This window comes from Adiantum capillus-veneris, chromosome 9 (assembly GCF_014529385.1).
Source record: "Adiantum capillus-veneris isolate H3 chromosome 9, ASM1452938v2, whole genome shotgun sequence".
Lineage (NCBI taxonomy): Eukaryota > Viridiplantae > Streptophyta > Polypodiopsida > Polypodiales > Pteridaceae > Adiantum > Adiantum capillus-veneris.
Genome location: NC_140939.1, coordinates 132,281,674 through 132,342,621, shown reverse-complemented (window position 1 = coordinate 132,342,621; position 60,948 = coordinate 132,281,674). Strand labels below are relative to the sequence as shown.

At 43.1% G+C, this 60,948-nt stretch overlaps 1 protein-coding gene across 1 annotated transcript; it reads left to right on the top strand.

Moving 5' to 3' along the window:
* Positions 1–3,592: 3,592 nt before the first annotated feature.
* LOC147451193 (uncharacterized) lies at positions 3,593–47,028 on the top strand. Its single transcript, XM_086520155.1, has 3 exons — positions 3,593–4,020; positions 46,497–46,551; positions 46,637–47,028. Exons 1-3 carry the CDS (start codon positions 3,714–3,716, stop codon positions 46,785–46,787), a joined length of 513 nt encoding a protein of 170 aa, XP_086376281.1. The 5' UTR covers positions 3,593–3,713; the 3' UTR covers positions 46,788–47,028.
* Positions 47,029–60,948: the final 13,920 nt, after the last annotated feature.

Sequence of the window (60,948 nt, the reverse complement as noted above, 5' to 3'; positions counted from 1 at the left end):
ATGATCATATGCTCTTCTTGTCTTCATCTTATCAATGGCTTTTTCCACCATTTTCGTAGTAAAGAAAGTACTAGTAGCAGGGCATGGCTCTAGCGGACCTGGTAATGGAGGCTGTCCAGATACCGTATATAATGATGTTACATATTGACCCCAAATCTCAGGAGAAGTAATTGTCGGAGGCGATGAGTGCTCGTGAAATAAACGCCATGCCTCATGTGAGTCCGGACTCAAGAAGAGCTAATATAAATCCTTCTCTAGTTTGGCTAAAAATGCCCTTTTCTTGCGACGTACTATACGCCGAAGAGCACTCCGAGACTGCTTATATGTGATGATCCCAAGTGTAAGCTCTTTCTGGACCTGGGTTCTCATCTCTTTGCATTCCTCGTCGTACCAACTGTTTTGAGGCATGTTCCCAGATCCTCTCTTCTGATCAAGCTGAGTATGTGGGTATGCCTCTTGTGTTGCTCCATGTAGTATTTCTGTTAGCTGAGAAGTAATCTCTACAGTATATACTGGCTCAGCTGCCCAAATCCTATTATAGATCTTTTCCACATAGACTGAGTCATTCTCTGGCGTGAAAGTATATCTTGTGTGTGTCTTCTTCCTTTGTACTTGAGAGGCATTGTATTGGAAGGAGATTGATAAGGTCAAGAGACATGATCCACTGCAATCCCAACCGGTCTGGGTCCCACCTTAAAGTCCTCGATACTAGAAATAAAGCTTGGTGAAGTCATGACATAATCCACCGTACTGGCCCCATGCCTGTGCGGGAAGCATGTGAATCCCCCAGATAAAGGGAAATTCTCTAGACCATTAAGTATGGCCAAACCATGTGTAGTTGCCATCTCCACGAGATGTCTCTCATATTCAGTGTGTTCTTTATCCTGTGAGTTTCTAGTAAGCCCCTCTTGTGATAAATCCACTTCTCTGAGCATTTCCTCGGAAGTATCATAGAATACTGCTTGAGAGTTGGCCGTTCTGGCATTAAAGTCTCCTAAGAGAACGATGTCTCCATCTCTAGAGAACTCCCATATGTCATTATTCAATATGGAGAAAGGGGACTGTCCTTTAGGTGAGGAGTAGACTGATGTGCTTGGAGGGAAGTAGCATATAGCGATATATAGAAATCTACATGTCTCGGCTCTCATTCTCACCCACATATACCTTGCTTGTTCATCTTTCCTGATAACCTGTAGTAGTGGTTTGAGCTCCTCTTTAAATAAGATTGCTACTCCTCCTGAACCCCAGCTACCTCGTAGAGATCTCTTGTCTGGTCGACCAGCTGTTTCCCATAAATACCCCTTCACATGTGGCATAAGCTGTCCCGGTATCTGGTGTCTCTGAGTAGAAAACTATGTCTCTGTCCCTAAAGCTGTCTTCAAAGGCACCTACATCTAGCCTATATGATCCATTACAATTCCACACCGCTATCCGGAGCGTCGCCCCATAGGTCTTGCACCGTCATGATGAGTGCTTTTCCAGAACCACTACTTTCCCTCCTCTATAAAAGTGCGATTTTCCCCTTTTCTCTTGCTGCCCTGATCTCTGGCATCAACTCTTGCATGTGTGCCACTTGTGCCAATGTAAGGCCATCTCCTAGGAAAATACCGGTTTTCTTAAGAGTTGGCCTCTTCTTTAGAAATTCTTTCCTTATTTTTGTATTCGGGAAGCGGAGAATAAGTGCCCTATCCTTTAGGTTTCCCTTCTCGTCGATTCCTTTCTTGCCCACTCTCCATGCACTTGTGTGAGTAGGCTCTGTGATGCCCATGCGTTGTAGTAGTTCCCTCACTTCTTCATCTACATTCTCTTTGTCTTTGACTCCTGTGACCCGCACATGCAGAGCCCGATTCTTCCTTTTCTGCTCTTCCTCAATGGTCATATTAATAATGGTGGAGGTAGGTGTGGTCTCAGGCATCTGGGCCTTCCCTTTCTTCGCATCCTCAATCCATTTCTCTGCTTCATCAACCTTTTCTTGTGTCTTAACAAGACGTTCCGCCCATGAAGATGCCGTTTTCGATTTTTGTTCATCTCCTTCCCGTAGAGCTTTCATGTGATCCTTCATGTCCTCGAGCTCCTTCAACACCGAAGGTTGGTCGTCTCCCTTCTCCTTCGTTGCAGATTTGCAAGCCGCAAGTTCTCCTTTTAGCTCCTCGATTATTGCATCTTTTTCCCCCATGTGCTTTTCCATATTTGTTCTCCATGCTTCAAAACTTGCTACTGTCTCAACGAGTTTCTTTTGCATAACACATTCTGTTACATTTAATTCGACCTTGATTAGGTTTCGTAATTCTGTTTTCACGATCTGAATTTCCTCATTCTGTACCCCCCGGATCCCTCTCCTTAGTTCTCTCATCATGTCTCCATACATGGAGTTCCTGTAGCTCTCAGCGTTTGCGTGCATTTCCTTCCTGATGTCATCCCTCATATAGTTTAGCTCTGATTTGAGCATCACCTGGACCTTCTCCATCAGTAGCTCATCATGTATCCTGGAGGTTTTCCCAACTCGCAATGATCCTGGTGATAGTACATTATCTCTATTTCTTCGTTTGAAAGTGGCCGTTGTTTTTTTTTGGGTGGTGTAGCTATCTACACCCAGCCCTTCCCCTTCGGTAGGCGGATCCATCAAACCCGGACCACAAATGTGGGGTAGGGTGCTAGGCTACTAGGGTGAGCGGCTGAGAATACGGCAAACTTAACCAGTTTACCTTAAGGCTTAAAGGCTTAAAATATCTTTAAACTTGAACGTAAAGAGAATGGTATTAAGGCTTAAATTCTCTTTAAACTTAAAGTTTACCTTAAGGCTTAAAATAAAATTAAACTTGAACGTAGGCTTCCTAGGCGTAGAAGGACTGCTTTACTTGCTACGCGTAGATCATCTGGAACTGCTACGTGTAGGACTGCGCGGGACTGCTGTGAGAGAGTGGAGAGAAGCTCCTTTGCTCTATCCAAGAGCCCAATGCTCTGTGCGTTCCTGTGTCCTCCACGAGGCTGTCAGCGCGCACCGGCCACACAGGCAGCACGCAGCAGCGCAGGCTAGAGGGCAGCGGGGGCAGACTGTGGCGACGCAGGGGGGGTTGCTTCACGCGCCAGTAGGTCAGCAGGCCAGGCGACAGCAGCAGCAAGAACCCTCACGCAGCAGCAACATCCCATCACGCCCAGCATTCCATCCCCATGCGCAGCAGTTCTACACCCACTTCATCAGAGCACATCGTGAGAGAGAGAAAGAGAGAGAGCATTGCACGCATGCGGGAACGAGAAAGAGAGAGAAAGAGACTCTCCTCCTCCATGTTGCTGAGATGCAGCCGTTGCCTTGCCCGCACACAGAGAGAGAGAGAGAGAGAGAGAGCGCTGGAGAAAAGGGGGGGGGGGGGGGGGGGGGGGGGGGGGGGGGGGGGGAGGGGGAATTTTTTTTGGGAGGCGGTTGCTTCAGCTTTTCTATTTTTTGAAAAAATAGTAAGTTTGCCCGCTTTGAATTTGAGAAATTGAAAGGGAATTTTGTACTCAGCACTCCGTCAGATTCTACATAATAAAAAAAACTCCATGATGTGGCTCCATGATGTGGCTGCCCTATTTCCCATGGTTCAAAGGCAGTAGCCTATATAGAGATACAACCTCTGCATACCGACTCGAAACGCCGTTCTCCGTTCCAAACACCGCACAAATACCTCCTACTAAACTTCACTCTTTGTCGCGAGTAGACGGCATCAGCAGAAATGCGCAGCGCGCTGGTTTCGATGGCGAGCCGCGCCATGGCGGCAAAGGGGAGGTCACCTGCAGCCCCTTTCATGTTAATGCAACAGGCTTTCTACCACGAGAATGTGGTGGATCACTACAACAATCCTCGCAATGTTGGATCCTTTGACAAGAACGACCCTAATGTGGGCACTGGCTTGGTGGGTGCTCCTGCATGTGGCGATGTGATGAAGCTGCAGATAAGGGTTGACCCAGAAACTGGAAAGATTGTCGACTCCTGTTTCAAGACCTTCGGCTGTGGCTCGGCTATAGCTTCTTCCTCTGTTGGTTAGTACGCTCGGCTATTCTTTCAGCATGATCTCACTAAGTCCGTTTCTGGGTCTTGTCTCTTTCATTCAGCTCTTCATGTGTAGCTTGGTTTGCTTCTTGTTTTCTAGGCAGTTCATTGTCTTGTTAAGGTTTTCGTTTAGCCCAGAGACCAGGAAATAACGTCTTCCATAATAACCAGTCGCATCAGTTTTTTTATAATATAAAATAAAATATGCTTCGTCTTTGATGCTTCCACATCAAAGAACAGTACGTTTTTTCTTCCATTTTTATTTGATTCTTTGGTTTTTGTCTTATTCTCTCTCAAATAAACATGCCCCCCCTAGGTTGTCAAGGGTGTATATTGATTGATCATGTTGTTCCAGCGTTTCCCTTGTCAATGCAATTTAGGCTGGGTTCAGACAATGCAGAGGAAAATACCTTTTTAGGGGCGTTCAGATTGTGTAGAGACGTTTCTTTGGGCCCGCCGTATACGCCCTCCCCCCCCTCCCCCAAGTTGACACGTATGGTCACGTACGAAGACGTGCGGTACTAATCGAACTAAAAAAAATTAGACGTACGTTGAAGTAACGTACGATGCAAAAAATAAATCATATATTTTTCAGAGCTTTTACTCTATTATGAGTAACTACTTAGTATTAAGTACATACAACTTAAAGGAGATGTCTTACAAGTAAGAACATTAAAGATTTGGCCATGGACATTGGAAACGGCAATGTTCGAAAAAAGATGATCATGATTGCATTTGATTTCATAATTCATTACATAAGTAGAGAGTCGAGGCTCGAGAGATACAAGTGACAAAAAGTAGTGACAAGGACCCGCTTCCCCTCCCATCTTGGTCAAGTGGATGATAAGGCGGGTGGAGCTTGAGGTCATAGTCTTCCGGCAATATTTGCAATACCATTTGCAAACATTTTGCTTGTTCTTCACCCTTTCAAAGTAGCGGCAATGCTTGTTGAAGGCTTCATGAAGAGCGGGCGGCATTATGGAGAGCTTGAGGGATGGGGAGTGATGAGAGAACTTTAGAGTAATGGAGAGCTTGAAGGAGATGGATGGAGATGAAGGGAGCTTAAGGAATAATGGAGAGCTTGAAGGAGATGAAGGGAGCTTGAAGGAACAATGGAGAGCTTGAAGGAGATGAAGGGAGCTTGAAGGAATAATGGAGAGCTTGAAGGAGATGAAGGGAGCTTGAAGCCTTGATGGAGTGCCAAAGCTTGAAGGAATAATGGAGAGCTTGAAGGAACAATGGAGAGCTTGAAGGAGATGAAGGGAGCTTGAAGGAATAATGGAGAGCTTGAAGGAGATGAAGGGAGCTTGAAGCCTTGATGGAGTGCCAAAGCTTGAAGCCTTGGCCCTTGATGAATGGAGAGAGCTTGAGGGAGCTTGAGTAGGGAAGGAGATGAATGAGAGCTTGAGGGATATATGGAGAAGAAGAGAGGGTGGGCAATTTTATATAGGTTTTGAGGAGAGAGGGAGAAGAGTTAAAGAGAGAGCATGCTTCAAAATTCAAATTCCATGTGCCATGGCCATGGCCCATGTGGCTTTGCATGTGTGTGTGTGTGTGTGTGTGGATGTTGGGGGTGGGATGGCACATTGGCTTATGATGCCCCAAGGGCCAAGGCTCCAAGGCCCCCAACGTTCAAGTTTTAGCGTTAAAAAAGTGCCAGCACGTGGCGCTACAAAACCGGTGTAAAAACGGTCAAAAAAGTCCGCCAACGGTCATTTTTTTTGATCGGACGGAACCTGAACGGGACGGATCGTTCCGTTCGACAGACGTGGACAACCCCCCCCCCCCCCCTCCCCCTTCCCTTTCCCCCAACCGCCCCCCTCCTCTTCTATGGCCAGCTGTAAATGAGTGAGCTATCACAATCTACAACACTTCTAACACTATTATATATCAAACACAATAACAAAATTGAAGTGAACAAGAGAGTGAAGGGAGATGGAGAAGATGGAGCGGGATGCTCTTACATAAAGGGGTATTGGTTTATTGCATAGTTATAGGGGAGAGAGGGGACGGAGCCTAGGGACGGGGGATGCCCGGTTCCGGGACGGGTGGGGACGGACGGCAAATGGCCTGCCAAGTGGGAACGCAGGCAAAACGTCCCGGGGACGGGAGGGGACTTTTTTTAAAATTTGAAAAACTGATCATTTTTAGTGACTAGTTTGTCTCCAATAGCCATATGTTTGAACTTTGAAGCACCCCAATGGCTATAAAAGCCACCCTTTGGGTCCTCATAAACAAGTGGATGGACACTGTGCGTGAAGGTGTATGAGACTGAGATAGAGAGAGAAGAGGAATATGACACCATGGATGTTGTAAAACCCTCCTCTGAAGGCACCACTCTCGTTGGTCTACTATTGATTGCACAAACTTGTACAAAGTGGATGGTGGATGCATGTAAATGAGCTTTTGCTGAAATCTGAGGCTGAATGGTTGTTGTCCTAAAAAACGCTAATGGTTGAACTGATCTGACCCAAAAACGCTGATGTGGGCAGGTACTTACTGGCTGAAAACTGCTAGTCTTTAGGGCTTCATAGGCTGAAAACCTGTTGGTCTTTATATGCTAAAAAGCTGCGATTTTGTGCTAGCGTTGGTTTCCTTTTATATTATCTTACCCAATTCGCCCTACTCAGTTCCCAACAAAAGTCACTTAAATTAATAAGTGAAAAATGTCAAAAATATGAAAAATAGGGTAAAGTCACTGGAAAATTCCCCTGACTGATTCTGACGGATTCTATTGGGAATGATCATGCTGTGTGCAACCAGAGGATATGTATCTACACTAAGTGACTGGGCATGCACGGTCTACGAATAGACTCACAAAAGTGCCAAATCACTTCTAATCTAGACTGATTGGACTGACGGAACCCTTGTTAAGCTGTAGCTTGTCCATGGACACATAGGGTTGGATGTGTCACGTGACGTGTAGACGTCTCCCGGCGTGATTCGGATTTGATGATATCCGCTCTTCAGATCAATCCTGCTAAAGTACGAGGATCCCTGTAATCTGTCGAGTATATCATTGATCCTAGGAATCAGAAATCTGTTCTTGATGGTGATCTTGTTGAGAGCTCTATAATCGATGTACATTCTCCATTATCCGTCTTTCTTCAAAACCAACAACACTGGAGAGCAATACGGTGAAGTACTAGGTTGGACAAGACCCTTTTCCAAGAGGTCTTTCACTTGGTTCATAATTTCTTCGCTCTGTGCTCGGCTCACACGATAAGGTGGCCGGTTCGGTGGTGTGCTTCCAGGTATCAGATCAATGGAATGATCTTCAGGACGAGCGGATGGTAACTCGCCTGGCAGGTCCTTTGAAAAGGAGTTGGCATGAGCATGGGGCGTTCTTTTGTTTAGGTCAAAACATATTCGACCTTCATCCATCATTCAGTTCTCTCCCAAAAAAAAATGAGTAAAGAAACTGAAATTGATCAAGTACAATCTCTGAGCCCTTCATTTGTCAAAGGCGCTTTCTCGGCTCGGTAGTCAACCACGATGTTGTTGTTGTGGTACCAACGGATTTCGAGTAGAACGTCACAACCTTCCAAGGCAAATACGTAAAACTCCTTGTGCCCTAAACATCCCTGTCATTGCAAACAAAGTTTGCCAATGCTCGGTGTAATGGCAACATCCCGTCTGGGTGCCACTCGAATTACCTCCGCCTGTGGCCTTAGTCGATCGGGCGTAATTCCAAATCGAGCCGCCAATTCCAAGTGAAAAGAAGTTGGCCTTGGCTCCTTCAAAAGAGCTCCCTGATCTTTCACTTTGCCCTAAAAGCGGCAAAGTTTGTACTTTCATTCATTTGATTCGGTTCAAGCCGTACGCAATGTGCTATCAGTTTTACTTTTTATCTGCTTTTTCTTCCACGTTCCTCAACTGCTCTCGAACTCTCATGCCTTTCGTCGTCCTTGTCGTTCTGTTCTTTCTGTGCCTTTTAAGTTCACTTCGCGGCGATGTCCTGTTTCCCCGCATCCAAAGCACTTCTCCTCCCTGATGAAGCGAGCTCTCTCTTGAGGAGTAAGCTTGGGTCGTGCATCTTTCTTTTCTGAGTTGCTCTTTCTCTTTCTACTTTCATTTGTCAAAGTCTGTTCAGCTCTTTGTGTCATGATCTCATCGGTGGGGTAAGTCAAACTGCTAGAGTGGATGGCAAAACCCCGTATCGCATGACTCATCAACTCTTGAATAGAAGCTGACTTCTGTTCCAAGCAGTGATCTCGGATCTCTGTAGGTAGACCCAAGGTAAATGGCTCAATGTGTTCCCTGAACGAGATCTTCTTGAGTGAAGAGGCGGGTAGAAAAGAGCTCCAAAATCTCTCGCAATAAGCGTCCACTGTATCTTTCTTGGTCATCCGAAGATGGTTCCAAGCAACTCGTATATCGCTTTCATACTCTCGAGTCAGCCAAGAAGAAATGAAAAGCTTCTTAATTTTTAGCCATTTAACTGGCGCAGTCTTGTTTAAAAGAAGCGTGGACCACCAACTTCGAGCATTCCCCTTAAAGTAAGAGGCAGCTCTCCGAATCTTAAGAGTGTTCTAAGTAGTGTCCTCCCGCGAAAGCGATGTCAAACTGCTGTACAAAAGACAAAGCCTTCGAAGCTTCTCTTTAACCAGAAAAAGTGTCAAATTTAGTTGACTGTCCACCTTCCTTAAACTCTCGGACCTTCTTGCTTTTATCTTCCAGAAAGTCATACTGATTGGCTTTATAAAAATTCTTCTTTGCATAAAAGTTGCTGTCGTCAGATTCTGAATTGTCTGTAGACGAGTCCTCAGTAGAACTGTCTCTCACAGGGCGAGATTTAGACTACTTTGCCTTTTTCTTGCCCTTTTCGAAGCGTTGCTTTTTGCTTCGCTTTTTACCTTTTCGGTCTTCTTCGTTCGAGTCAGATGAGCTAGAAGAATTGTCAGAAGAAGAAGAATTGGGTACTCCTTTAAATCGAACACGCTTCTTCTATCTCTTTGCTTTTTCAAATGTTGATTGACGACCCAAATAGCCCGGGAAGTCAATGGCTTTCTTTTGCTTTTTGTCGTGCTTTTTAGCTTTGTTCTGCGCGTCAAAAAGCTGAGCAATTCGTGCATCAACCACCTCTTTTAATTCCTTCTCTGTATATTTCTTGTGAGCAGAAGGTTTCTTGAGAGCGGGTTTTGGGGGGGGTGGTGTGGTTTTTTGCCACTACGCGTGCACCTCCTGGAAAGAAGTCTCGCTCATATATCTTGCAAACTTTGGATCCTTCGCAAAATTGAGCATCATCTTTGTTGCATCGCCAATCAATTGACAACGCTCCATCTCTCGACGCTTCGCCTGAGTAGGCCGAGGCGGGCCATTCTCCTTGCCTGAATCTTCGTTGCGATCCCTTCGCGCATCTCCGGATGCAGAGGGAGTCGACTGATCCTTGCCTGAAGCCATAGGCGCCGCGGTAAAAAAATTTTGGGATTGGATTTCCCATAGAAGAGAAATCGGCCGTCTCTGATACCACTGTAACAGACTTGGACACTCCAAGTCAAGAATCAACCGCGACAACACCAAATAACCACTTAGAAACTGTTCACAGTTCACAATTTAATTCGACATTGGCTCAGCGGAGTTCCGTGCCTAGAGATATTGGCCCCAAAGACTGGTGCCCTTCGGTATTTCTTTTTGTATTAATTTGAGTTCAGAGTACAAGAGTGCGGGCAGGCGCTCACACTTAGACTCTGCGTCCAGATGCTTTGAGTTGTGAGAGGCTTGCTCACAAATTTAAAGGTACAAGGGATGCCAAAAGCAGAGCCCCAAAAGCTGAAAATCAAAAGCTCAAAAGCTTTGCAAAAATAAAGCAGTTTCTCTTTCTCTTTCTCTCTTGCTAAAATAAAGCAAAGAGGCTTTTTTCTCTCTCTCTCTCTCTCTCTCTCTCTCTCTCTCTCTCTCTCTCGCTTAGTAAATTAAAGCAAAGAGGCTCTCTCTCTCTCTCTCCCAATTGTGTAGGAAAAAGCTAGCCAAAAAGCTGCCCACAAAAAGCATTGCTGTTGCAGCTTGTGGCTTCCGTGAATCCCGCCGCAAATCACGGAGATCCGTATAGCTGCCACATGTCAACTGCCACGTCAGCAAAATCAGGGTTACTGTACTTAGGGTTAGGGTTTCAGCAAGATTAGGGTTTTTGATTTTAGGATTTCTGCAGAGCGGGCAGCCACGTCATCACTTTGTGACAGAGATGGTGTTCCCAAGTTGCCTTGTGCTCTGACACATAACATTTGAGCAAATAGAATTTGCCTCTTCTGACTGTCCATTAGTTTGTGGATGAAACAAAGATGAGAACTTCAGCGTAGTGCCCATGTTCTCAAACAATGCCTTCCAATAAAGATTTGTCATACGTGGATCCGTGTCATTGACAATTGACTGAGGCATCTTGTGATACTTAAAAGATATTGCTCATGAATATCTTGACCATGTGTTCTGGCTTTATCTTCTTCCTAACATGAATGAAATGGGCTTGCTTAGTGAACCTATAAATGATAGTCCGAATCCCATCATTGTGTCACGTGCGCACTTCACTTTGCGCTACGTGAACATGTTTTTGCTACAGTCTAGCGTCAGTCTTAGCTTACGACCTAGTTTGGCACTTTCTGAGCCTCTAGCAGGACTGAGGACGTGCATGCCTAGACCGGTCATATTTGCATACCCTCTCTTGCGCAGGACAACATTTTCAGCATGTAGGCAATTTGCGGGGTGTGAACCACCTCTTATTATGCTATTTTTTAATAAGTGATTTTCAGCCATATTTTCCCTTGGTCGTGGGGCTGCATTTAGGACTCCTTGACCCATATGTTCATGCCTATAAAGGCAGCATGGCCAATGCTAGAATTGACAGAAGAGGAAGCTGAAGATAGCTAGCGTCTTCAGCCCTCCTCCTCAGCAGCGTTTTCAGCTTTGGAGACCAGCGATCTCAGCCAGCAAGACCAGCGTTTTCAGCCCCTTGATCGCTGCAGATTTCAGCCCCTAGCCTTGTCGTGGTTGCAGAACCAAGCCATCGACAATGCAGATCCGGCGTTCAGCCATAGACCCGTCATCATCATCGTCGTCGTCGTCACAGTACCCCAACACCTCGTACCCCTTGTGCCTTGGCTCACCATAAGGATCCACAGACCCATCAAGAACCTCGTCGCTGTCATCATCGTCGTCGACACAGATCCACATACCCGTCAAGAACCTCATTGCCGTCGTCATCGTAGTCAACACCGATCCACAGACCCATCAAGAACCTCGTTGTCGACATAAACCCCATTAGTACCTCGTCGTCGTCGTCGTCATTGTCGTTGATATTGACCCCATCAATACCTCAATTCCGCAGTACCCCAGTAGCATCAATACCAGTACCCAACATCAGTACCCATTAACATCAACATCTCATCATTTAGTCATTGTATCAACATTTTGCAAGAATAAAGAAAGTACTTGCTCTGGCAACTGAGCAAGGGGGCCCTTGAGGGTTTGGGATTTGACATTTGATAGTCGTCTCTTTTCTCTCGCTCTTGTGTCTCTCTTTCTTTAATTTAGTCTTTCAAGTGAAGTAAAGTGTCCATTGTGTTTGTGCGGAGTACTAGATTCTAGCTAAATCCATAAACACGTCCATTGCACCTGACATTGGTATCAGAGCTCTGTACGTGCTTCGACTTCTCGATCTCAAGGGAAGAACCTAAAGAAGAACCCTAGAAGAATCAAGAACCTCAAGAACTCGAGAACTCAAGAACCAAAGAACCAAAGAACCATCAAGAACCCAAGCAAAACCAAGAACTCAAGGAACCTCTCTCGGTTTTTTTCTTGACAGAATCTTTGAGTCCCGATCATGGACTTATTAGCTTCCATCTTCATTGCCATGTCTTTGAAGGAAGATCGACATCGGATACACGACAACCCAGATCTTGAGTACCAGGATCTACTAGCCTCCTTTGCGGGTATGTTAGAAGTTGGAGAGGGGATCCCTAACCCTCTTCTGCATTCGCATTCGCATTCACATGTAGCGTGCGTCCACTTCCGTCAACATGGAATACCTCCGAGCATTCGTACCTTTCAGCTTCACCCGTAATGTTTTCACGACAAGACAATTCGAGTGTGATGAGCGCGCATCAATGTGTGCAAGTGATAGAGCACGAGGGAGATGTGCAAGAGTTGAGGCTTGGAGAGGTGGCGCTAGCATGCAGAGATGGGGGTGCTAGAGATCGAAGTAGGAGAGAGAGAGAGAGAGAGAGAGAGAGAGAGCGCTCGATGCTGGAGGGGGAATAATTGAGAGCGAGAATAGGGCTCCTCTCATTCCCTTTATCAAAGTATAGGACCATTTTATGTTAGTGGCCAAGTTGAATGTGAACTTGGCCAAAGGTTAGTAAACTTTAAAACTATACACTAAAGGGGTTATTTGGGCTGGCCATTTGGGCCTTTAACCCAACAATCTCCCACTTCAAGGCATAAATGGCGCCTTTAAGTTACGTGACTCCCACCATCTGTAGGCATGGCTGATGTTGTGCTTTGGGTAAGCACTTAGTGAGAGCATCTGCTGGATTTTGTGATGTATGGACCTTAACCAATGTAATAAGGCCATCCTCAAGCACTTCTCGAATAAAGTGATACCGCACATCAATATGCTTTGTGCGTGCATGAAACATGGCATTCTTTGCCAGACATATGGCACTCTGGCTATCACAACCAAGCATAGGTCCTTGTCAGCCAAACCAAACTTACTGTATAGACATGCTAACCAAATGGCTTCTTTGGAAGCCTCAGTAGCTGAAATATATTCAGCCTCTGTAGTAGACAATGCAATCTAGAATACCATGAAACAATACCTCCTGCAAGAGTAAACACATAACCACTTGTGGACTTCCGTGTATCCACATCACCAGCCATGTCAGAGTCACAAAATCCCTTCAACTCCAATGGTCCTTTACCATAGCAGAGCATTTGTTTTTAGTCCCTTTCAAGTACCTCATAATGGACTTCACTGTATCCCAATGCAACCTGCCTGGATTAACCATAAACCGGCTCACAACTCCCACTGCATTGGCTATGTCAGGCCTAGTAGCAACCATAGCATACATAAGTGAACCACAAGCTGAAGCGTAAGGCACACTTTGCATGTCATTGGCTTCTTCCTTTCACTTGGGGCAATCATCCTTGGAGATTTTGACATATGGCTGTAATGGCATGCCAAGAGGCTTTGCTTCAGCCATGTTAAATCTGTCCACGCACCTTTTCAATGTACTTTTCTTGCGACAAATACAATATGCGTTGGTCCCTTTGCCTTTTAACCTTCACTCCCAAGTATATGTTCAGCTGCCCCAAGGTCTTTCATTGAAAATGCAGATTTCAGCTGCTCTGTAAGAGCATCAACAATGCTTCTTTTCTTTGCAGCTATCAACATATCATCCAGATAGAGCACAAGAATGATAGGGCTGCCATCCTCATCACGTTTGGTATACAAACAATGGTCTGCATGGCTTCTTTTGTAACCATGTTTGAGCATGAAGCGATCAAACTTCTTGTACCATTGTCTATATGATTGTTTCAGTCCATACAAGCTTCTATTGAGCATACATACCAGATGTTCCTTGCCAGGAATAACAAAACCCTCGGGTTGCTTCATGTAAAGCTCTTCCTCCACATCACCATGCAAGAAAGCGGTATGTACGTCCATTTGGTCCATTTCCGAATCTAGGGCAGCCACGATGGCAAACAATACACGCAAAGTGGTCATCTTCACTACAAGAGAGAACACTTCTTGAAAGTCTATGCCCTTGGTTTGAGCATATCCCTTTGCAACCAGCCTTGCCTAATACTTGGGTTTTGCATCAACTGTCTTGATTTTATACACCCATTTGTTAGGAATAGCCTTCCTACCTTTGGGCAATTCCACCAAATCCGAAGTATGATTAGCATGCAAAGCTTTAATCTCTTCCTGCATAGCAAGCTCCCACTTGTCGCTGTGCTCACATGCCTCTATACGTAAGAGGCTCTCCCTCATCTGTCAACATAATGTAATGCAAAGAGGGATCATATCTACTCATAGTCCGTCTTGGACGAGTAGACCGCCTTACCCAATGATCCACATTATCTGGTAATGGGTCTACATCAGGTGGCATGATAAAATCATCAACAATGGGCTACTGTACATCATTTTCAGCATTGTTTTGTGGCTACGAATGCCCTTCAGGAGCCTCAATTTGTTGCCCAACGTCATCTGGCTCAAACACCATTGGATCATCTACATTTTCAGCCATATGTGGTGCATCTTGAGGGTCAAGAATAGGTCTAACGGGTGGTTGGTCATGCTGAAATTTGACCCTTTTATGGTCATTCTTTGATGCACAATTGTTTTGAAGCAGCCTTGCCTCATTAAAAACAACATCCCGGCTGCGTAGAACCCTTTTGAGCTGAGGTAACCAAATCTTGTAAACCATTTCGCCTTCTACACCATATACCATGAAGAGGCCTTTAATAGAGTTGGCATCTAGTTTGCTTCTCAACTCAGGTCTAATATGCACAAAAGCTTCGCAACCAAAAATGCGTAAGTGATCGTATGAAGGAAGCTTGCCAGACCAAACCTCTTCAGGGATGTCACCTTTGAAAGACATGTGAGGGGATCGATTGCATATATGCACTGCAGTTTTCAAAGCTTCTCCCCAAAATCCATGAGAGAGATTAGCGGTGGACAACATGCATCTCACCCTCTCACAAAGTGTCCTATTGAATCTTTCAGCCACACCATTAGAAGAGGGGCTGTATGGCACAGTAAGCTCCCTCTTAATGCCCAAATTTTCACAAAATTTGTTAAATTCAGCACTTGTGAACTCTCCCCTATTGTTCGTACGCAAGCATTTCAGCTTTCTACCTGTTTGGGTGGTCACAAATGCATGAAATTTTTTAAACCCAAATTTTCCTAGAATGATCATCAACAAAGGAGACAAAATAGCATGCACCTCCCATAGACTTAGTAGGCATGCTACATACATCAGAGTGTACAAGATCAAGCATACAAGATTTACGAGAGACACTGGAGTAATAAGAACGTTTTACTTGCTTGCCATATTGACATTCATTAGAAAAGTTAAGCTTTGTGCCTTTAGCATCAAGCAAGGTAGTTAGGTATGTAGTGTTCGGTACAAATTCGGTTCATAAGGTACGTAGTACAGAATGGATTGAGTTTTTAGGTACGTAAAAATTCGTACTTTCTTTCACAAAGCCTAAAATTGAGAGTACTTCATACATTTATATATGCATTCACCAAGACTTTTAATAAAGACTAGCAAATCAACAGTAGACCATTGCAAATGCCAAAAACTAAGTCCACGAGTCTAACCGAACGATGAAAACACAAAGCTGAGCTTATCTAACCAAATAGTGTTAGATGTCTGCTGTCATGGTCACATAAAACTAAGAGAATCAATATAATTACATAATGAATCATCATAATCCAAGACTGAAGTCTAAAGTCTCGACTCTAATAAGTAGTAAGTACTACAAACCGCACACTGCACTCAAAGCTGACACCTGCAAGAGAGGAGCACACACTGCATTGTACATGTATCTCTACTAAAACCAATTGCTCTCAGTTGTAGCAAGGTGTTTTTCAAAAAGAGAGGCCTAATCGACTGAGATAGAGCAGCCCCACCACACCACCCCAAAAAAAAATGTGTACGGAACCTATCCGTACGTACTGAACCGTACTGTACGGATGTACGTTACGGATAGAATCCGTACGTACATATGGATGCAACCTTGGCATCAAACTTGTTTAAAGTACAAAGCTTAGAAAGGCTCTTTTGGCTCATATGGCCAAGCCTCTTGTGCCATAACTCCATGTGAGAGTTAATTTCAGCCACCAACGCAATAAACTTGCCCAACATGGCTTTTCCATGCATGCAGTAAAGTCTCTTTCTTTGTGCCCTTCACAATCAGCCTTGAGTCTTTAGTCATTTTCCATAATCCTCTCTCAAACAAGATGCTGTATATCCATCTGACCAACAGAAAGCAGACTCTTCTTGATTCCCGACACATATGTGACATCATGCAAGACAAGCTCATTTGTGCCATCTATGGAGAGATGCACAATGTCAATACCCTCAATGGAACATGCTTGATTGTTTACAGGTATACATGACCTTGCTTGCTTGCATCAAAAGTAGAGAAACACTTTTTGATAGGAGTCACATGAAATGAAGCACCGGAATCAACTATCCAAATTTGGGATAATGCATCATTGACAGTCAACAAAGCATCAATAAAATCACTCTAGGTGATCTGCATGTCGTGTGAATGAACATTAAGAGGCATCAAGGTCATAAGCGTCATCATTTGACAAAGTGGCACACAAGATGTAGAGGTGTCCTCTATATCTGACAGCTTCTCAATCACAACTCTAGAAGTGACATTGGCCTTCTCTTTGTCCTTTGAGCTGTCCTGTGCATTTGTCTTGACTTCCTTCTTCTCTTTCTTTTTGTCTCCACCATTCTTTTTCCGTTCTAACTCGGCTTTGTAGTACCTGCAATCGGGTTTCTTGTGACCTTTCCTGCCACATTGATAGCAAGTCACATCACCCTTGCCTTTGCTGGCATTTCCTCTTTCCTTACTCCTACTCTTACTCCTTTGTGCATAGACATTCTTCTTCTCTGTCCTATCTTTAACCATGTTGGCAGAGCTGCCCCCCTCTCCACCTGCTTTCTTCCTGATTTCCTCATTCAAGATAGAACCCCTAACACCATCAAAGGTCAAATTGGGGTTATTCGACAATGAAACCACCAATGTTTCCCATGAATCAGCTAAGGTCATAAGCAAGAAGATAGCTTTCAGCTTATCATTAAAAGGAGGCAAACCTGTGAACAACGACAAGTGCTCTGCAGCACTCTTGGACTCATCTAGTTGCATGCCAACAAGTTTTCGCATCAAATGCACTTGGTTGACAGGTGTATTCTCATACGTCGCCTTTAACTTCTCCCACACATGAAAAGCATTTGTGAGATCTTTCTAATCAATGACTGTCTCATCAGTCATGGCCATTTTGATGTATGTGTGTGCCTTCCTGTTCAGGCTAACCCATGCTTCATCCGACATATTCTGTGGCTTTATCTGTTCAAGTGTCCCATCCTTAAGAAATAGGATTCCCTGGATCCTGTCTTTCCAAAGGTCGAAACTTGCTCCATCGAACGTCCTAATTTCGAAGAGATTCTTCACATCCGAAGAAGATGAGTCTGTAGTTGCACGAATAAGAGGGCTAATACGCTGAATTTTTGGGCAAAATGCACCAAAACTGGAGTATAATCTCACAGAAGTGTGCACTACAGCTCCAAATGGTCACATGAGCAATTTGGGGCAAAATGAGTCAATTTAGGCACAAAAAAACAATTTCTGAAATTTCTGCGCAAGTAATTTCAGCAAGTGAATTTGTGCTCAAAAACAACAATTTTAGTTGTTTTTAGCCTCACAGAACATACATAAGGCTAATGCACAGCCTTTAGAAGCATGTATGAGCAAAAGCCCCAATTTGTAGCATCAAATTGTAGAAAATTGAGCCACACATGGTCATACATAGCCAAAACTTGCCAAATGTGCATAAATTGCATCAATTTGCACTTTCCTCAATGTAGATGCATCAAAAATACACTTGCAAAACCTGCGTAAATCTGAAATTTGCTGAAAATGCATGTTTTGGGACCTGTTTTTCATCAATTTCTTGGTTTTCGGGTAGCAGGGACCTAGTAAAGATGTTCCCTCACCTTAATACATGATTTGCAAAACCTGTATTTTCCTGTCATAACCTGTAATTTGCTGATTTTGACCTAATTTCAGCTTGTGTTAGGTCAATTTGACTAGCCGAGAGCCCTCTAGTGTTCGGGGACGAGTCCTTTGGCGATAAAATTGCAAAACCTCGCGTGAAAGTTGACCTCCTTGGTTGAAAATCAGCGTTTGCAGGTTTGGAAGCAAACCCTAAATTTGCTCTGATACCAGTTGATGAGCGCGCAGGAATGTGTGCAAGTGATAGAGCACGAGGAGATGTGCAAGAGTTGAGGCTTGGAGAGGTGGCGCTAGCATGCAGAGATGGAGGCGCTAAAGATCGAGGTAGGGGAGAGAGAGATGTTGGGTTAAAGGCCCAAATGGCTAGCCCAAATGACCCCTTTAGTGTATAGTTTTAAAGGTTACTAACCTTTGGCCAAGCTCACATTGAACTTGGCCACTAACTTAAAATGGTCCTATACTTTAATATAGGGAATGAGAGGAGCCCAAAACTCACTCTCAATTATTCCCCTACAGAATCGAGCGCTCTCTCTCTGTCTCCTACTTCGATCTCTAGCGCCCCCATCTCTGCATACTAACGCCTCCTCTCCAAGCCTCAACACTTGCACATCTTCTCGTGCTCTTATCACTTGCACACATTGCTGCGCACTCATCAACTGGTATTAGAGCGAATTTAGGGTTTGTTTCCAAACTTGCAAACGCTGATTTTCAGCCAAGGAGGTCAACTTTCACGCGAGATTTTGCAATTTTATCGCTAAAGGACTTGTCCCTTGACACCAGAGGACTCTCGGCTAGTCAAATTGACCTAAAACAAGTTGAAATTAGGTCAAAATCAACAAATTACAGGTTATGACAAGAAATTACAGGTTTTGCAAATCATGTATTAAGATTGACCTAAAACAAGTTGAAATTAGGTCAAAATCAACAAATTACAGGTTATGACAAGAAATTACAGGTTTTGCAAATCATGTATTAAGGTGAGGGAACATCTTTACTAGGTCCCTGCTACTCGAAAACAAAGAAATTGTTGAAAAACAGGTCCCAAAACAAGCATTTTCAACAAATTTCAGATTTACGCAAGTTTTTGCAAGTGTATTTTTGATGTATTTACATTGAGGAAAGTGCAAATTGATGCAATTTATGCACATTTGGCAAGTTTTGGCTATGTATGACCATTTGTTGCTCAATTTTCTGCAATTTGATGCTACAAATTGGGGCCTTTGCTCATATATGCTTCTGAAGGCTGTGCATTAGCCTTATGTATATCCTGTGAGGCTAAAAACAACTAAAATTGTTGTTTTTGGGCACAAATTCACCTGCTGAAATTTCCTACGCAGAAATTTCAGAAATTGTATTTTGCGCCTAAATTGACCCATTTTGTCCCAAATTGCTTTTGTGACCATGGAACTGTAGTGCACACTTCTGTGAGGTTATACTCCGGTTTTGGTGCATTTTGCCCAAAAATTTAGCGTATTAGCCCTCTTATTCGTGCAACTATGGCCTCATCTTCTTCAGATGTGAAGAATCTCTTCGAGATTAGGAGGTTCGATGGAACAGGTTTCGACCTTTGGAAAGACAGGATCCAGGGAATCCTATTTCTTAAGGATTGTGAAGGGACACTTGAACAGGTAAAGCCACAAAATATGTCGGATGAAGCATGGGTTAGCCTGAACAGGAAGGCAGTTACATACATCAAAATGGCCATGACCGATGAGATAATCATTGATTTGAAAGATCTCACAAATGCTTTTGATGTGTGGGAGAAGTTAAAGGCGATGTATGAGAATACAACGCCTGTCAACCAAGTACATTTGATGCGAAAACGTGTTGGCATGCAGCTAGATGAGTCCAAGAGCGTTGCAAAGCACTTGTTGTTGTTCATAGGTACTTTGTCGCGATTACAGGATTCAGGTTTGCCTCCTTTTGATGATAAGTTGAAAGCTATCTTCTTGCTTATGACCTTAGTTGATTCATGGGAAACATTGGTGGTTTCAGACCTTTGATAGTGTTAGGGGTTTTATCTTGAATGAGGAAATCAAGAGGAAAGCAGGTGGAGAGGGAGGCAGCTCTGCCAATATGGCTAGAGATAGGACAGAGAAGAAGAATGTCTATGTACAAAGGAGTAAGAGTAAGAGTAAGGAAAGGGGAAATGCAAGCAACGGCAAGGGTGATGTGACTTGCTATCAGTGTGGCAGGAAAGGTCACTAGAAACCCGATTGCAGGTACTGCAAAGCCGAGTTAGAACGGAAAAAGAATGGTGGAGACAAAAACAAAGAGAAGAAGGAAGTCAAGACAGATGCATAGGACAACTCAAAGAATAAAGAGAAGGCCAATGTCGCTTCTAGTGTTGTGATTGAGGAGCTGTTAGATGTAGAGGACATCTTGTGTGCCACTTTGTTAGATGATGATGCTTATGACCTTGATGCTTCTCTTAATGTTTATTCACAGGACATGCAGATCACCAAAAGTAATCTTATTGATGCTTTGTTGATTGTCAATGATGCTTTCTCCAGACTTGGATAGTTGATTTAGGTGCTTCATTTCATGTGACTTCTATCAAGGAGTGTTTCTCTACTTTTGATGCAGGCAAGCATGGCCATGTATACCTTGGAAACAATCATGCATGTTCCATTAAGGGTATTGGCACTGTGCTTCTCTCCATAGATGACACAAATGAGCTTGTCTTGCATGATGTTAGATATGTGCCGGGAATCAAGAAGAGTTTGCTTTCTGTTGGTCAAATGGATTTGCATGGTTACAACATCTTGTTTGAGAGAGGATCATGGAAAATGAGTAAAGGCTCAAGGTTGATTGTAAAGGGCACAAAGAAAGGGACACTTTACTGTATGCATGGAAAAGCCATGTTGGGCAAGTTTATTGCGTTGGTTAAAATTAACTCTCACATGGAGTTATGGCACAAGAGGCTTGGCCATATGAGCCAAAAGGGCCTTTCTACGCTTTGTACTTTGATAAAGCTTGATGCTAAAGGCACAAAGCTTGACTTTTGTAATGAATATGGCAAGCAGGTAAAGCATTCTTATTACTCCGGTGTCTCTCGTAAATCTTGTGTCCTTGATCTTGTACACTCTGATGTATGTAGCATGCCTACTAAGTCTATGGAAGGTGCATGCTATTTTGTCTCCTTTGTTGATGATCATTCTAGGAAAATTTTGGTTTATTTGCTTAAATCTAAGGATGAAGCTTTTGTTGCGTTTAAGAAATTTCATGTATTTGTGACAACCCAAACAGATACAAAGCTGAAATGCTTGCGTACAGACAATGGGGGAGAGTTCACAAGTGCTGAATTTAACAAATTTTGTGAAAATTTGGGCATTAAGAGGGAGCTTACTGTGCCATACAGCCCCTCTTCTAATGGTGTGGCTGAAAGATTCAATAGGACACTTTGTGAGAGGGTGAGATGCATGCTGTCCACAGCTAATCTCTCTCATGGATTTTGGGGAGAAGCTTTGAAAACTGCAGTGCATATATGCAATCGATTCCCTCACATGTCTTTGAAAGGTGACATCCTTGAAGAGGTTTGGTCTGGCAAGCCTGCTTCATATGATCACTTACGCATTTTTGGTGGCGAAGCTTTTGTGCATGTTAGACTTGAGTTGAGGAGTAAACTAGATGCGAAGTCCATTAAAGGCCTCTTCATGGGATATGGTGAAGAAGGCGAAATGGGTTACAGGATTTGGTTACCTCAACTCAAAAGGATTCTACGTAGCCGGGAGGTTGTTTTTAATGAGTCAAGGCTGCTTCAAAACAATTGGCCTCAAAGCATGACCATAAAAGGGTCAAATTTGAGCATGACCAGACCAGCCACCTGTTAGGCCTATTCTTGATCCTCATGATGCACCACATATGGCTGAAAATGTAGATGATCCAATGGTGTTTGAGCCATATGATGTTGGGCAACAAATTGAGGCTCCTGAAGGGCATTTGCAGCCACAAAACAATGCTGAAAATGGTGCTGAAAATGATGTACAACAGTCCATTGTTGATGATTTTATCATGCCTCCTGATGTAGACCCATTACCGGATAATGTGGATCATTGGGTGAGGCGGTCTACTCGTCCAAGACGGACTGTGAGTAGATATGATCCCTCTTTGCATTACATTATGTTGACAGCTGAGGAGAGCCTCTTACATATAGAGGCATGTGAGCACAACGACAAGTGGGAGCTCGCTATGCAGGAAGAGATTAAAGCTTTGCATGCTAATCATACTTCGGATTTGGTGGAATTGCCCAAAGGTAGGAAGGCTATTCCTAACAAATGGGTGTATAAAATTAAGACAGTTGATGCAAAACTGAAGTATAAGGCAAGGCTAGTTGCAAAGGGATATGCTCAAACCAAGGGCATAGACTTTCAGGAAGTGTTCTCTCTTGTAGTGAAGATGACCACTTTGCATGTATTGTTTGCCATCGTTCCTGCCCTTGATTTGGAAATGGACCAAATGGATGTACATACCGCTTTCTTCCATGGTGATGTGGACAAGGAGCTTTACATGAAGCAACCCGAGGGTTTTGTTATTCCTGGCAAGGAACATTTGGTATGTATGCTCAATAGATGCTTGTATGGGCTGAAACAATCATGTAGACAATGGTACAAGAAGTTCGACCGCTTCATGCTCAAACATGGTTACAAAAGAAGCCATGCAGACCATTGTTTGTATACCAAACGTGATGAGGATGGTAGCCCCATCATTCTTGTGCTCTATGTGGATGATATGTTGATAGCTGCAAAGAAAAGAAGCATTGTTGATGCTCTTAAAGAGCAGCTAAAATCTGCATTTTCAATGAAAGACCTTGGGGCAGCTGAACATATACTTGGAGCGAGGGTTAAAAGGCAAAGGGACCAGGGCATATTGTATTTGTCGCAAGAAAAGTACATTGAAAAGGTGCTGGACAACTTTAACATGGCTGAAGCAAAGCCTCTTGGCGTGCCATTACAGCCATATGTCAAAATCTCCAAGGATGATTGCCCCAAGTCAAAGGAAGAAGCCAATGACATGCAAAGTGTGCCAATGCACAACATCAGCTATGCATACAGATGGTGGGAGTCACCTAGCTTAAAGGCGCCATTTATGCCTTTGAGTGGGAGGTTGTTGGGTTAAAGTCCCAAATGGCCAGCCCAAATGACCCCTTTAGTGTATAGTTTTAAAGGTTACTAACCTTTGGCCAAGTTCACATTGAACTTGGCCACTAACTTAAAATGGTCCTATACTTTAATAAAGGAATGAGAGGAGCCCAAAACTCACTCTCAATTATTCCCCTACAGAATTGAGCTCTCTCTCTCTCTCTCTCTCTCTCTCTCTGTCTCTCTCTCCGTCCTATACTCCGATCTCTAGCGCCCCCATCTCTGCATACTAGCACCTCCTCTCCAAGCCTCAACACTTGCACACCTTCTCGTGCTCGTGCTCTATCACTTGCACACATTGCTGTGCACTCGTCAAGAGAGCGCTTGATGCTGTAGGGGGAATAATTGAGAGTAAGAATAGGGCTCCTCTCATTCCCTTTATCAACGTATAGGACCATTTTAAGTAGTGGCCAAGTTCCTTTTCTTTGCAGCTATCAACATATCGTCGACATAGAGCACAAGAATAATAGGGCTGCCATCCTCATCACGTTTGGTATACAAACAATGGTCTGCATGGCTTCTTTTGTAACCATGTTTAAGCATGAAGCGATCAAACTTCTTGTACCACTGTCTACATGATTGTTTCAGCCCATACAAGCTTCTATTGAGCATACATACCAAATGTTCCTTGCCAGGGATGACAAAACCCTCGGGTTGCTTCATGTAAAGCTCTTCTTCCACATCACCATGCAAGAAAGCAGTATGTACATCCATTTGGTCCATTTCCAAATCAAGAGCAGCCACAATGGCAAACAATACACGCAAAGCGGTCATCTTCACAATAGGAGAGAACACTTCCTTAAAGTCTATGCCCTTGGTTTGAACATATCCCTTTGCAACAAGCATTGCCTTATACTTGGGTTTTGCATCAACAGTTTTGATTTTATACACCCATTTGTTAGGAATAGCCTTCCTTCCTTTGGGCAATTCAATCAAATCCCAAGTATGATTAGCATGCAAAGCTTTAATCTCTTCCTGCATAGCAAGCTCCCACTTGTCGCTGTGCTCACATGTCTATAAAGAGGCTCTCCCTCATCTGTCAACGTAATGTAATGCAAAGAGTGGTCATATCGGACGAGTAGACCTCCTCACCCAATGATCCACATTATCCGGCAATGGGTTAACATCAAGTGGCACTACAAAATCATCAACAATGGGCTGTTGTACATCATTTTCAGCATTGTTTCTTGGTTGCAAATTCCCTTCAAGAGCCTCAATTTGCTGTCCAACATCATTTGGCTCAAACACCACTTGATCATCTACATTTTCAGCCATTTGTGGTGCATCCTGAGGGTCAAAAATAGGCCTAACAGGTGGCTGGTCATGTTGAAATTTCACCCTTCTATGGTCATGCTTTGAGGCACAATTGTTTTGAAGCAGCCTTGTCCATTAAAAACAACATCCTGGCTGCGTACAACCCTTTTGAGCTGAGGTAACCAAATCCTGTAACCCATTTCGCCTTCTTCACCATATCCCATGAAGAGGCCTTTAATGGACTTCGCATCTAGTTTACTCCTCAACTCAAGTCTAACATGCACAAAAGCTTCGCCACCAAAAATGCGTAAGTGATCATATGAAGCAGGCTTGCCAGACCAAACCTCTTCAGGGATGTCACCTTTCAAAGACATGTGAGGGGATCGATTGTATATATGCACTGCAGTTTTCAAAGCTTCTCCCCAAAATCCATGAGAGAGATTAGCTATGGACAGCATGCATCTCACCCTCTCACAAAGTGTCCTATTGAATCTTTCAGCCACACCATTAGAAGAGGGGCTGTATGGCACAGTAAGCTCCCGCTTAATGCCCAAATTTTCACAAAACTTGTTAAATTTAGCACTTGTGTACTCCCCCCCATTGTCTGTACGCAAGCATTCTAGCTTTCTACTTGTTTGGGTGGTCACAAATGCATGAAATCTCTTAAAGGCAGCAAGGCTTCATACTTAGACTTAAGCAAATAAACCCAAATTTTCCTAGAATGATCATCAACAAAGGAGACAAAATAACATGCACCACCCATAGACTTAGTAGGCATGCTACATACATCAGAATGTACAAGATCAAGCACACAAGATTTACAAGAGACACCGGAGTAATAAGAACGCTTTACTTGCTTGCCATATTGACATTCATTACAAAAACCAAGCTTTGTGCCTTTAGTATCAAGCTTGTTCAAAGTTCAAAGCTTAGAAAGGCCCTTTTGGCTCATATTGCCAAGCCTCTTGTGCCACAACTCTATGTGAGAGTTAATTTCAGCCAATGCAATAAACTTGCCCAACACGGCCTTTCCATGCATGCAGTAAAGTGTCCCTTTCTTTGTGCCCTTTACAATCAGCCTTGAGCCTTTAGTCATTTTCCATGATCCTCTCTCAAACAAGATGTTGTAACCATGCATATCCATCTATGATTTGACCATTAGAAAGCAGACTCTTCTTGATTCCCGACACATATCTAACATCATGCAAGACAAGCTCATTTGTGTCATCTATGGAGAGATGCACTGTGTCAATACCCTCAATGGAACATGCATGATTGTTTCCAAGGTATACATGGCCACGCTTGCCTACATCAAAAGTAGAGAAACACTCCTTGATAGGAGTCACATGAAATGAAGCAGCGGAATCAACAATCCAAGTCTGGGACAATGCATCATTGACAGTCAACAAAGCATCAATAAGATCACTCTTGGTGATCTGCATATCTTGTGAATGAACATTTAGAGAGGCATGAAAGTCATAAGCATCATCATCTGACAAAGTGGCACACAAGATGTCCTCTATATCTGACAGCTCCTCAATCACGATAGTAGAAGCCACATTGGCCTTCTCTTTGTCCTTTGAGCTATCCTGTGCATCTGCCTTGACTTTCTTCTTCTCTTTCTTTTTGTCTCCGCCATTCTTTTTCCTGGCAGAGCTGCCTTCTTTCCACTTGCTTTCCTCCTGATTTCTTCATTCAAGATAGAACCCCTAACACCATCAAAGGTCAAATTGGGGTTATTGGAGAACGAAACCACCAAAGTTTCCCATGACTCAGGTAAGGTTATAAGCAAGAAGATAGCTTTTAGCTTATCATCATAAGGGGGCAAGCCAGAATTTTTAACTGCAACAAAGTATCTACGGACAATGATAAGTGCTCTGCCGCGCTCTTCGACTCATCTAGTTGCATGCCAACAAGTTTTCGCATCAAGTGCACCTGGTTGACAGGCGTTGTATTTTCATACATTCCCTTTAACTTCTCCCACACATCAAAAGCAGTCGTGAGACCTTTCACATTTCGGTCTCATCTGTCATGGCCATTTTAATGTATGTAACGGCTTTCTTGCTCATGCTAACCCATGCTTCATCTGTCATATTCTGTGGCTTCACCTATACAAGTGCCCCTTCGCAATCCTTATCCTGTCTTTCCAAAGATCAAAACCTGTACCATCGAACCTCCTAATCTCGAAGAGGTTCTTCACATCCGAAGAAGATGAGGCCATAGTTGCACGAAATAAGAGGGATAATACGCTGAATTTTTGGGCAAAATGTGCAAAAATCGGAGTATAGCCTCACAGAGATGTGCACTACAGCTCCAAATGGTCACATGAGCAATTTGGAGCAAAATAGGTCGTTTTGGACACAAAATTCCATTTTCTGAAATTTATGCGTAGGAAATTTCAGCGAGCGAATTTGTGCTCGAAAACAATAAATTTAGTTGTTTTTAACCTTAGAAGACATACATAAGGCTAATACACAGCCTTGAGAAGCATGTAAGCGCAAAAGCCCCAATTTGTAGCATCAAAATTGCATGAAATTGAACCACAGATGGTCATACATCGACAAAATTTGTCAAATGTGCGTGGATTGCATCTATTTGCACTTTCCCCAATGTAATCGCATCATAAAAACACTTGCAAAAACCTGCGTAAATCTGAAATTTGCTTAAAACACCTGTTTTAGGGCTTGTTTTTCGGCAATTTCAGGGTTTTCGGGTAGCGGGGACTTAGCAAAAGTATTCCCACACCTTAATACATCATTTGCAAAACCTGTATTTTGTTGTCATAACCTGTAATTTTCTGTTTTTGACCTAATTTCAGCCTGTTTTAGGTCAATTTTGGTTGCCGGGAGCTCTCTAGTGTTGGGACGAGTCCTTTGGCGACGAAATTGCAAAATCTCGCGTGAAAGTTGACCTTCTTGGCTGAAATTGAGTGTTTGTAGGTATGGGGGCAAACCCTAACCTGGCTCTGATACCAGTTGATGAGCGCGCGGCGGTGTGTGCAAGTGAAAGAGCACGCGAGGAAGTGCAGTGTGTGTGCAGAGAAGGGAGGCGAAGGCAAGCAGGAGAGCTAGCGCTAGCAAAAGAAGAGAGAGTGTAACAGACTTGGACACTCCAAGTCAAAAATCAATCACGACAGCACCCAAATAACCACTTCAAACAATTCACAGATCACAATAGATTTGCACTGGCCCGGCGGAGTTCCGTGCCTAGAAATATTGGCCCCAAAGACTGGCGCCCCTTTCGGTATTTCTTTTTGTATTAATCAATCATCAAAGTACAAGAGAGCGGTTAGGGTTTCACTCTCAGACTCTGCGTCAGATGCTCTCTGAAGTGAGACCCTCACTACTTATTTAAAGGTTACAAGGGATGCCCAAAAGCAGAGCCCCAAAAGCTTGAAAGCAAAAGTAGATTCTCTCTCTCTCTCTCTCTCAATGAGAGTCAATAAAAAGCAAGTTCTCTTTTTCTCTCTCTTTCTCCCAAATCATAGCAAAAAGCTGAGATTTGTGTCGCTCAATGTAAAAAAAAAAAAAAATAAAAAAATTTTCACCTCCGCGATTTTCGGAAATTAGGGTTTTTGGCAGAAATTAGGGTTTGCAGGAATTTTAGGGTTTCTGGCAGAAATTAGGGTTTCTGCTGTCCGTAGCCACGTCATCACTTTGTGACATACCCCCCTCTTGAAAGCATTGTAATCGACCGCGATTACGCCTGCAAAACCGACAAAAGCCATAAACCGTCTTAGCAGACACTAACTGTTAGTACCTACGTACTAGAAACACACATCTAGCACATGTACAAAATCGACAGTCACATCACCAGACATCACAGGACATCACCAGACATCAGATGACATCACATGACATTCAACATTCATTCGGATCTTAGACCATGATTTATAGGCAATGTAGCTAGCAATCACATCTAGGTCCAATCGGGACCTCATCGATGTCCGATTGACTAACCTCTATTGCAACCGTGTTTATTTGAGATCAATCAGACCAAAATGCTGCAGTCATTTCGGCTATCAATTCCTGCACTCAAAAGAAGTCAAGAACAAATCAGTATCATTATCAGGAATTCCATTTCATAAAGTCATCCAGCAGAATACTGTGAGCTCTCAGTATCCATGAAGCTCAAAGAGACATCAGCGACTTAAGTATCAAAATCAAGGCATCTGTTGACAAGGGAGCGGAGTGACTCCCCTCTTGTGCATCCCACTGCACCAGATCTTCGGCCAAGCTGAATTCTGGGTTCCGTTTGGAGTAGACTATGCTAAACTAAAACATCGAGGTAAAGTTTCACAATCCGAGGAGTATCTGCTAGGTCCTCCTTCTCCATCCACTTCGCATCAAATGCAGGAAAGTTCGTGAACTTAAACCAAGAACCGCCTTCGGACTTTTCCTTTCTTCGTATCGTTATGTGCCAAAATCTGTTCAGGAACAAGGATCTCCTCGTTTTCTTCCACTTCGGGTTGTTCATCAGGCTCCCCATCATCAGGCACATCACCCTTAACAGGTTTCAAGAGACTCACATGAAATGCATTGTGAATCCTCCAAGTATCTGGCAGTTTCAATCGAAAGGAGACATCATTTATCTTGTCAGTGATCTGGAAAGGTCCGTAGTATCGCATACTAAGCTTTGGAAAAAGCCTCTCCTTTCCCTTTTTCTTTCGTAGGCGTGCCTTCTCAAAACGTAAGAGCACCCAATCATCCTCCTTCAATTTCAAGTCGCGACAATGGCGATCCGCTGCCTTTTTCCCTCGTTCTTGAGACTCTGCAAAGTCTCGCGAACCTTGGCAAAAGCCTATCCAAATCTCGCGAATATTCATCCGCTTCAAATATCTAATCTTTCGTGCTCAGGAAGGATGGATCCTTCGCAGCACTTTCAACAATCTCACATGGCGTCTTCCCCGTCGAAGAGTGTATCGTGTTATTGTAGGCAAATTCCACCAAAGGTAAGTTCTTTTCCCGTTTAGTTTTCTGATCCGAGATACAAGACTTCAATAAATCTAAAACCATTGAATTGGCAATCTCAGATTGCCCGTCAGTGTGCAAGTGGAATGATGACGAGAACTGCAACCGCGTGCCAATGTTCTCCCAAATTGCCTTCCAAAACAAACTCATAAATCTGGGGTCTCTGTCGGAGACAATCGTCTCAAACGTGCCATGTAATCGGAAAATCATCGTGATCATTCTGTGTTCTTGGGAGATCAAAAATGAAATCCATTTCAATATTTTCCTAGGGGCGGGTGGGTATGGGTAAAGGCTGTAACAATTCGTGTGCCTTATGCCTGTCAAACTTGACCTTCTGGCATACTGCGCACAAACTCTTCCATATCCTTTTTGAGTCTCGGCCCAAAAGAAGTATCTCTCTACCCCCTTCATGGTGGTAGCAATGCCGCGGTGACCCGTAAAAGGTGAACCTTTGCACTCAATGGTTGTGTAACGCACAACATAGTCTTTTTTCATCAAGTAGCCTTCCCCGAAGGGAGTATCTAGCTACTGTCTCCCCATCTCGTATTCGTGTGAAAATATCTGCAAAATCTGTGTCTGCGGCATACTGATCGACCATATCCTCGAAGTTCCTATGATGTATCGCGGAAATAGCAAGAACCAACGTCTTCCGAGACAAAGCATCTGCCACCACATTCTACTGTCCCTGCATGTGGACAATCTGGAAGTGAAACTGTGACAAGATGTTCGCCCACCGCATCTGCTTTTCCGAAAGCTGCTTCTGTGACAAGAAGTAGCGCAAACTGTGATGGTCTATAAAGACAGTAAAATCCGCTTCGAGTAGGTAGTGCCGCCACTGAGTAAGAGCATGGATCATCGCCAAAATCTCATTCTCATATATGTGTGCTGTCATCTCCGGCCTAGAGAACAATCGGCTCTCATAAGCTATGACATGGCCTTCTTGCATCAAGACCGCACCTAGACTACGACCACAAGCATCACAATATACTTCAAATGACTTCTGCAAGTCCGGCAAAGTCAAAACAGGTCCTGTAGTCAATTTCTCTTTCAAGGTCTGAAAGGCAGTCACCTCTGTGGATCTCGACGAGGAAGGTACTCCTTTCTGTGTCAAGATATGCAAAGGGGAAGTAACCTCTGCAAACTTTCATATGAACCGCCTGTAGTACGAACACAGTCCCAAGAAGCTTCTAACTTCAAAGACATTCCTCAAATCGGGCCAATCACGGATAGTCTCTATCTTGGCCGGGTCCATTTGCACTCCTGCTGTTGACACAATGTATCTCAAAAAGTGTATCTCTGGTAGCAAAAATTCACTTTTCTTTGCATTAATCACTAACGTGTGATCTAGTAATGCCTGAAAGACTTGAAGCAGATGATCTTTGTGTTGTGCCTCATTCTTGGAGAAAACAATGATGTCGTCAAAGAAAGTGCAAACAAATAGCCTGTACTCTCGAAAAATCCTGTCCATCATCCGGTTAAATGTCGCAAGAGCATTGGTTAAGCCAAAAGACATCACCAAAAACTCAAATAACCCAAAAGTCGTCTGAAAAGCTGTCTTGTAGACGTCTCCCGATGCTATCTTGATTTGATGATATCCACTCTTCAAGTCAATCTTGCTAAAGCACGAGGATCCCTGTAACATGTGGAGTATATCATCGATCCTAGGAATCGGAAATCTGTTCTTGGTGGTGATTTTGTTGAGAGCTCTATAATCGATGCACATTCTCCAAGATTCGTCTTTCTTCAAAACCAACAACAATGGAGAGCAGTACGGTGAAGTACCAGATTGGACAAGACCCTTTTCCAAGAGGTCTTTCAGTGGGTTCATAATCTTTTCATTCTGTACTCGGCTCACACAGTAAGGTGGCCGGTTTGGTTGCGTGCTTCCAGGTATTAGATCAATGGTTTGATCTTCAGGCCCTTTGAAAAGCAATCGGCATGAGTGTGGAGAAAAATCTTGGTGTTCTTTTGATCAGGTCAAAACATATTCAACCTTTATCCATCGTTCAGTTCTCTCCCAAAAAAATGAGTAAGAAACTGAAGTTCATCAAGTACAATCTCAAAGCCCTTCATTTATCAAAGTCGCTTTCTCGGCCCGGTACTCAACCACGGCGTAGTTCTTGTGGTACGAAGGGATCCTGAGTAGAACGTCACTCGCGTGCCTTGAACACCCCTATCATTGCAAACGAAGTTTGCCAATGCTCGGTGTAATGGCAACATCCCATCCGGGTGCCGGTCGAACTACCTCCGCCTTTGGCGTCCAGTCCGTCGGGCGTAATTTCCAAATCGAGCCGCCAATTCCAAGTGAAAAGAAGTTGGCCTTGGCTCCTTCAAAAGAGCTTCCTGATCCTTCACTTTGCCCCAAAAGTGGCAAAGTTTGTACTTTCATTCATTAGATTCGGTGTAGGTCCCACGCCATGTGGTACCAGTTCTGCTTTTCTATCTGCCTTTTTTGCCACGTTCCTCAGTTGCTCTCGAACTCTTAGGCCTGTCGTTGTCTTTATCATTCTGTTCTTTCTGTGCCTTTTTAGGGAACTTCGCGGGGAGATGTCCTTGTTCCCCGCATCCAAAGCACTTCCCCTCTCTAATGAAGCGAGCTCTCTCCTCGGGAGTAAAGCTTGGGTCGTGCATCCTTTTTCTCTGGGTTGTTCTTTTTCTTTCTACTTTCATTCCCAGAAGTCTGTTCGGCTCGTTGTGTCATGGCCTCATCTGTGGGGTAGGTCAGACTGCCAGAGTGAATGGCAAAGCCCCGCTTCGCATGACTCATCAACTCCTGAATAGAAGCTGACTTTTGTTCCAAGCAGTGATCTTGGATCTCTGTAGGTAGACCCAAGGTAAACCGCTCAATCTGTTCTTTGAACGAGATCTTCTTGAATGAAGAGGCGGGTAGAAAAGAGCTCCAGAATCTTTCACAATAAGCATTGATTGTATCTTTCTTGGTCATCCGAAGATGGTTCCAAGCATCTCTTACATCTCATTCATATTCTTGCGTCAACCAAGAAGAAATAAAAAGCTTCTTAAATTTCAGCCATTTAACTGGCGCAATCTTGTTTAAAAGAAGCGTGGACCACCAAGTACGAGCATTCCACTTAAAGTAAGAGGCAGCTCTCCGAATCTGGGAGTGCTCTGAATAGCGTCCTTTCGCGAAAGCGATGTCAAACTGCTGTATAAAAGACAAAGCCTTCGAAGCATCTGAGTATCCTGAAAAAGTATCAAACTTGATCGAGTGGCCACCTTCCTTAAACTCTTGGACTTTCTTGCTTTTATCTTCGAGAAAGTCATACTGGTTGGCTTTGTAAAAATTCTTCTTGTTCGCATAAAAGTTTCTGTCATCGGAATCTGAGCTGTTTGTAGACGAGTCCTCAGTAGAACTGTCAGTCTCTGGGCTACTTCTTTTCCTTTTTCTTGCCCTTTCCGAAGCTTTGTTTCTTGCTTTGCTTTTCACCTTTTGTAACCGGCCTGTTAACTTCAAAAAGGGCGGTAGACTTTACTTCAAACCTTGATTTAGCTTTCACCCATTATTAGTCGTCTATTCTATCTGTGCTATAATGACACAAGAGAGGGGAATGGGATACAGATGCTAGAATGCATCTGTATGCGAGTCAGACACAAGATTGGCTCCTAAATAGGCGTCCCTTTCGGTATTTCTTTATTCTTTAAAAGAGGGAATAAAAGCTCGGGTTCCCTACAAGCTGCCACGCACAATCTGGGCTGAATTTCTTTTGTCTTGGCCCGATTTCGGCATCATAACTGTACTAGGACCCTTCACAGTCAGTATCCCCACGCATTAGATGACTTTCCCGACGCATACGGACACTTTGCAAAACCTGGCGAGAATCTGCAGCACGCTGAATTCTCTGTTTTTTGCCCCGAAAATGCGCCAGATCACTTGTACAGCGGTCCCCTCGCGTCCCCGAACCTCCTGGGGGTATTAGGGTCCGTTTAGCCCTAAACCTGCAAAAATACACAGCAGGCTGTAATTCACTGTTTCGGGCTCCGTTTCGCGTGCCGGTCGCATCTGTAGCAAGTCCTTGAGCTCCCGCACCTGTAGGGCTACTTGCCCTTTGAATCGGACAAGATTTCGAGCGTGAAACCTCTCCGAATTCACTTGTACCTGCGGGGGATTAGCCGCTCGCTAATCCACTTCCTGTGCAAGAGGCTCTTGCCTCGGCAATCGCGCATGAACCCACACAACTGTACATGGTCAATTTGATGAGTCCACTAGAGGGGCATAACCATAAAGAATAGGGGAGAGAGAGCAGTGAGAGGTGTGTAGGTCATGACATCCTGCACCTCACTGTACATAGAGGGTAAGCCAGCACTCCATTGAAGCTCTCCTACCTGAGACAGCACTCAAAAAACGAGCTCATAGTTGAAAATCACGATTTTGCCTTCTCTTTAAGTAGTAAACTGGCCTTAGAGTGCCAAGTGTCACTCATTTGTGCATTTTCCCGCTTTAGACCCTCGGGTCTAAAAATATCTCACATGTAGCCTCTGTTGATTTGGCCACAGAGGAATAAAATGATCCCCATGTCAAACTGCACGTAATGACGCGAAGACATTTTGCCGTCCAAAAATAGCAGTCCCTAAAATTCAGGAGTTTCTGCCATTACATTCTTCTAGGTCATCTGACCCTCTCTGTACACTGTAGCCACACCCATAATTGAAATGTAGCCTATGTAGCAAAGGATTCCGCTGTGGTTGGCCAATGACCCCACTTTGGCTAACCATAGTCCTTGTCCAACCTTAGTGCTCTTTAGCCCACAGGCCTGGACTCTCTCTGAACAGTTCCACACTGGCTATGTAATGCAGGGCAGTTAGATTTCCAGAGGGGTGTTTCCAAAAGATAAAACAAACGAAATTCCCCAAAGAAAGAGAAAATTAAAAAAAATGGAATTGCCACTGGCTGGTGACATACCCCCCTCTTGAAATCTCAAACGTCCTCGTTTGCACCTATGTCGTACATGGTCACAGTCAACCCTGGTGTATTCAACACCTCGTCGACACATGTATTGCCTGCGCGTGAACCCTGTTCCAATGACATAGTGGTAGCTTCGCACTCTGCCATTGCTTTGAGTCATTAACTTTCCAATGACAAAATGGTAGCGACGCATTTTGCCACTGTCTTTTAGTACACGTTGGATCCAGTAACACTTTCGAGCATACCCAAACCGACAGTTTAAGAATGCAGTTACACATGTACCCTTTAATAGAAGCAATTACTGTATCCTTGACAAACTGACAAGAAATACTTACTTCTATAGCACTAACCAAACTTTTGGACATTCCATAAGAGAAATTGCCAAACTGACAATCTGTACAGCTCTTAACATTCATGTAACATGCACTTCATTTGAGGTCACTGTAAGTAACATGTACATCATTTCTTTCAGAAGCCATTGTCACACTGACAATCCATGTAGCTCTAAATCTCAAGGGGTCAAGGTAGGTTGCAAACCAAGGTTATAAGTTCCCATACTTTTAGTGACCTTGCAAGTTCACTTTTTTCCATCCACTTGACATCCAGAGGTGAATAGCTTTTGAACTTTACCAAACAACACCTTGCAACCTTGCCTTTTCTTTTCTTTCTTTATGTGCCAAAATCTGTTCCGGGACCAAGATCTCGTCAAGTTCCTCGACTTCCGACTGATCTTCAGCTGGCATATCTTCTGGCACATCACCCACATAGGGTCTGAGAAGACTTACGTGAAACGCATTGTGAATCTTGCAACTCTCAGGCAATTTCAACCTTTATGCAATATCACTGATTTGTATACTGAGCATCGAAAATAATCTTTCTCTGCTCTTCATTGATCTTTGGAGATTAACCTGTGATCTACCCTTATGCTGTCACTTTTCTTGGGCTGAGAATTCTCTTTTTCACCCAATTTTGGCAGCATAATTGTAGTAGAAACCTTCACAACCAAAAATCCACATATCCAAGTGATTATCCACGCATAATAGAGCACTTTTGCAAACCTGTCCTGGAAATTCAGCACGCTGAATTCTCTGTTTTTAGCTCCTAAAATGCTCTAGATCACTTGTATTACTGTCCTCTAGCTTCCCCGAAGCTCTTGGGACAAAAAGACATCAAATAGAGTCAAAACCCTAAATCTACAGAAAAATACAGCAAGCTGTATTTTCTTCTTTTGGGCTCTGTTTTGCGTGCCAATCGCACCAATTAGTAGCCTTTGATCTTCTGCATCAGTAGGACTACTTGCCCTTTGATTTACACGATATTTCTTGTTAAATCATCCTGTACTTGTTTTGAATTAGCCTTTAGCTAATTCGGTACCTGTATGAAATCATTCAAAGTGGAAGGAGTCTGTCCTTGTAACAACAGTGTATTCCACCGCTGACTTGCATTTTTTTTTCCAGAAAAGTGGTAGCTATCCTGACTTTAAATGCTCCTTCCAACAAATGCTTTGTCAAACTTTTCGAGGAAAGAGAAAACCTTTGTCCTCTCATCAAAACCATTGAATGTGTCAATGGACTCACTGATCATCTTCTTTGTATGGCTTTAGCTTATCCATTGATTCCAAATTGTCAAAAGAGACAGTTTGCAGAATGGGTACACCTGTGGGAGCCATCTATACTCCGTGGCCAGTAACATGTTGATGTCCAGGTGTTATATTCATTGATGGGATTGAAAAACCAGCCATACCCAAGTTGCCTTGTGACACCCCAAACTGACCTTGTGTACCCTAAAATCCTGGGTGCAAACCAATGTTTGCATACATGGGGTTGGGTACCATGCCTTGCATACCCCTAAACACTGTTCCTGCATGCCAAAACTGCCTTGAACTTGATGTGCTATTGATGAAGATGTATGAACTCCATAAATCTTGGATTCTCCATCAATTGCTTGAAATGGTCACAGCAGTAACAACCTGCAAAGCTTTCTCTGCTTGGCATGAACTCTCGCCAATTTCATGTGCAGTTGAAATAGGCTGTCTATCCTCTGAAGAGGAACCCTCTTCCTTGTTGCCATCCATCCTGTATCCAAAGAAAGACTCGTAGCCTTTCTCACCTGTATCCAAAGAAAGACTCTCGTAGCCTTTCTCACCTGTAAATCCAAAGAAAGACTCGTAGCCTTTCTCACTTGTATCCAAAGAAAGACTCTCGTAGCCTTTCTCACTTGTAAATCCACTCGATCTACTTTCAAACTCTCTGTGTTTTCAAGGTCATCCCAAACTCTCTCTGTGTCTTTAACCCAAACTGACCAAGGCTCACTTTTTGAGGAAAAAGTGATTTAATCCTGTCGATGGAACCATGAAACTGGCGTGTTAACTTCAAAAAGGGCGGTAGACTTTACTTCAAACCTTGATTTAGCTTTCACCCATTATTAGTCGTCTATTCTATCTGTGCTATACTGACACAAGAGAGGGGAATGGGATACAGATGCTAGAATGCATCTGTATGCGAGTCAGACACCAGATTGGCTCCTAAATAGGCGCCCCTTTCGGTATTTCTTTATTCTTTAAAAGAGGGAATAAAAGCTGTGGTTCCCTACAAGCTGCCCCGCACAATCTGGGCTGAATTTCTTTTGTTTTGGCCCGATTTCGGCATCATAACTCTACTAGGACCCTTCACAGTCAGTATCCCCACGCATTAGATGACTTTCCCGACGCATACGGACACTTTGCAAAACCTGGCGAGAATCTGCAGCACGCTGAATTCTCTGTTTTCTGCCCCGAAAATGCGCCAGATCACTTGTACAGCGGTCCCCTCGCGTCCCCGAACCTCCTGGGGGTATTAGGGTCCGTTTAGGGCCAAAACCCTAAACCTGCAAAAATACACAGCAGGCTGTAATTCACTGTTTCGGGCTCCGTTTCGCGTGCCGGTCGCATCCGTAGCAAGTCCTCGAGCTCCCGCACCTGTAGGGCTACTTGCCTTTTGAATCGGACAAGATTTCGGGCGTGAAACCTCTCCGAATTCACCTGTACCTACGGGGGATTAGCCGCTCGCTAATCCACTACCTGTGCAAGAGGCTCTTTGCCTCGGCAATCGCGCATGAACCCACACAACTGTACATGGTCAATTTGATGAGCCCACTAGAGGGGCATAACCATAAAGAATAGGGGGGAGAGAGAGCAGTGAGAGGTGTGCAGGTCATGACATCTTGCACCTCACTGTACATAGAAGGTAAGCCAACACTCCATTGAAGCTCTCCCACCTGTGACAGGACTCAAAAAACGAGCTCATAGCTGAAAATCACGTTTTTGCCTTCTTTTTAAGTAGTAAATTGGCCTTAGAGTGCCAAGTGTCACTCATTTGTGCATTTTCCCACTTTAGACCCTCGGGTCTAAAAATATCTCACATGTAGCCTCTGTTGACTTGGCCACAGAGTAATAAAATGATCCCCATGTCAAACTGCACGTAATGACGCGAAGACATTTTGCCGTCCAAAAATATCAGTCCCTAAAATTTAGGAGTTTCTGCCATTACATTCTTCTAGGTCATCTGACCCTCTTTGTACACTGCAACCACACCTAGAACTGAAATGTAGCCTATGTAGCAAAGGATTCCGCTTTGGCTGGCCAATGACTCCACTTTGGCTAACTAACCATAGTCCTTGTCCAACCTTAGTGCTCTTTAGCCCACAGGCCTGGACTCTCTCTGAACAATTCCACACTGGCTATGCAATGCAGGGCAGTTAGATTTCCAGAGGGGTGTTTCCAAAGATAAAACAAACGAAATTCCCCAAAGAAAGAGAAAATTTAAAAAAATGGAATTGCCACTGCCTGGGGACACCTTTTCTGTCTTCTTCGCTCGAATCTAAAGAGCTAGAAGAACTGTCAGAAGAAGAAGAAGAAGAAGAAGAACTCGGTACTCCTTCAAATCAAACACACTTCTTCTGTTTCTTTGCCTTGTCAAAAGTCGACTGACGACCCAAATATCCCGGGAAGTCAGCGCTTTTCTTCTGCTTTTTTGCCGTGCTTTTTGGCTTTCTTTTGCGCGTCAAAAAGCTGAGCAATCCGTGCATCAACCACCTCTTCTAATTCCTTCTCTGAATATTTTTTGTGAGCAAAAGGTTTCTTGAGAGTGGGTGTAGTGGTTATCTGCCACTGCTCACGCACTTCTTGAAAAGAAGTCTCGCACATATGTTTTGCAAATTTTGGGTCCTTCTCAAAATTGAGTCATTGCATCGCCGATCAACTGGCGATGCTCCATCTCTCGCCGCTCCGCCTGAGTAGGCCGAGGCGGGCCATACACTTTGTCTGAATCTTCGTTGTGATCCCAGCCCGCATCTCCAAATGCAGAGGGAGTCGACTGATCCTTGCATGAAGCCAGAGGTGCCGCGGAAAAAAAATTGGGGATCGGATTTCCCGTAGTAGAGAAATCGGCCGTGCTCTGATACCACTGTAACAGACTTGGACACTCCAAGTCAAAAATCAATCACGACAACACCCAAATAACCACTTCAAACAATTCACAGATCACAATAGATTTGCACTGGCTTGGCGGAGTTCCGTGCCTAGAGATATTGGCCCCAAAAATTGGCGCCCCTTTCGGTATTTCTTTTTGTATTAATCAATTATCAAAGTACAAGAGAGCGGTTAGGGTTTCACTCTCAGACTCTGCGTCCAGATGCTCTCTGAAGTGATACCCTCACCACTTATTTAAAGGTTACAAGGGATGCCCAAAAGCAAAGCCCCAAAAGCTTGAAAGCAAAAGCTGATTGTCTATCTCTCTCAATGAGAGTCAGTAAAAAGCAAGTTCTCTTTTTCTCTCTCTTTCTCTTAAATCATAGCAAAAAGCTGAGATTTGCGTCGCTCAAAATTTTCAAATTTTAAAAAAAATAAAAAATAAAAAAAATCACCTTCGCGATTTCCGGAAATTAGGGTTTTTGGTAGAAATTAGGGTTTGCAGGAATTTTAGAGTTTTTGGCAGAAATTAGGGTTTCTGCTGTCCGTAGCCACGACATCACTTTGTGACAGAGAGCACGTAAGTTTTCTTCAAAGGGGATAAGTGAGTGAGTTGTTTGAAACTCACTTACCCTTTATTATTTGTATAAGGACCAATTTAATAAGTTAGTGGCCAAGTTCAATGTGAACTTGGCCAAAGGTTAGTAACCTTTAAAATGTACATTAAAGGGGACCATTTGGGCCTTCAACCCAACAAGTTCTTGGCCAAAGGTTAGTAACCTTTAAAACTATACAGTAAAGGGGTCATTTGGGCTGGCCATTTGGGCCTTTAACCCAACAGAGTGGTTGTACTTGCTCGCAAGGTGGAGTCCGCACCAAGGTTGGTATTCTCCGTCAGTAGTAAGGCTACCTAGTGACTCAGGTGGTCAACGTTGACATTGCAACAATATCTCCATCCGCAGTATCCACCTGTTTGGAGAAGTTTTCCTTGGTTATGCATCCACAAGCATCAGAAGCAATCAACATCGGAAGTCCAAAAAGAATCCAATAATAGATGTTTGGCAGTTGTGCCTCATTTTTAACAAGGGGGGATGTCATGTGCACACTTCACTTGCGCTACGTGGACATGTTTTTGCTATTGTCTAGCATCAGTCTTTTAGCTTAGGACCTAGCCTGGCACTTTGTGAGCCTCTAGCAGGACGTGCATGCCCAGCCTGGCCATAGTTGCATACCCTCTCTTGCACAAGACAACATTTCAGCATGTAGGCAATTTGCCGCGTGTGAACCATCTCTTATCATGTTATTTTCTAATAAGTGGTTTTCAGCCATATTTTCCCTTGGTCGTGGGGCTGCATTTTGGATTGCTCAACCCAGATGTTTCATGCCCACAAAGGCAGCATGGCCAGCGCTAGAATTGGCAGAAGAAGATAGCCAGCGTTTTCAGCCCTCCTTCTTAGCAGCGTTTTCAGCTTTGGAGACCAGCGATCTCAGCCAGCAAGACCAGCATTTTCAGCCCCTTGATCGCTACAGATTTCTGCGCCTAGCCTCGTCATGGTTGCAGAACCAAGCCATCGATTGTGCTAGCAGATACGGCGTTCATCCATAGACCCGTCCTTGACATTGTCGTCGTCGTCGACACAATACCCCAACACCTAGTACCGCTTGTGCCTTTGCTCGGCATAAGGATCCACAGACCGTCAAGAATGTCGTCATCGTCATCGACATAGATCCACAAACCTTGCAAGAATCTCGTCGCTGTTGTCATCGTTGTTGACACAGATCCACAGACCCATCAAGAACCTCATTGTTGCCGCGTCATCGTCGTGGACATAGACCCCATCAGTACCTCGTCGTTGTCGTCATCGTCGTCGACATAGACCCCACGAGTACCTCAGTACCCGCAGTACCCCAATAACATCAATACCGGTACCCAACATCAGTACCCAGCAGCATCAACATCTCAACACTTAGTCACTGTATCAACATTGTACAAGAATAAAGAAAGTACTTTCTCTGACAACAAAGCAAGGGGCCCTTGAGGGTTTGGGACTCGACATTCGGTGTCGTCTCTTTTCTCTAGCTCTTGTCTCTCTCTTTCTTTTAGTTCAGTTTTGCAAGTGAAGTGAAGTGTCCCTTGTGTTTGTGCGGTGTACTAGATCCGAGCTAAATTCATAAACACTTCCACGTGACACATTGCTTGTTTGCGTTCTTGGAAGATCAAAGATAGGAATCCATCGCTATGCTTTCCCATGGTCTATCAAGGATCAACAATGGTTGCAACAATCCCGATTGCTTTTGTCTGTCAAATTTGACTTTTTGGCATACTAAGCATGATCCTACAAATGTGTCAAAATCTTGATGCAAAGCTGGCCAATAGAAGAATGCCTCAACCCCTTTCATTGTCGCATCACTTCCACGATGCCCGGCATACGGTGGAGCATGACTTTCCATCAAAATCTTTGGTCGTAAGTGTTTTGTAACACAGCTTTCCATGCATCATGAGAAAGTCATTCTTAAGCATATAGTGTTCATAGAAACTCTTAGAGACCAAATGTTGTCCTAAACGCAGTCTTATGGACATCTTCTGGCCTAATGCGTATCTGTTGGTACCCACTCTTTAGGTCTATCCTTGTAAACAATGACGCTCCCTCAAGCCGATCAAGGATGTTATCTATCCGTGGTATGGGGAACTTGTTTTTGATTGTATTCTTATTCAGGGCGCAATAGTCAATGCACATGCGCCATGAACCATCCTTCTTCTGCACTAGGAGTACAAATGAACAAAAAGGGGATGAACTGGGCTGAATCGGCCCCTTCTCTAAAAGCTCGTTGATTTGACTCGTAATCTCTTTCTGTTGGGCTGCACTAACCGTGTACGGTGGTCTATTCGGTGGACTAGAACTTGCACAAGATCTATGGTATGATTATCTGGGCTCCGAGGAGGTAACTCCCCTGGCAAAGAGTTCGAAAAACGGTCATTAAAACCACTCAAAAAAGTTGACTTATCTTTATCTAAGGTAGACAAATTAGATACAACTTTAGGTACTTCTTTTGCAAAGATCAAGTACGCTGAAATATATTCTTTATTACAGATGAAATAGCAGAAGGAGAAACAATTGGAAGAGACTTCCCTTTAAGCTTTACATCAAGAACATGAGCCTTTTCTCTATCTACAAGGGTAATCTTTTTGTTGTAAGTATCCACCATATCATGCAACCTCTATGTCACAAACTGATGACGTGGTAGCTTGTACGACAGCTTGCTGGCGTGGCAGAAGGTGACAGATGATGACATGGCAGTAATACGGATTTCTATAATTTGCGCTGCTTGCTTTTTGGACCAGCTTTCTTACCAGTTTGCTTTTGGGATTGTTTGCTTTTGAGTTTTTAAGCTTTTGGGGCTCTTCTTTTGGCATCCCTTGTAAGAATAAAAGGAGCCCAAGGGGTCTCACTCTTCAGAGCATCAGGACGCAGAGTCTGAGAACAGAGAACCTGTCGGGAGTTGGACTTTGCTCAAGCATCAATATCAAAGAAATATTGAAAGGGGCGCCAGTCTTTGGGGCCAATCTCTCTGGGCACGGAACTACGCCAGCCCATGACGACCAAATTGAACTATGATTTTAAAGTTGTGAAGTATTTTAAGTGATTCTCTCGTCTGTCTTGTCGGATTCTTGACTTGGGGTGTCCAAGACCGTGACATGTAACACCATGGGATACCCATGTGACTTCTTCTGTGGGCAATCATTCGCAAAATGTCTCTCCTCTTCACAAATGTAGCATTTCTTGGTGCCTCTTAGAGCTTTCCTTTCTACAAAAGATTTTCCAGAAAAATGCCTTTTTTTGTTCTTGTCCTCGCCTCGAAGAAGATTTAGACTACGCCTTGGACGTGTTAGCTTTATCAGTGGAAGGTTTCCTTGTGGGAGGCACAGTAGGCTTTGCTGCATCATTGCCCTTGGTTGAAAAGTGTTTACCCTGGGACCCTTTCTTGTGGATATTAAATCCATCATAATCTCCATTTGATAGATTGTTGGCCACTCTCGCATTCTTAATCAATTGCGCCATATTCATGACAGTAGTCTTTGTGCAGTTGCCAGTAGTCCCTGATTTTCTTGGGCATTCCGCAACAATACTTCTCAATCTGTTAAGACAATGACACAAACCTATAGGAGGTTACTGACAAATGTGCTGCCCCGAATTGTTTATTGTACTGTTCACATTGTTTAGCATTCAACTCGTGTCATTGTTTAGCATTGTTTAGCCTCTCTCTCTCTCTCTCTCTCTCTCTCTCTCTCTCTCTCTCTCTCTCTCTCTCGTGTATATGTTCTAACTTGTGTTGATGCTTAAGCATTCGAAACACTTGTCTGTTAATAGGATGTTTCTATGGGCGTATGCGGTCCTATATGATATTGAACTAGTCTACTAATTGCTTTATCCATTATGGCCAAAGAGCAAGAAGGGGGATGCATGTGAAATAGGAGTATTGGATGTTAATCGGTTAATTGATCTCTTTTGAGCTTACATTCCACCCTTAAGCTTGGTTCTCGTGTAGTAACATGCAGATTCACCTAAGGAAATTGATTAAGCTTGATATATAAAGCTGTTTGAATTGGATCCACGTTGTTGGGGCTCGACTTTGATTGGCCCTGATTCAACAATGCGATCCACCATTGAAGCGCATTCCCTTTCAAGAAAGTGACAACCTTGCGTATCTTCGAAGACTCTGCGAAGTTTCCTCCAGCATAAGCTGCATCGAACTTTTGTTCGAAGGTCAAAGCCTTTAGTTGATCCTCAGTTCCCCTGAAAGTCTCAAACTTCACTCCCTGCCCACCTTCCTTGTAATCCTTAGGTTGACTCAAAGGAGTCAAATTATCATAAACAGGTGCCCGTAAAATTGGTGCTCCGTGATTGTTCATTCCAACACTCGCATCATGTGTTTTACGTGTCATATCTGCATTTTGGGCATATGGTTGCGAAAAACCAACCATACCAAGTTGTGTTCCGGGCACTCTAAATTGACCATAGGCACCCTGAAAACCTAGTTGGACACTTTTGTACCCATACATAGGGTTACCCATGCCTGTTTGCATTGTCCCAAACACGTCCCCTGACATATAACGTGTGGAAGGTCCAACCATAGCTTGAAAGAGTGAACCACCTCCAAAATAACCAGGGTATGAAGTAGATAACGGAAAGGTTTGACGCATAGCCTACTCATTACTCCCTTGACCATTCACAGACGTTCTTGTCCAGGTAAAGCAAATTGCCTTGAATCAATGGACACCGTTGGTTGCTCAACCACATGGGCTTTCCCTCGAGCATCAAGAGTATGTGCATTGGAAATCTTCTTTTCCTGCAATGGCTCAGTCATGCCCTGTGTTGAAGCCTGAAAACCCTGTGTTGGAGCCTGAAATTCTTGTGTAGGAGCCTGTAAGAACTTCTGCATCCTTATGTTGTTACCGGACTACTGAAACATTTCCATGCAGCTATGCAGTTGAGCTCTGAACAACTTGTCCTCTTCTTGAAGAGTTGAAGGAACTTTCGTTGTGCCATGCGAGGAAAGGTACTTGGTCTCTCTCGGAGTCAAGGTACCCACCAGATCACGTGCCAGTTCTTCTTTTCATTGCATCTTCTGCTGCTTCCTTTGACAGAAAAAAGCTAATCAAAAGCAAATTTTGGTTGCTTGCAAATTGCGCCGCAAAATGTAGGATGGTGTATGGACATTGTGCTATAGACTTGGGCTCCCCAAGCCGAGAATCTGATGCAACACACGTGAGAGAACTTGAAAACAACTTAACAAACTGAACGAAATTGAGATAGAGAAATATGACACGTTATGACGAAGTTCCACGCCTAGAGAGATCGGCCCCAAAGATTGGTGCCCCTCTCGGTATTTCTTTATTACTGATGCTCCACAAAGTATAATGTTCGAGGGTCCTCGTCTCTGCCGCACTCCCGCAACGTACAACCGGCAAGTGAGAGGCCTTGGCACTTTATTGTTAGGCCCTGGGCCTTCCAAAAGCAGTGTACATGAAAAGCTTCAAGTCTAAAAGTATCTGGTTCCAAAGCCTAGCGCCAAAAGCTACCAACACAAATCACGGAAATGTGTTCGGAATTGGCTATGCAAGTTGTTATAATTTATTTGCATCTTTCACTAGGGTTCGGACCTTTCTCTATCCGGAGAGCGTCCAATCGACCATGCCACGTCATCACTTTGTGACATACCCCCATCTTGAAGAATTGTGATCGCCCTCGATTTATACGTGCAAAACCAACATAAGCCAGAAACTAGTTTAGTAGACATTGACTCTAAGTACTAACGCACTAGACAACATATCCGACACTTGCACAAAGACGACAATCACATTCAAATCACTATCCCCGTCAAGATCTTGGATAAGAATCATGATCTATTATAACCTATTTAGCAATCACATCCAAATCTCACCGATCTCTCGCGGATGTATTGATTAACTAAATCTTGTTACTATCATATTCACATCACCTCTCAAGTGAAGAAAACCAAAATGTTGTAGTCATTTTGTCTTTCAAACATGCACTCAAACAATGCACACATGAGAGAGCACATAATAGATTCATTTTAGGAATTCCCATTTCGAAGTACTTCTTTCATAAAATCATACAACAGAATATTGTCAGCCCGTTAGTGTCCCTGAAATCACAAAGGAAGTCAGTGACTTTATTCCATCTTGGTAATCTGTGTCAAAGGAGCGGAGTAACTCCCCTCTTGTGCAGTCCTAGTTGCACTAGATTCAACCCGCTGATCATTGGGAATTGTAGTGATTACCCATATTTCACAAAAAATTTTAATCGTTTTTTTCGAATTGTATTTATTGTACCTATCCACCTTGGCATGGGTCTCGTGGAAAACGAAGAGTGAAAAAATCGTTGTAAAGCTGGGTCGGGCAATCTCATAAAAAATCCCACGATTTGGTAATTGCTGGCTAAATTGTCACTTATTAATAAGTTGATGAACCACCAATAAGAGGTGCTTCGTTTGCAGTTCATACCTAGGCTTGGTACTAATGGTGCTTTATGGGAACTCTCCCCAATGCCTACACCTAGCAGACATTGGTTGTGCTCGTGTGCAATCAAATGGTATGCGACTACACTGAAGTGCTTGGACATGCACGTCCTGCGTACAGGCTCACAAGGGTGCCAGAACACTTCTTAGGCTGCCCTAAACCCTAGAAATAGGAGTTACAGCTTGGCCACATGCACATAGGGTTAGATGCGTCGTGACAGCTGGAGGCATGTTTGCAGCTGCCTGTGTTAGACGGTGGTAACTGCCTTGGGTCGCTCTCGGCTGGTCTTGATTTTATAACAAACTTACTATGGCGATGTGTGGATCTAATTTGGGGCTTGTAACGAATGTACAACAGATTACAATCTTATCCCGTACAATGGTAGACTCACTCTAGCCACGTATGTGGTGACTTGCCCGTGCCTAGTTTTAGGGTTGGTTGCAGGGCTGAACAGATTGGTCAAGCTCCAGACCTGTACTAGGTTATTACACTGTATGTGTTAATTTTCAGAGTCTGATGGTGGCGATTAGAGAAGTTAAGTCTCGTTGAGATTGTGTTACATCATTGTATTTGCTAGTTTGGTTATGTTTTACCTGTCCTAGGTTGGTATATAGTAGTTTCTCATTTCAGTCTTAGCTTACATTAGGATTTAGGAATTTTTTCTTTTTCTTTTGTTTGTCGTGTGCCTTGTTTTGTGTTATGGTGAGTGTTTTAGACCTCTCTGAACTATATAAGAGGCTAAAACACTTACAAAAACACAAAAGCAAGGCACACTAGAAAACGGAGGCTTTTTTTGATACCTAAGTTCAGATTTTTCAGACCTTATGAAGGTATATGTGTTTACATTATTGAGATAAGTTTAGCCTCGCTAGCATTTGTTTCAAGAAGAGGAGTTTAGCCTTGGTCATGGTTGCTTATACATTACTTGGATTTTTACAGCCACCGAATGGATAAAAGGGAAGCCCATGGATGAGGTTCTAACAATCAAGAACAGGTTTTCTTCCTTTTTGGTAATTTGTGAGCTTTTTGAGTTTTCACCAACTCTGCTTACGTTTTTTTTTGGGCTTTCCTCACAACAGCGATATTGCGAAGCATTTAGCTCTGCCTCCCGTAAAGCTTCACTGCTCCATGCTGGCCGAGGATGCTATCAAAGCCGCAGTGAAGGATTTGAAGGCTAAGAATGTACAAAATGGATCATCTGAGAAGGTTGCCGGTGAAGCTAAAGCTTAGGATGTTAGTCCTGAGGTGAAGAAGTTTAGTTAAGTGTTTTAGAAGTAGATGGCTCTTCTTGTATAATCGGATTGTGCCATCTTGTATAAAATCCACTACCTTTAATCATAAATCTTTTGAGTGCCCTTGCTTTGGACTACCATTCTCTTGACATTGCAAAGCCGGGGTCGCAAGCGATCTTATTATGAACTTTTGGTTTTCACGTTCAAATTGTTGGGCTACAGCTCAATAGTTGTGTTTTGCTTTGTCGACTTCAAACAGTTTGCTTTCTGTGTTTTCGTTCTTGTAGGCTACTTCTAAAGGTTTAGCTTTTAATGCATCGACAAGGGTGAAGGCAAGATCAAAATTTTCTTGTGATTTGCCCTACTCCTTTTGGGATTTTTTGGGTGGGAAGGTTTGCTGAAGCTGAAGTTGGTTAATATATTCAAATTTAATATCTTATGGTGGGTTGTTTGGCTATGCTTAATATGGTTGTGTTAGCCATTATCTCTATGTTAGACCTTTGCATGATTGTACGTCTATGGGGGGTAAGTCTGTGTTCACGCAGTAATACACATGGTACCTAGTTTGACACCCACTTTTGGCCACCGGTCAGTGCAGATAAATTAGATATTGTTGGAAGAAAAATATGATTGATGCATGATGGCTGTATACTTTTGTGGATGATGACCACAAGTTCTCAACATCCCACTTTTTAACGGGTTTCGTCGATACATAGATTTGTGTGTTATCTCCTTAGTATATACATGTCTATCTATATACTATTCAACCTGTATCTAGATCTCCTAAAAGAAAAAGAAGACAAATGTAAAACCTATATTTATATCTCCTAAAAGAAAAAGAAGACAAATGTAAAAAGAAGACAAATGTTGAAGGTTTGAATGATTGTTGCTGAGCTTCTGGCCTCTCTCTCTCTCTCTCTCTCTCTCTCTCTCTCTCGTGTATATGTTCTAACTTGTGTTGATGCTTAAGCATTCGAAACACTTGTCTGTTAATAGGATGTTTCTATGGGCGTATGCGGTCCTATATGATATTGAACTAGTCTACTAATTGCTTTATCCATTATGGCCAAAGAGCAAGAAGGGGGATGCATGTGAAATAGGAGTATTGGATGTTAATCGGTTAATTGATCTCTTTTGAGCTTACATTCCACCCTTAAGCTTGGTTCTCGTGTAGTAACATGCAGATTCACCTAAGGAAATTGATTAAGCTTGATATATAAAGCTGTTTGAATTGGATCCACGTTGTTGGGGCTCGACTTTGATTGGCCCTGATTCAACAATGCGATCCACCATTGAAGCGCATTCCCTTTCAAGAAAGTGACAACCTTGCGTATCTTCGAAGACTCTGCGAAGTTTCCTCCAGCATAAGCTGCATCGAACTTTTGTTCGAAGGTCAAAGCCTTTAGTTGATCCTCAGTTCCCCTGAAAGTCTCAAACTTCACTCCCTGCCCACCTTCCTTGTAATCCTTAGGTTGACTCAAAGGAGTCAAATTATCATAAACAGGTGCCCGTAAAATTGGTGCTCCGTGATTGTTCATTCCAACACTCGCATCATGTGTTTTACGTGTCATATCTGCATTTTGGGCATATGGTTGCGAAAAACCAACCATACCAAGTTGTGTTCCAGGCACTCTAAATTGACCATAGGCACCCTGAAAACCTAGTTGGACACTTTTGTACCCATACATAGGGTTACCCATGCCTGTTTGCATTGTCCCAAACACGTCCCCTGACATATAACGTGTGGAAGGTCCAACCATAGCTTGAAAGAGTGAACCACCTCCAAAATAACCAGGGTATGAAGTAGATAACGGAAAGGTTTGACGCATAGCCTACTCATTACTCCCTTGACCATTCACAGACGTTCTTGTCCAGGTAAAGCAAATTGCCTTGAATCAATGGACACCGTTGGTTGCTCAACCACATGGGCTTTCCCTCGAGCATCAAGAGTATGTGCATTGGAAATCTTCTTTTCCTGCAATGGCTCAGTCATGCCCTGTGTTGAAGCCTGAAAACCCTGTGTTGGAGCCTGAAATTCTTGTGTAGGAGCCTGTAAGAACTTCTGCATCCTTATGTTGTTACCGGACTACTGAAACATTTCCATGCAGCTATGCAGTTGAGCTCTGAACAACTTGTCCTCTTCTTGAAGAGTTGAAGGAACTTTCGTTGTGCCATGCGAGGAAAGGTACTTGGTCTCTCTCGGAGTCAAGGTACCCACCAGATCACGTGCCAGTTCTTCTTTTCATTGCATCTTCTGCTGCTTCCTTTGACAGAAAAAAGCTAATCAAAAGCAAATTTTGGTTGCTTGCAAATTGCGCCGCAAAATGTAGGATGGTGTATGGACATTGTGCTATAGACTTGGGCTCCCCAAGCCGAGAATCTGATGCAACACACGTGAGAGAACTTGAAAACAACTTAACAAACTGAACGAAATTGAGATAGAGAAATATGACACGTTATGACGAAGTTCCACGCCTAGAGAGATCGGCCCCAAAGATTGGTGCCCCTCTCGGTATTTCTTTATTACTGATGCTCCACAAAGTATAATGTTCGAGGGTCCTCGTCTCTGCCGCACTCCCACAACGTACAACCGGCAAGTGAGAGGCCTTGGCACTTTATTGTTAGGCCCTGGGCCTTCCAAAAGCAGTGTACATGAAAAGCTTCAAGTCTAAAAGTATCTGGTTCCAAAGCCTAGCGCCAAAAGCTACCAACACAAATCACGGAAATGTGTTCGGAATTGGCTATGCAAGTTGTTATAATTTATTTGCATCTTTCACTAGGGTTCGGACCTTTCTCTATCCGGAGAGCGTCCAATCGACCATGCCACGTCATCACTTTGTGACATACCCCCATCTTGAAGAATTGTGATCGCCCTCGATTTATACGTGCAAAACCAACATAAGCCAGAAACTAGTTTAGTATACATTGACTCTAAGTACTAACGCACTAGACAACATATCCGACACTTGCACAAAGACGACAATCACATTCAAATCGCTATCCCCGTCAAGATCTTGGATAAGAATCATGATCTATTATAACCTATTTAGCAATCACATCCAAATCTCACCGATCTCTCGCGGATGTATTGATTAACTAAATCTTGTTACTATCATATTCACATCACCTCTCAAGTGAAGAAAACCAAAATGTTGTAGTCATTTTGTCTTTCAAACATGCACTCAAACAATGCACACATGAGAGAGCACATAATAGATTCATTTTAGGAATTCCCATTTCGAAGTACTTCTTTCATAAAATCATACAACAGAATATTGTCAGCCCGTTAGTGTCCCTGAAATCACAAAGGAAGTCAGTGACTTTATTCCATCTTGGTAATCTGTGTCAAAGGAGCGGAGTAACTCCCCTCTTGTGCAGTCCTAGTTGCACTAGATTCAACCCGCTGATCATTGGGAATTGTAGTGATTACCCATATTTCACAAAAAATTTTAATCGTTTTTTTCGTATTGTATTTATTGTACCTATCCACCTTGGCATGGGTCTCGTGGAAAACGAAGAGTGAAAAAATCGTTGTAAAGCTGGGTCGGGCAATCTCATAAAAAATCCCACGATTTGGTAATTGCTGGCTAAATTGTCACTTATTAATAAGTTGATGAACCACCAATAAGAGGTGCTTCGTTTGCAGTTCATACCTAGGCTTGGTACTAATGGTGCTTTATGGGAACTCTCCCCAATGCCTACACCTAGCAGACATTGGTTGTGCTCGTGTGCAATCAAATGGTATGCGACTACACTGAAGTGCTTGGACATGCACGTCCTGCGTACAGGCTCACAAGGGTGCCAGAACACTTCTTAGGCTTCCCTAAACCCTAGAAATAGGAGTTACAGCTTGGCCACATGCACATAGGGTTAGATGCGTCGTGACAGCTGGAGGCATGTTTGCAGCTGCCTGTGTTAGACGGTGGTAACTGCCTTGGGTCGCTCTCGGCTGGTCTTGATTTTATAACAAACTTACTATGGCGATGTGTGGATCTAATTTGGGGCTTGTAACGAATGTACAACAGATTACAATCTTATCCCGTACAATGGTAGACTCACTCTAGCCACGTATGTGGTGACTTGCCCGTGCCTAGTTTTAGGGTTGGTTGCAGGGCTGAACAGATTGGTCAAGCTCCAGACCTGTACTAGGTTATTACACTGTATGTGTTAATTTTCAGAGTCTGATGGTGGCGATTAGAGAAGTTAAGTCTCGTTGAGATTGTGTTACATCATTGTATTTGCTAGTTTGGTTATGTTTTACCTGTCCTAGGTTGGTATATAGTAGTTTCTCATTTCAGTCTTAGCTTACATTAGGATTTAGGAATTTTTTCTTTTTCTTTTGTTTGTCGTGTGCCTTGTTTTGTGTTATGGTGAGTGTTTTAGACCTCTCTGAACTATATAAGAGGCTAAAACACTTACAAAAACACAAAAGCAAGGCACACTAGAAAACGGAGGCTTTTTTTGATACCTAAGTTCAGATTTTTCAGACCTTATGAAGGTATATGTGTTTACATTATTGAGATAAGTTTAGCCTCGCTAGCATTTGTTTCAAGAAGAGGAGTTTAGCCTTGGTCATGGTTGCTTATACATTACTTGGATTTTTACAGCCACCGAATGGATAAAAGGGAAGCCCATGGATGAGGTTCTAACAATCAAGAACAGGTTTTCTTCCTTTTTGGTAATTTGTGAGCTTTTTGAGTTTTCACCAACTCTGCTTACGTTTTTTTTTGGGCTTTCCTCACAACAGCGATATTGCGAAGCATTTAGCTCTGCCTCCCGTAAAGCTTCACTGCTCCATGCTGGCCGAGGATGCTATCAAAGCCGCAGTGAAGGATTTGAAGGCTAAGAATGTACAAAATGGATCATCTGAGAAGGTTGCCGGTGAAGCTAAAGCTTAGGATGTTAGTCCTGAGGTGAAGAAGTTTAGTTAAGTGTTTTAGAAGTAGATGGCTCTTCTTGTATAATCGGATTGTGCCATCTTGTATAAAATCCACTACCTTTAATCATAAATCTTTTGAGTGCCCTTGCTTTGGACTACCATTCTCTTGACATTGCAAAGCCGGGGTCGCAAGCGATCTTATTATGAACTTCTGGTTTTCACGTTCAAATTGTTGGGCTACAGCTCAATAGTTGTGTTTTGCTTTGTCGACTTCAAACAGTTTGCTTTCTGTGTTTTCGTTCTTGTAGGCTACTTCTAAAGGTTTAGCTTTTAATGCATCGACAAGGGTGAAGGCAAGATCAAAATTTTCTTGTGATTTGCCCTACTCCTTTTGGGATTTTTTGGGTGGGAAGGTTTGCTGAAGCTGAAGTTGGTTAATATATTCAAATTTAATATCTTATGGTGGGTTGTTTGGCTATGCTTAATATGGTTGTGTTAGCCATTATCTCTATGTTAGACCTTTGCATGATTGTACGTCTATGGGGGGTAAGTCTGTGTTCACGCAGTAATACACATGGTACCTAGTTTGACACCCACTTTTGGCCACCGGTCAGTGCAGATAAATTAGATATTGTTGGAAGAAAAATATGATTGATGCATGATGGCTGTATACTTTTGTGGATGATGACCACAAGTTCTCAACATCCCACTTTTTAACGGGTTTCGTCGATACATAGATTTGTGTGTTATCTCCTTAGTATATACATGTCTATCTATATACTATTCAACCTGTATCTAGATCTCCTAAAAGAAAAAGAAGACAAATGTAAAACCTATATTTATATCTCCTAAAAGAAAAAGAAGACAAATGTAAAAAGAAGACAAATGTTGAAGGTTTGAATGATTGTTGCTGAGCTTCTGGCCTCTCTCTCTCTCTCTCTCTCTCTCTCTCTCTCTCGTGTATATGTTCTAACTTGTGTTGATGCTTAAGCATTCGAAACACTTGTCTGTTAATAGGATGTTTCTATGGGCGTATGCGGTCCTATATGATATTGAACTAGTCTACTAATTGCTTTATCCATTATGGCCAAAGAGCAAGAAGGGGGATGCATGTGAAATAGGAGTATTGGATGTTAATCGGTTAATTGATCTCTTTTGAGCTTACATTCCACCCTTAAGCTTGGTTCTCGTGTAGTAACATGCAGATTCACCTAAGGAAATTGATTAAGCTTGATATATAAAGCTGTTTGAATTGGATCCACGTTGTTGGGGCTCGACTTTGATTGGCCCTGATTCAACAATGCGATCCACCATTGAAGCGCATTCCCTTTCAAGAAAGTGACAACCTTGCGTATCTTCGAAGACTCTGCGAAGTTTCCTCCAGCATAAGCTGCATCGAACTTTTGTTCGAAGGTCAAAGCCTTTAGTTGATCCTCAGTTCCCCTGAAAGTCTCAAACTTCACTCCCTGCCCACCTTCCTTGTAATCCTTAGGTTGACTCAAAGGAGTCAAATTATCATAAACAGGTGCCCGTAAAATTGGTGCTCCGTGATTGTTCATTCCAACACTCGCATCATGTGTTTTACGTGTCATATCTGCATTTTGGGCATATGGTTGCGAAAAACCAACCATACCAAGTTGTGTTCCAGGCACTCTAAATTGACCATAGGCACCCTGAAAACCTAGTTGGACACTTTTGTACCCATACATAGGGTTACCCATGCCTGTTTGCATTGTCCCAAACACGTCCCCTGACATATAACGTGTGGAAGGTCCAACCATAGCTTGAAAGAGTGAACCACCTCCAAAATAACCAGGGTATGAAGTAGATAACGGAAAGGTTTGACGCATAGCCTACTCATTACTCCCTTGACCATTCACAGACGTTCTTGTCCAGGTAAAGCAAATTGCCTTGAATCAATGGACACCGTTGGTTGCTCAACCACATGGGCTTTCCCTCGAGCATCAAGAGTATGTGCATTGGAAATCTTCTTTTCCTGCAATGGCTCAGTCATGCCCTGTGTTGAAGCCTGAAAACCCTGTGTTGGAGCCTGAAATTCTTGTGTAGGAGCCTGTAAGAACTTCTGCATCCTTATGTTGTTACCGGACTACTGAAACATTTCCATGCAGCTATGCAGTTGAGCTCTGAACAACTTGTCCTCTTCTTGAAGAGTTGAAGGAACTTTCGTTGTGCCATGCGAGGAAAGGTACTTGGTCTCTCTCGGAGTCAAGGTACCCACCAGATCACGTGCCAGTTCTTCTTTTCATTGCATCTTCTGCTGCTTCCTTTGACAGAAAAAAGCTAATCAAAAGCAAATTTTGGTTGCTTGCAAATTGCGCCGCAAAATGTAGGATGGTGTATGGACATTGTGCTATAGACTTGGGCTCCCCAAGCCGAGAATCTGATGCAACACACGTGAGAGAACTTGAAAACAACTTAACAAACTGAACGAAATTGAGATAGAGAAATATGACACGTTATGACGAAGTTCCACGCCTAGAGAGATCGGCCCCAAAGATTGGTGCCCCTCTCGGTATTTCTTTATTACTGATGCTCCACAAAGTATAATGTTCGAGGGTCCTCGTCTCTGCCGCACTCCCACAACGTACAACCGGCAAGTGAGAGGCCTTGGCACTTTATTGTTAGGCCCTGGGCCTTCCAAAAGCAGTGTACATGAAAAGCTTCAAGTCTAAAAGTATCTGGTTCCAAAGCCTAGCGCCAAAAGCTACCAACACAAATCACGGAAATGTGTTCGGAATTGGCTATGCAAGTTGTTATAATTTATTTGCATCTTTCACTAGGGTTCGGACCTTTCTCTATCCGGAGAGCGTCCAATCGACCATGCCACGTCATCACTTTGTGACATACCCCCATCTTGAAGAATTGTGATCGCCCTCGATTTATACGTGCAAAACCAACATAAGCCAGAAACTAGTTTAGTATACATTGACTCTAAGTACTAACGCACTAGACAACATATCCGACACTTGCACAAAGACGACAATCACATTCAAATCGCTATCCCCGTCAAGATCTTGGATAAGAATCATGATCTATTATAACCTATTTAGCAATCACATCCAAATCTCACCGATCTCTCGCGGATGTATTGATTAACTAAATCTTGTTACTATCATATTCACATCACCTCTCAAGTGAAGAAAACCAAAATGTTGTAGTCATTTTGTCTTTCAAACATGCACTCAAACAATGCACACATGAGAGAGCACATAATAGATTCATTTTAGGAATTCCCATTTCGAAGTACTTCTTTCATAAAATCATACAACAGAATATTGTCAGCCCGTTAGTGTCCCTGAAATCACAAAGGAAGTCAGTGACTTTATTCCATCTTGGTAATCTGTGTCAAAGGAGCGGAGTAACTCCCCTCTTGTGCAGTCCTAGTTGCACTAGATTCAACCCGCTGATCATTGGGAATTGTAGTGATTACCCATATTTCACAAAAAATTTTAATCGTTTTTTTCGTATTGTATTTATTGTACCTATCCACCTTGGCATGGGTCTCGTGGAAAACGAAGAGTGAAAAAATCGTTGTAAAGCTGGGTCGGGCAATCTCATAAAAAATCCCACGATTTGGTAATTGCTGGCTAAATTGTCACTTATTAATAAGTTGATGAACCACCAATAAGAGGTGCTTCGTTTGCAGTTCATACCTAGGCTTGGTACTAATGGTGCTTTATGGGAACTCTCCCCAATGCCTACACCTAGCAGACATTGGTTGTGCTCGTGTGCAATCAAATGGTATGCGACTACACTGAAGTGCTTGGACATGCACGTCCTGCGTACAGGCTCACAAGGGTGCCAGAACACTTCTTTGGCTGCCCTAAACCCTAGAAATAGGAGTTACAGCTTGGCCACATGCACATAGGGTTAGATGCGTCGTGACAGCTGGAGGCATGTTTGCAGCTGCCTGTGTTAGACGGTGGTAACTGCTTTGGGTCACTCTCGGTTGGTCTTGATTTTATAACAAACTTACTATGGCGATGTGTGGATCTAATTTGGGGCTTGTAACGAATGTACAACATATTACAATCTTATCCCGTACAATGGTAGACTCACTCTAGCCACGTATGTGGTGACTTGCCCGTGCCTAGTTTTAGGGTTGGTTGCAGGGCTGAACAGATTGGTCAAGCTCCAGACCTGTACTAGGTTATTACACTGTATGTGTTAATTTTCAGAGTCTGATGGTGGCGATTAGAGAAGTTAAGTCTCGTTGAGATTGTGTTACGTCATTGTATTTGCTAGTTTGGTTATGTTTTACCTGTCCTAGGTTGGTATATAGTAGTTTCTCATTTCAGTCTTAGCTTACATTAGGATTTAGGAATTTTTTCTTTTTCTTTTGTTTGTCGTGTGCCTTGTTTTGTGTTATGGTGAGTGTTTTAGACCTCTCTGAACTATATAAGAGGCTAAAACACTTACAAAAACACAAAAGCAAGGCACACTAGAAAACGGAGGCTTTTTTTGATACCTAAGTTCAGATTTTTCAGACCTTATGAAGGTATATGTGTTTACATTATTGAGATAAGTTTAGCCTCGCTAGCATTTGTTTCAAGAAGAGGAGTTTAGCCTTGGTCATGGTTGCTTATACATTACTTGGATTTTTACAGCCACCGAATGGATAAAAGGGAAGCCCATGGATGAGGTTCTAACAATCAAGAACAGGTTTTCTTCCTTTTTGGTAATTTGTGAGCTTTTTGAGTTTTCACCAACTCTGCTTACGTTTTTTTTTGGGCTTTCCTCACAACAGCGATATTGCGAAGCATTTAGCTCTGCCTCCCGTAAAGCTTCACTGCTCCATGCTGGCCGAGGATGCTATCAAAGCCGCAGTGAAGGATTTGAAGGCTAAGAATGTACAAAATGGATCATCTGAGAAGGTTGCCGGTGAAGCTAAAGCTTAGGATGTTAGTCCTGAGGTGAAGAAGTTTAGTTAAGTGTTTTAGAAGTAGATGGCTCTTCTTGTATAATCGGATTGTGCCATCTTGTATAAAATCCACTACCTTTAATCATAAATCTTTTGAGTGCCCTTGCTTTGGACTACCATTCTCTTGACATTGCAAAGCCGGGGTCGCAAGCGATCTTATTATGAACTTTTGGTTTTCACGTTCAAATTGTTGGGCTACAGCTCAATAGTTGTGTTTTGCTTTGTCGACTTCAAACAGTTTGCTTTCTGTGTTTTCGTTCTTGTAGGCTACTTCTAAAGGTTTAGCTTTTAATGCATCGACAAGGGTGAAGGCAAGATCAAAATTTTCTTGTGATTTGCCCTACTCCTTTTGGGATTTTTTGGGTGGGAAGGTTTGCTGAAGCTGAAGTTGGTTAATATATTCAAATTTAATATCTTATGGTGGGTTGTTTGGCTATGCTTAATATGGTTGTGTTAGCCATTATCTCTATGTTAGACCTTTGCATGATTGTACGTCTATGGGGGGTAAGTCTGTGTTCACGCAGTAATACACATGGTACCTAGTTTGACACCCACTTTTGGCCACCGGTCAGTGCAGATAAATTAGATATTGTTGGAAGAAAAATATGATTGATGCATGATGGCTGTATACTTTTGTGGATGATGACCACAAGTTCTCAACATCCCACTTTTTAACGGGTTTCGTCGATACATAGATTTGTGTGTTATCTCCTTAGTATATACATGTCTATCTATATACTATTCAACCTGTATCTAGATCTCCTAAAAGAAAAAGAAGACAAATGTAAAACCTATATTTATATCTCCTAAAAGAAAAAGAAGACAAATGTAAAAAGAAGACAAATGTTGAAGGTTTGAATGATTGTTGCTGAGCTTCTGGCCTCTCTCTCTCTCTCTCTCTCTCTCTCTCTCTCTCGTGTATATGTTCTAACTTGTGTTGATGCTTAAGCATTCGAAACACTTGTCTGTTAATAGGATGTTTCTATGGGCGTATGCGGTCCTATATGATATTGAACTAGTCTACTAATTGCTTTATCCATTATGGCCAAAGAGCAAGAAGGGGGATGCATGTGAAATAGGAGTATTGGATGTTAATCGGTTAATTGATCTCTTTTGAGCTTACATTCCACCCTTAAGCTTGGTTCTCGTGTAGTAACATGCAGATTCACCTAAGGAAATTGATTAAGCTTGATATATAAAGCTGTTTGAATTGGATCCACGTTGTTGGGGCTCGACTTTGATTGGCCCTGATTCAACAATGCGATCCACCATTGAAGCGCATTCCCTTTCAAGAAAGTGACAACCTTGCGTATCTTCGAAGACTCTGCGAAGTTTCCTCCAGCATAAGCTGCATCGAACTTTTGTTCGAAGGTCAAAGCCTTTAGTTGATCCTCAGTTCCCCTGAAAGTCTCAAACTTCACTCCCTGCCCACCTTCCTTGTAATCCTTAGGTTGACTCAAAGGAGTCAAATTATCATAAACAGGTGCCCGTAAAATTGGTGCTCCGTGATTGTTCATTCCAACACTCGCATCATGTGTTTTACGTGTCATATCTGCATTTTGGGCATATGGTTGCGAAAAACCAACCATACCAAGTTGTGTTCCAGGCACTCTAAATTGACCATAGGCACCCTGAAAACCTAGTTGGACACTTTTATACCCATACATAGGGTTACCCATGCCTGTTTGCATTGTCCCAAACACGTCCCCTGACATATAACGTGTGGAAGGTCCAACCATAGCTTGAAAGAGTGAACCACCTCCAAAATAACCAGGGTATGAAGTAGATAACGGAAAGGTTTGACGCATAGCCTACTCATTACTCCCTTGACCATTCACAGACGTTCTTGTCCAGGTAAAGCAAATTGCCTTGAATCAATGGACACCGTTGGTTGCTCAACCACATGGGCTTTCCCTCGAGCATCAAGAGTATGTGCATTGGAAATCTTCTTTTCCTGCAATGGCTCAGTCATGCCCTGTGTTGAAGCCTGAAAACCCTGTGTTGGAGCCTGAAATTCTTGTGTAGGAGCCTGTAAGAACTTCTGCATCCTTATGTTGTTACCGGACTACTGAAACATTTCCATGCAGCTATGCAGTTGAGCTCTGAACAACTTGTCCTCTTCTTGAAGAGTTGAAGGAACTTTCGTTGTGCCATGCGAGGAAAGGTACTTGGTCTCTCTCGGAGTCAAGGTACCCACCAGATCACGTGCCAGTTCTTCTTTTCATTGCATCTTCTGCTGCTTCCTTTGACAGAAAAAAGCTAATCAAAAGCAAATTTTGGTTGCTTGCAAATTGCGCCGCAAAATGTAGGATGGTGTATGGACATTGTGCTATAGACTTGGGCTCCCCAAGCCGAGAATCTGATGCAACACACGTGAGAGAACTTGAAAACAACTTAACAAACTGAACGAAATTGAGATAGAGAAATATGACACGTTATGACGAAGTTCCACGCCTAGAGAGATCGGCCCCAAAGATTGGTGCCCCTCTCGGTATTTCTTTATTACTGATGCTCCACAAAGTATAATGTTCGAGGGTCCTCGTCTCTGCCGCACTCCCACAACGTACAACCGGCAAGTGAGAGGCCTTGGCACTTTATTGTTAGGCCCTGGGCCTTCCAAAAGCAGTGTACATGAAAAGCTTCAAGTCTAAAAGTATCTGGTTCCAAAGCCTAGCGCCAAAAGCTACCAACACAAATCACGGAAATGTGTTCGGAATTGGCTATGCAAGTTGTTATAATTTATTTGCATCTTTCACTAGGGTTCGGACCTTTCTCTATCCGGAGAGCGTCCAATCGACCATGCCACGTCATCACTTTGTGACATACCCCCATCTTGAAGAATTGTGATCGCCCTCGATTTATACGTGCAAAACCAACATAAGCCAGAAACTAGTTTAGTATACACTGACTCTAAGTACTAACGCACTAGACAACATATCCGACACTTGCACAAAGACGACAATCACATTCAAATCGCTATCCCCGTCAAGATCTTGGATAAGAATCATGATCTATTATAACCTATTTAGCAATCACATCCAAATCTCACCGATCTCTCGCGGATGTATTGATTAACTAAATCTTGTTACTATCATATTCACATCACCTCTCAAGTGAAGAAAACCAAAATGTTGTAGTCATTTTGTCTTTCAAACATGCACTCAAACAATGCACACATGAGAGAGCACATAATAGATTCATTTTAGGAATTCCCATTTCGAAGTACTTCTTTCATAAAATCATACAACAGAATATTGTCAGCCCGTTAGTGTCCCTGAAATCACAAAGGAAGTCAGTGACTTTATTCCATCTTGGTAATCTGTGTCAAAGGAGCGGAGTAACTCCCCTCTTGTGCAGTCCTAGTTGCACTAGATTCAACCCGCTGATCATTGGGAATTGTAGTGATTACCCATATTTCACAAAAAATTTTAATCGTTTTTTTCGTATTGTATTTATTGTACCTATCCACCTTGGCATGGGTCTCGTGGAAAACGAAGAGTGAAAAAATCGTTGTAAAGCTGGGTCGGGCAATCTCATAAAAAATCCCACGATTTGGTAATTGCTGGCTAAATTGTCACTTATTAATAAGTTGATGAACCACCAATAAGAGGTGCTTCGTTTGCAGTTCATACCTAGGCTTGGTACTAATGGTGCTTTATGGGAACTCTCCCCAATGCCTACACCTAGCAGACATTGGTTGTGCTCGTGTGCAATCAAATGGTATGCGACTACACTGAAGTGCTTGGACATGCACGTCCTGCGTACAGGCTCACAAGGGTGCCAGAACACTTCTTTGGCTGCCCTAAACCCTAGAAATAGGAGTTACAGCTTGGCCACATGCACATAGGGTTAGATGCGTCGTGACAGCTGGAGGCATGTTTGCAGCTGCCTGTGTTAGACGGTGGTAACTGCTTTGGGTCACTCTCGGTTGGTCTTGATTTTATAACAAACTTACTATGGCGATGTGTGGATCTAATTTGGGGCTTGTAACGAATGTACAACAGATTACAATCTTATCCCGTACAATGGTAGACTCACTCTAGCCACGTATGTGGTGACTTGCCCGTGCCTAGTTTTAGGGTTGGTTGCAGGGCTGAACAGATTGGTCAAGCTCCAGACCTGTACTAGGTTATTACACTGTATGTGTTAATTTTCAGAGTCTGATGGTGGCGATTAGAGAAGTTAAGTCTCGTTGAGATTGTGTTACGTCATTGTATTTGCTAGTTTGGTTATGTTTTACCTGTCCTAGGTTGGTATATAGTAGTTTCTCATTTCAGTCTTAGCTTACATTAGGATTTAGGAATTGTTTCTTTTTCTTTTGTTTGTCGTGTGCCTTGT

What these genes read in the sequence shown, in the direction of transcription:
- LOC147451193 (XM_086520155.1), top strand. Translation starts at nt 3,714, where the DNA reads ATGCGCAGCGCGCTGGTTTCGATGGCGAGCCGCGCCATGGCGGCAAAG. An exon ending in TATAGCTTCTTCCTCTGTTG is followed by an intron (nt 4,021 to 46,496) that starts GTTAGTACGCTC and finishes GGATTTTTACAG; the next exon opens with CCACCGAATGGATAAAAGGG. An exon ending in GTTCTAACAATCAAGAACAG is followed by an intron (nt 46,552 to 46,636) that starts GTTTTCTTCCTT and finishes TCCTCACAACAG; the next exon opens with CGATATTGCGAAGCATTTAG.